Raw genomic sequence first — 65,102 nt, 5'->3', positions numbered from 1 at the left:
TTTGTAAGGGGATTTTACGAATTCTTTTCCTCAGAAGTTTGTGAGGGGCTTTCACGACAAAATCATCCCCATTCCAACGTAATTCTTCCCCTCTTCTTTTCCTTTGGTGTCGTTCAGATCAAAATCCTTTTACAAATTCTTCTAAAATTTTTCTTTATTTCTTAATTCGTATTATCTACTTTAGCCCCTTTTCACTTTAGAAATCCAAGCTTTCCAATTCAAGCTCAACTACAAACCAAGAGAGATTTTTGTATAATTCCTAGCCCTAGGAGCTTGAGTTTTAGCTTGAAGTCCTCTACATAATTACGGAACAGGTTTTCTAAATATGCACTACATCATTAACGATACTGCTACTTCATAGTGGCTTTCATGATGCAACTTATTATAGCCTCAGATCATTGAAATTTATCACCTCAAAGGAAACAGAGACCCAGAAAAGAACAAGTATAATTTTTTTTCACTGCCGATATAATCTTTTTCACTTCAAAAACCAACGGAGATAGAGATGGTGGGCAACAGAACTTGTGGGCAATGCAAATAAAGTTGTGCGGCTGTGGGCGACGGATCTTGTAGCCAACGCAGCGATCTGAATTTTGTGAGGGGCTCAAAGTTTTAACTAAGGTTGAGCGTTTTTTGTGTTGATGAAACTGGTTTATGGAGAAATTTTGATTTCATCCAATGTGATGATCCTTATGGTTTTTGTGTGGGATTGCTAACGTGGCAAAACTCTATTTGAGGCTGTTAAAGCCTTAGCAACAGATGGACCGTTGTAAAGCGGAACTCTTGAAATAATATAAAGACACTCATGCAAACATATCAAGCAAAAAAAATACATAGCATCTAAAACTTTAACTTGCGCTCTTTTAACGAAACAAAATCATCTAGTATTAAATTTATAGCAAAAAGAGAAAAAATTGAATAAAAATATTATAAAATTAAATATTCTTAAAATATAGTTTTTTAATATAATCTTTGTTTTATTATTTCAAAAAGTTGAGTTATTTTTTATGTTTTGTTTGAAAGTTTGAAAAATTCATAATAATTAGGCAAATGATTAAATAGAAAAACTAAAATTGAAAAATGTTTATTTTTTAGTTATGTTTGGAAGTTGAAATAAAATTGGATAATATTAGTTAAGACCATCTCAACATCCAAATGGAGCCTAAATCAAAATTTTTAGGGATTTGGTTTTTAGTAAAAAAAAAAAAAAAAAAAACATTTAATATATATTCTGATCAAACGCTGCCGACTAGTTTCTTGTTGATCATGTTTATGATCTCTACTGATCGACAACATGCACAACGTTACGTTTTAGCGAAACGACGGTACAATTGTAGTAGTACTAGTACGTACTACACAGCACATGAGACAGATATTCGATTTCCGATACGAAAGTACTATAGCTTGACACCCATGCATGATGCATGTATACACACGTACATAAGTTAGCCATGCAATATTAGATGAACATAACTATTCCATATTTTCATACAGCTTGCAGCAAATTAATTAACCTAAAAACTTGCTCGAGAAAGGGCATGCAGTAGGAGGCCGAGTAGTACTATAAGCAAGATGCAGGGTTTTGTTTGCTAAGGCCATGTCCATTGACGTGAGAACACAACGCAGTTGCATTTGCATTGCCAATCACATAAGACAGATTGATGTCTTCCAGCACCACGTTATTGCATGGTCTTGTTTGGCTACATCTGAGAGTAACTACGACTTTCGATCGTGAACTTCCCCATATGTTTCTGTACGTGACATTGTTGATTTGCAATCTAGAGGGCACAAACTTTCAAGGAGGGACATGGCAATATTGTTGATCAATAATGATGGGATTGCCAACATTATCCATTAAAATATCTTCATACACAAAATATCCATTAAGATGTTTTGATTCTCACTCCATCTGAAGTACCCCAGAAGGTGCAGTTTTTTACGACAATACCCGACAAAACATCTTCATCCTCGGATTTTCCAAGGCTCCCATGCATCGCTAATTCCATGCCCAGGTCGACAAACAATATCGGAAATATTGACCTCTCTAGTTTCGGGCAGCATGGATATGCAGTCATCACCGGTACTGATAATCGAATGTGAGATTCCGAAGCGCTGTGAGCTTCCAATCTTTATCCCGTCGGTGTTGAGGCTATCACTGGGGGCCGACATTTTGACATGAGTGATGTTCATGTCCTAACATCCGAATACAATAAAATGGGTGTTCTTACTGTCAATGGATCTTTAGTCATGAACTCTTGCGTTCCTAACAAAATCAAGTCTCATTGTAGCGGGAAGAGCTGGGCAATGGGAATTCATTTTGCAGCCATTATAAGGCCAAGCCACATTTCCTTGGCCGTCCACAGTGCCGCTGCCACTTAGTGTCAAATTATCTATGTATCCTTGAGAAACCCTCTGATCACAAATGCCATCTGCCCTTTGCAAGGACCCTCAAACATAATGATAGCTGTGAGGCGATTTTTTCCCGGCCCATGGAAAGGCCTAGCCATTGGGGGAGGAAACTCACTTGAAGATAAAATATGAGAGAAGGAGAGGGGACAAGAAGAGACTAAAGTATGAAAGGGAAAAGTAATGTCAGGAGAGGAAAATGAGAGATTTAACATAAAGCAAGGTGTCTGGAGAGAAAAAAGTAGGAAAATGACTTAAAGCTAGTGGCGGGCAGGAGATAAAAGACAAGGGAAACCTACGGATTCGGGACCCTTTTTTGAACTCTCTCTTTGGGACAACTTCGACTTCGACTTCTTCGAACTTGGAGACTTTTTCATTCACAGAACTCCAGAGAGAACTTATTCTCCAATAAATAGTTCTGCAGCTTCCATTGTACAGTGAGAAATGAGAGGCCATAAGAGATTGTAAACAGACTTATTATAGTAGAATCTCCCCTTCCCAAACCTCCGTGAACATAAGCTTAGTGTTGAACCACGTAAAATCTAAAATCTGTGTGTCTATCTCCATTTATTTTCTTTGCATTTAAATACTGTTCATTGCCATGATATATGAACCAACACTGTACAGTCGCACTGGAGCACTGCCGAAGGCTCCATATAGCACTGATCAAGGCCCAACTCTGAAGATCCAAGTTGCCGAGGCCTGGCTCAAAGGCGTGCGAAACATGACGTTAACAATACTTATCATTACTTGTATCGATCAAATGTTTTTTTTTTAAGATTTGTGTTTATTTTTTTTTTAATATTGTATTTTCTTTTTCTGTATTATTTTTTTAAAATACATAAAAAATGCTTTAAAAAGAAAATTTATGTTTTCGATATAATTCCTCGATGAGTTTTCTCATAGGAAAATGCTAATGAAACCTCTCAAACTTACCACTCATGTATTTTAATTTTATTTATTAATTTTACTTAATGATAAAAAAAAATGACTATTAGTGAAATTGTTTATATTTTTTAATGATTAAAAATGTTAAAAAAATACTTAAAACAAAATTTAAAATAAAAAACAAAAAAATTATAACTAATGATAAACGCTGGATGGCATGCATGATTCTTTCTCCCATGGCCCTAACATTGTACTTTTTAAAATATCCCTTTTTCGGCCATCTTTTGGTATGTATGAACATTCTTTTTTGATTTCGAGAGTAACAAGCGCCGTAATGATCACTTGTTTGGCTGTTTCCAACACATTTTTAGTGTTTCCAACACATTTTTAGTGCTAAGAAAAATGCTAGTATCCCCGTATGAATTTATTCCCTTATTTTAACTGTTCATGTATTTAAAATTTTTTTTATTTAATAATTAAGAAAGTAATTTTTAATATATTGATATATATATTTAAAATATTTAAATATATTAAAAATAAAATAAAAATAAAAATAAAAAATTAACAATTTAACCTTTTAAAATTTTAAAATATAAATAATATTAAAAAAAATAATATTTTAATAATATTTTATCATCTCAACTCAACTCAACTCATTTCAACATCCAAACGCAGCCTTACTCGCAAGAAGTAAAAAATCTAAAAAATATTTTAGTTATTGAACATTAAAACATATCAAAATTGTAAATTAAAAGAGAAAGAACCAATCCATCCATCCATTTTGATGCTCTTGATTAAAAAGTAAAAAGATTTAAGCATGGAGAGAAATAAAATGGTTGTGTTGATTTTATCATAATCTAAAAGGAAAAAAAATTGAAGATTATAAACGGAGACCAATTGAAACCTAATAAGTAATATATCATAAAAAAATAATGCAATCCAACACAATAATAATGCAAAGAACATATTATGAGGATGTCGCGTATTAAAAAAAATAATACATCATAAAAAAATAAGGTTATTATTGAAGGGAATTCACTCCTGGTCTCCACTGCCATCCAACACAATGATCTGACCCCAGGCTGGAAAACATTCCCCTCCATCAGTGACAGTAATAATAATAAATAACTACTAAGCTAACCCTTGATAAAATGCATTTTCTTTAGGAGTAAAATTGATCTTTTAAGCAAAGCGACATATCAACCTTAATTGTGGCTTCAAGAATCATTTAGTTGTGAGTGCTAAAAATCTCATTTAGCTGGAATGAGGCCATGCTTTCCTCCATGGGAAACAGACTTCGCATGATATATCATTTCAACTTCATTGATGCAAATGTTGTTGCCAAATTGATTGCCTCATCTACACGTGATGCATCTGTTCCCTGGAATTAACAAGTACATAAAAAGAATTAGAAAAAGATAAAGGGAAAAAAAATGAAAGAAGCTAAATACAAAGACTAAAGACTATCAGATAGATGGTTTTTCCTTACTTTAGCAGACATCTTGTGGCCTTTTTCCATTTGATTGGTTCTTTCTTTTTAGCTTCTCTTTTTTTTTTTCTTTTTCCTCTTGTTAGGTAACTAAGACATGGAACTTATCTGAATAAAGATTAAGGTTTCGTTTGGAGAATGTGATGAAATGAGAAATCTGTGAATAATAGTGGAATGGTTTGATTTAAGATGTTTTATTGGATTTTGAAAAATGAGAGAGAAAAAATTGAATAAAAATATTATAAAATTAAAATATTGTTAGAATATTATTTTTGTTTGAAATTTGAAAAAATTGAATTTTTTTTGTGTTTATTTGGAAGTTTGGAAAAAATGTAATGATTAGATAATGATTAAATGAAAAAATTGAAAATTTGAAATTGAAAAATATTAGAGCACTGGCATTGGACTAACCAAATGCTAGTGAAGCAAAAAATATGGCTAGTTTTTTATTATTGGCTGCATTGGACTAGCTAAAGTCCTTCAAGTAAGACTATGAGCTACAATAAATCCAAACCTTTTTCCATCTTTGGCTAGACAGTGTTCATAGCCAAAACACATTTTATTCCAAAATATTGTATCTCCAACTATTTTTTTTATTGGCACCGAGTCTCTAGGAACAATATTCCGACTAATCCAGAGAGTGCACAAGTCCTCGCAAGGAGTTTCCTACAAGTGCAGCTTGAGTAGTTCAAGGAAAAATATCCTCCAGTCCAATTGCCTCTAGAGATTGTTTGCACCCAAAGAGATTTGAACCTTAGACCTGGGAGAGCATACCCCAAGCCCAAGGTTGCCATCTCTAACTATTAATTAACATTGTCAATAATAATATTAAATAACTGATTTTGTGCATGGTTATTAATATTGCTATTGCTAATTATTAATTTATATATGGCTAGTGTAGTTGCAAAATATGGAAAAAAAAAAAAAGTTTCAAAAAATATTATTATTAAAAAAATAATATTATATTAATATTTTGACTAATATATAAATAATCCAATGTGGGGGTTATATGTTGAATGGCTTTGGCTTTAGGCAAAACATGTAGTTTTAGGCAAATTTTTGCTTTGACTTTGGCTAGACCATTGCCAATGCTCTAATTAGGCCTCAAGTGGATGATTTTTTTTTTTAAAGTAAGAATCTTTATTGAATCGAATGAAACTAGGCAATGCCCATGTACACGGAAAGTATACAAAATGAGACAGACCACGTTTGGATGTTGAGATGATATAAGATAAGATGGGTTTCCAAATGAGGCTTAAGAGAAGGCTTTGGTGGGTAAGTAGATAACTATCAAGGAAACTACATCCTAACACCCTGCCCCTCGCAGAAATCTTATTGTTCAAATAAATTAATTCCTCAGATCAGGAAAAAGAAAATAGGGAAAAAAAAACTAATTCCTTCACCACGCAGAGAACTTAAGATCAAACCTGTTGAGATGATATAAGATAAGATGGGTTTCCAAATGAGGCTTAAGAGAAGGCTTTGGTGGGTAAGTAGATAACTATCAAGGAAACTACATCCTAACACCCTGCCCCTCGCAGAAATCTTATTGTTCAAATAAATTAATTCCTCAGATCAGGAAAAAGAAAATAGGGAAAAAAAAACTAATTCCTTCACCACGCAGAGAACTTAAGATCAAACCTATCAACTGCTCAGACCAAGGCTCGAAAAATGGGATTTGGATTTAGAATCAAGGAGGAACCAATTCAATGAATCGGACAATTCATGATACATTTGAATCGGGTGTTTCAATGTTAAAATATCAAAATATATAAATATAATACAATTTAAGCATTCAAAATCATATATAAAAGAGTTTTAAACATGAATTGATTGAATAGTTTCAATAAGAATAGGATATGAATTTAAATAGTTTCAAGAAGGATATAAATTCAAGTATTTGACCTCAATTGTCCTCATTTTTCCTAAAATATTCTCTTTTAGAAAGAAAAAAACTCTTCTAAGTATAAGCTCGTAACAATGGTCATTTTTTACACAATCACACATAAAATACAAGATACTCATTCCACTCCTATTTTAATTTTCTATTCAACTAAATAAAGTAAAGAATTTCATTGTTATCTTTCAGTTTTTCTATTTATCTCCTTTCCTTTTTGTATTAGTTATGGATTCTTTGAGTTGTATGATTGAAGCGGCTGGGGAAAGGAGATTTTTGTCGGGATTTATGGTGGGTGATGAGTCTCGGGGCAGCATTACTGTTTCTCATTTACATTGATTATGAGTACATTGTCTAATCTTCCTACATATTTCCTTTCTCTTTTTCCTTTGCCTTCGGGGGTGGCTACAAGATTAGAGAAGATTTTCCAGAATTTCTTGTGGGATGGTAATTGGGGGGGGGGGGGGGGGGGGGAGAAATAAAGTTTCAATTGGTGAGTTGGAATAAGATTTGTCTTCCGGTTGCTAGTGGAGGTTTGGGAGTGTGGAATTTAAAGCTTTTCAACAAAGCTCTTCTTGGAAAATGGATTTGGAGGTATATTAATGAGAAGAATGCTTTATGGGGACAGATTGTGTATGTTAAATATGGGAGGATTTGGGGGAGTTGGTGTACGTATGAAGTAAGAGGGGTGTATGGGGGTGGGTTTGTGGAAAACCATTCGGATGGGATGGGGGATTTTGTCAAAACTATTAAATTTAAAGTGGGGGATGGGACAGATTTATTTTTGGCATGATACTTGGTGTGGGGATTCAGCTCTTAAATATTTGTATCCTAATCTTTTTAGGATTGCTAAAATAAAGGGGCTGCAGTGGCTGATTCTTATTATTTTTCTAATAATATGTTTCATTGGACTCTGGAATTCACCAGAGATGCGCAGGATTGGGAAGTGAAATTTCTGATTTCTTTGGAAGATTATATGATATGAAGTTTGATCAGAACAGGGAGGATTGTCTGATGTGGGTGCCAGCAGAAAATCCAGATTCTCTGTGAGTTCTTTTTACAAGATGTTAACCAGTCATGGCGTTAAAGATTATCCCTGGAACCAACAAAGTATCACATGGTATTCAGTGTATTGGCATCTCAACCTTTCCCAGTCTTTTTTAATCATCTATCTTGTGAATAGTTTGCATTTCTATCAGGATTAGGGAATCATGCACTAATTAGTTGCAATTTTAGTTTCTCTCCGTACAACCAAAATTTTTTTCTGTACAACCAAAAACTCCGATGAGGCCTGGTGGGATTAAGCAGTGAGTTCAAAAACTGAGATCATGACTGAGTGTTGAATCATAGGGGTCGCGGAGTAGGATGGGGTTTAGAAGAAATTTAGTTATATAAATGAAAACATTCGGTTTGAGGAAGGAAGAAAGCTTCTTGCTCATTACAGAAAGTAGCTGGAAGATGGTTGAGGAAGTGAGACTTGGGATGATTTCGGTGCAATGGTTTGCAAAAGCTCTAGAGTGTTTGAAGGGGAGGACGAAGGACTTTTATACCACTTCAAGGGAGGGTGCCAGAAGCTTCATTGCTCAGAGGTACTCAAATGCCCATGGCTGTTTCATGGCCTTAGTAGAATACGGTGGGGGTGGAAGGCGACATTTTATCTTTGTACCAGAGGATAAGGAGGGGACGGGATGGAGGAGGATGGCAGATGCGTTGAGGAGGGTATTTTGAGGGTGGGGTTCATGTCTCACAACTTGGGTGAAGTTTTCAGAAACTGCTGAGGATGGGAAGTCAATCACAAAATCGGTCGTACAAGGAGGCTCTGGTGCAAACGATGGCACTGATGCAGTCCCAAGGACATTATCGTGGTGGGGCTGGTGGTGGTGCTCAACAACAAACCACGATGGGATGCTTACAAGGACAAGGAATGGAAATAGCCTGACACAAAAATAGCCAGGGAACAAGTTTAGACAGGGAGCACTGGAAGGAAGGCGGTTGTAGGCACGCTGTCACTCTGGCAGACGATGGCGTGCAAAATACTCTGAAGGACATGCAAGCACAACTGACTAATCTGCAGGAGAATATGGCTGCTCTAATACGTTGTATTGAGGAGAATAAGGCTACGGGCTTGGGCCCCAACCCAAGTAATATGCAAGCTGGGCCTCAACCCGTGAGGGTAATAGTAGTAAGCAAGCTAGGCTTCGGGTAGCCGCTTATGAAAGAGTTAGTGGCCCAAATCCAAAGGGCCCACGTCCTGGGCTTCAGCCCATGAAGGAAACCAAGGGGAAGGCCACGACGGTTGTTTTGCCCGTGTGGAGAGCGAGAGGTGGGGACGTGGCTGGGTCTTCTACCGGCGGGAGGCTCCAGACTTCGCCGGCGAAGGTCCTGACAGACAAGTTCATAGTCATAGAACCGTCGAAGGTGGCTTAGACATCGGACCTGTTAAAGAGTGAGGTGTTGGTGGAGGAGCCCGAAATGGTTATGGTTGATGCTGCACCATCGGATGTCAGTTCTTAGGCCCAACCAGGTGGTTTCCCCGCCAGAACACAAAGGAGGCTTCATAGGGACTCTCTTAGATGTTAGTGCCTATAACAGACCCCTCGGAGTGGGGTGCTAGGCCAAACTGTGTTGAAGAAGAAATGGGAGTGCCGCTACAGCCAAAGTGGACACCCATGGACGTGATAGACATGGTTGGGGAGCAAGTACCCCTGAACTGCTTTCTGCCAAGTCAGTATAGTTTCTTTGATTGGGTTATACACAAGGCAAAGGAAATACAAAATGTTGTGGGAATTGAATGTGAGGGATTTGAAGAACAATTCTTGCCTTTGCTCACAACCATTGAAGATGGGCATGTTCAGCAAAAGAAATTAGGTTTAAAAAAGTAGAGGGAGCTCAAGAGACTAACTTGGTCTTTAAACTATGAAGGCAATGCAAGCAGAGAAAGATCTGAAGTGAAGGGAGTAGCTGCATTTTTATGAAGCCCAAAATTATTTCTTGCAATGTCTGAGGGCTCAATTAGGCTGATAAGCGTCTTCGGGTGAAACACTTACTTCGTGAGTGGAAGGCAGACATTGTGTGTTTACAAGAGACTAAACTGAAACTTATCACAAGAAAAATTGTTCGAAGTTTATGGAGCTGTACCTTTGTGGATTGGGTTTATTTAGCATCTGATGGAGCTTCGGGAGGTATTCTAATTATGTGGGATAGAAGAGTGCTAGAGAAAATGGAGGAATTCATTGTCAGTACTCAATGGCTTGTCACTTCAAGAATGTGGAAGATAATTTTCTGTGGGTGTTTGCTGGCATCTATGGCCCAAACCTAAATAGCAATAGAAGACTTCTGTGGGACGAAATAGTGGGAGTGCATAGTTGGTAGGACACACCATGGTGCATAGGTGGAGATTTTAATATTATAAGGTTCCCAAGCGAATGATCAGGAGAGAGTAGGATGCGCCCTGCAATGATGAAATTTTCAGAGTGTATTTTTGAATTGGGGTAGGTGGATCTTCCTCTCATTGGAGGAGCTTTTACATGGTCAAACCACCATACATGGACTAGACTACATAGATTTTTAGTCTCGTCGGAGTGGGAAAGCCACTATCCGGATCTATGTCAAAAAAGGCTTCCTCGCATTTGTTCGGATCACTTTCCTATTTGGATTGCGGTGGGATTCAAGGAGGGTGTTGGTATTTTAAATTCGAAAATATGTAGCTGACAACTGAAGGCTTTGTGGACAAGGTTAGGCAATGTTGGTCCTCCTATCATATACTTGGCACTCCTAGTTTCATTTTGGCAGGTAAACTGAAAGCATTGAAACAATATTTAAAGTTTTGGAATATTCAGTCCTTTGGTGATATAGGTGACCAGAAAAAGTCTATGTTGAGAGAGTTACACAAATTAGAAAGGATACTGGAGGGCCGGGTCCTTTCTATGGAAGAGTAAGCCCAGAAGATAGATTTGGTGTTAGAATTATAGAGGGTTATATTACTGGAGGAGATCTCTTGGTGCCAAAAATCCAGAGCATTGTGGTTGAAAGAAGGTGATCGAAGCACGAAGTTCTTCCATAGAGTGGCCAACTCGCATAGGAGAAATAATAACATTGAAATGTTGAATATAGATGGTGTGGCTTGTACAGAGACTCCTATGAATCGAGAGCATGTTGCTGATTTTTTTAAATATTTGATTACTGAACAGGTGGGATGGCGGCCAAAGCTTAATGGACTAGCCTTTGAGTCCATTGAGTCACAGAGTGTTCCGTGGTTGGAGAGACCCTTTGAGGAGGCAGAGGTTCATGGGATGGTGAGGGAAATGGTTAAAGATAAAGCACCTGGCCCTGATGGTTACTCAATGGGATTCTTCCAAACATGTTAGGATGTGGTGAATGAGGATTTAATGAAGGCGTTTCAGGAATTTTTTTCAGTTGGGAAATTTGAAAAAAGCCTAAATGCCACTTTTATTGGACTTATTCCTAAGAAGTTTGGGGTAACGGAAGTGAAAGATTATCGACCCATCAGTCTTGTAAATGGGGTGTATAAAATCTTATCCAAGGTGCTTGCAAATCGCTTAGGGGAGGTGTTGGGAAAGATTATTTCGAAACCCCAAAACGTTTTTGTAAGGCGTAGGCAAATTCTGGATTCAGTTCTCATTGCCAATGAATGCCTTGATAGTTGTATAAAATCCGGCAATAGGAGGATTTAATGTAAATTGGATATGGAGAGAGCATATGATCATGTGAATTGGGATTCCTTAATTTACTTGCTTGAGAGATGCGGTTTTGGGGAGAGATGGTGTTCGTGGATTAGATGGTGTATCTCAAAGATGAAGTTTTTAGTGTTAGTAAATGGCAACCCAGTTGGCTTCTTCAACAGTTTGAGAGGCCTAAGACAAGGGGATCCTTTGTCTCCACTTTTATTTGTCATAGTTATGGAGGCGCTTAGCAGAATGATATAGGCCTTGGTTAACAGTGGTTTTGTGACTAGTTTCTTGGTTGGGGACCCACTAGGGGTACTCTCAACAAGTCAGAGTTGGTGTCGGTTGGTAATGTTAGCAATATCCGACAGTTGGCTCACATTCTTAGTTGTAAGGTTTCCTCTCTTCCCATGAATTACCTTGGTCTTCTGTTGGGGGCAGCACCACGGGCCAAAGCGATCTGGGATACAGTGATTGAGAAGATTGAACGTAAATTAGCAGGTTGAAAGAGATTGTATTTGTCGAAAGGTGGTCGTATCACCTTAATCAAAAGCATTATGTCCAATTTACCAACGTATTTTCTATCTCTATTCCCCATTCCAGTAAGTGTGGCAACTTGGATCGAAAAATTGCATCATGGTTTTCTTTGGAGTGGTATGGGGGATGAATTCAAATTCTACCTGGTCAAGTGGGATAAGGTATGCTCTCTAATTTCCTTTGGTGGGCAGGGAATTAGAAACTTGAGAATATTTAATAGGGCTTTACTTAGGAAATGGTTGTGGAGATATACTATGGAACCGGAAACCCTTTGGTAGCTTTGAGGATTTTTTTCGTATTCTATACTCCATGAGACCAAACATTCAATGAGCTAACAGGTTGTGGTGGAAACCAACAGATAAAGACATGTTCTCGGTTCGTTCTTTTTATAAGTCTCTCACACAATCGCAAGACAACCAATTTCCATGGAAGAAAATTTGGCGAAATAGAGCACCTCCTAAAGCGGCATTTTTTGCTTGGTTAGCTTCATTGGGTGAGATTTTGACGATGGACAACTTAAGGAAATGGGGGGTGATCATAGTAGACTGGTGCTGCACCGTAAAAAAAGTGGTGAAACTGTGAATCATCTTCTATAACATTGTGAGGTTGCTAGAGAGCTATGGGATGATGTGTTCTACGGGTTGGAGCTAGCTTGGGTCATGCCAGCCACAGTGGTTGAGTTCTTGGCCAGCTGGACAAACCTAAGAGAAGCCCCCCAAATCACAACTATGTGGAAATTGGTGCCTATTTGCATCTTGTGGTGCCTATGGAAGGAGCATAATGACCGGACTTTTGAAGATAAAGAACACTCTATAGAAGAACTTAGATCACTTTTTGTTAGAACTTTATTTTTATGGGCCATAGCTGTAGATTTTAATGGCCTGGGCATTCATGACTTCAATGTTTCTTTTTCTTCTTCCTAGATAGTCGTTAACTCGTGTATGCCCTCTTGTGTACTTGGGCTAAGCCTTTTGTTATTAATACAATTGTTTACTTATATATATAAAAAAAAGATTATCCCTGGAAATGTATTTGGAGAGCTAAGGTGCCTAATAAAGTTGCATTTTTCTGTTGGTTGGTGTCTCTTGGGAAAATATTAACCACGAATAATTTAAGGAAGAGAGGTTTATTGGTGGTTGATTGGTATTATATGTGTAAGAAGGATGCAGAATCTGTTGACCATCTTTTCCTTCATTGTGAGGTGGCGACGATGCTATGGAATGGGATTTTTGCGAGGGTGGGTATTGCTTGGGTGATGCATATGCATGTGGTGGACTTCTTTGCTTGCTGGCAGGGTCTTGGGAGGAGTAGAAGCAGTGCAGTAGCGTGGAGGATGATCCCTTGTGCTTGATTTGGTGCCTTCGGTTGGAGAGGAACGGCAGGTGCTTTGAAGACAGTGAACGTTCTATGGGGGAACTTATGGAGTTTTTCTTTAGTACTTTTAAGTTTTTGGGTGAAGAATCTAGTTTGTAATTGGAATATTTATAATATGTTGTTTTAGTTGTGTTCTATTCTAGCTTGTATTTAGGTGTACTCATTTGTATACATCCTCTGTAATTGGGCTATGCCTATTTACTTGGAATAAAATTCTCTTAAAAAAAAATTCTATTTACCAAACACAAGGAGAAAAAATTAATATATGTTTAATGTTATCATATTTTCGTACAAGAATAAATTGGTTAGAATCGTTCAAATTGAACTAAAATTAGTTAGAATCGGTCTGAATTGTCCCCCCATATCTAAGGTTCAAATCCCCTTGGGTGCAAACAATCTCTAGGGGCCACACCTCCTGTTGAAAAGCCAGCGATTTAACCAGTTCCGTGTAGGAAAACTTCCGAGGGTGTGGTGCACGGGACTGGGGTTTACTCTACAAGGGTAGGTCCGAATGGCCCTGCCTTGGAGAGGTTCCCGACATAAAAAAAAAGGGTCTGAATCTGCCGATCCAACTGGTTCCGTGAACTATTTAAAAAATGCGTTAAAATCCTTTCAACTTCAACTTATTCAAATTGAATCAGCTAAATCAATTTCACTCAAACCAGTCTTTCAAGTGATGGCTCAGACCCAAGCTTCAAAACCTTGCCCCTCATAAGCTTATGACAATAGAATTTAACATTTGAAGGCGGACATGTGAAAATTACTAACCTGGCCCGATGCAAGACCACCTTTCCCTTTACCGCATCGTCCTTTTAGAGGCCCCAAAGCTTCAGTCAACCATTCTGACACCTCCAAACCCTTATCTGCTTTCTCTGGCACCCCAGCACACACCACTGCCTTATTGGTGGTTCCATCCCTACTGAAAACCATAGCAGATATCCCCTGTCCATCATCCATCACAACAATCTCAATATTTTATGCTTGAGCTAACAATAATGTGTAAGAATCTGTGAGACATACTTTAAAAGGGTATAATTAAATCTGTGAGACATACTTTAAAAGGGTATAATTACTAGCTTATGACATCCAAAACAAAAATCCATCATCTTGAACTAGACCATCAAGAAAAGGATCCATTACCATGAGAAACTAGAATAAACAGTTTCTTGAAAGATGTGAAATGCCTTCTCACTATAAATAAGATTACTATTCCTAAATTTCCGAATTCAAAGTGATAAATTTATGCATCCCCTGTCTGATTGAAAACTAAATAATGTCTGCCACCCAAGTCATAGAACAGCCTGACAGACGAAAAATATCAGCAAAGTGAACAGTAATGACCTGTTCCAAGACTTTCAGAACTGCTTCGCGTACTGCAGCTGCATCCAATCCAACATCAACACAGGATATACAGAATGCCTTCCCATCGGAAGCAGCAACTTCAGCTGCCTCAGTTGTGACCTTGACAGCTTTCTGTACATTCTCTTCAGCAATCTTCTTTTGCAGCTTTCTCACTTGATTCTATAAGTACACAGCATTTCAGAACCCGAGCGCCCAAGGGGGGGGGGGGGGTTCATTGATATAAGCAGATCTGGAGCAGTTAAAAACACAGAACCAGGCACAATTTAATGAACCGGTAACATGTTAGCACACTGCAATACCTGAAGTACGGAAATTTTTGCCCTGATAGCTGCTTTTCTGGCTGCTGGAATAGGTGCTGAGTCCACACGACTTTTCAAAGAAGCTACTGTCTGCAAAGAGGAAAATCAGATTGTGTCAGGCGGATAGCAGAATATATGCACACACGTAATATGCATTACTCCATGGGATAAGAAATGTGGCGAAAAAGAACGAAGTTCCACAAAAGCATTGTCCTAAATCGTATTCGAAGTCCCTAGTGTTAGTCAAAGCACCAGTGGAATGTAAGCTTTATCAAAGCAGCACATGACTGAGAAGTAAATGCCTTTATCGCATTCATTAGTCTGTTGTATTCCACCAGATCAAGAGAAGGGAAAGGCCTTTATCGCATTCATTTAAGGCCCCTTCCAAGAAAGCGTTGACTGTCCATATTCCTAATGATAACAACCCCTTTCCTTAGATGAGCATTTGCCAGACTAAGGTCCATTCGAGATCTTCGTTTTTTCCTTGAACAGCCTTTCAAGGCAATATTCTCACAATCTATAATCTAAAGAAACCACAAGAAGACTGATTGGTGTCGCTTGTATAAGATGCATCTAGAGTCTTTTGATCATCTTTTACTCCATAATGAGATTGCTAGTGCACTGCCTTCTTCAAATGGGTGGGCTTGACTTCGGGAATGCCCAGAGGGATGGTGGATTTCTTTGGTGCTTGGAAAGGGTTCAAACGGTCTAAAAACCACAACAGGGTGGAAGATGGCCTCCACTTGTCTCATACGGTGGTGTATTTGGAGAGAGCAATTGTAACACCCCGTATTTTAGTGTATTTTCATTGAATGATTATTTTTAATAATTCAAAAATTTATTCTCTTATTTTATAATTATCGGATATTTTAAATGGGTTATTTTATAATCTTTAAATTGTGAAAATTAAATTGTTATGTTTTCTTAATATTTATTTATTTTTGTACATTTAAATTGTTCTTCTTTTAAATTAATAGATTGTGGGATTTAATTATTTTATTTTCATTGAATCATTACGTTTAATTTATTTTAATGGATTTGCTGTTTTAAAATCATTTTCGTTGGATCATTTTCTATGACCCAAGATGTGAGGATTGAACCTCATTTCTTTTCCCCACTTTTCTTTTTCCCATTTTTCTTTTCTTTTTCTTTTCTTTTTCCCCATTTCTTCCTCTTCCTTTTCTCTCCCCGCGCGCGAAGCCCCTACGCTCCCTCCCAGTCCGTTTTCTCCTTCCACCCAACCCACCGCCGCCGTGCCGCCCGTCCTGTTCACTCCCCCACCGGCCGGCGACTCTTCCCCGTAAATCTCAACTCCTATCAAGCCGGCGTTTGCCCCCACGAGCCCCTCCAAGCCGCAGCGCATTTTGAGCTCCAGCGCCGCCGTCGCGCCACCTCCGGCCACCACCTTTTCACCACTTCATCCTCGACCTCCGAGCAACCCAATGGACCCAACCCCAGCTCCGATCCTCCACCGGTGAAGCACATTCAACTCCATCTCCGTTTCGGACTTTTTGGCCTTAAAACCACCATTTGCGCCGCCACCCACGGCAAACCACCACTACCATTGGCTTCACCGACCTCTCTAGGCCCTACCCTATCAATTTCGGATCTTAGTTTGTCTCCGTTGAAAAGTGAATTTTTGAAACCCACGGCCACAGTGTATTTTACACTGTTACGTTGCTGAGCCGCCACTTCTTGCAGCTTCATGATCCTTCAAAAATTATTATATAGCACTGTAAGTATTTTTCCAAAGAACTTTCGTGATTTAAATGTATTTTTGCACTAACACATATTATTGTGATCTGGTTGGACATGCCGGACTGAGTCCGAGGAGTTCGGGGGTCGGATGGATTATGGACGGAGTTGTGTGTTTGGTTGGTATTGTGAATTGTTGGTTGTTGTGGTGTTGTTTCATGTATATGGCATATTTGCACGCATGTTCATGTTTGTAAATGAAAACTGGGTTTTTACATGATTGTATACATGTTCATGTGTTTATCTGAAAATTGGATTTTCATGTGAAATGATTTGAGTGTGTTTGACACGGCTAGATTGACTGGTTTGAGAAAAAGGAAAAGAGATTGTAGGGATGGTGGTAAGCAGAGATGGTGATAGAGTCCCGCCTGTGATTCCCTCCTACGGTGCACGTGGTAGGGATGGTGGTAAGTAGGGATGGTGGTTGTGTCCCGCCTGTGATTCCTGCCTACGGTGCACACGCTAGGGATAGTGGTAAGCAGGGATGGTGGTATAGTCCCGCCTGTGATTCCAGCCTACAGTGCTCTGATAAGTATTCATGGTGTGTGATATGTATTCATTTTGTGTGATAAGTATTCATTGTGTGGAAAGGAACTGTAGGGATGGTGGTAAGCAGGGATGGTGGTAGAGTCCCGCCTGTGATTCCTGCCTACGGTGCACGCGGTAGGAATGGTGGTAAGCAGGGATGGTGGTTGTGTCCCGCCTATGATTCCCGCCTACGGTGCACGCGGTAGGGATGGTGGTAAGCAGGGACGGTGGTAGAGTCCTGCCTGCGATTCCCGCCTACAGTGTCCGATAAATGGTTTGTTTTGTGTGAATCATTTTCTAGAAAAATGATAGACTATGTTTTTGGGCCAAAATGGGATTTTGGCGTGTGTTGGAAATAATCATTTTTGGGAAAAAATGGTATTTTATGGCTAAGTGGATTTTGTCGTATGAATGCATGTTGGTTGCATTAATATATTTTTATCCTGAGAGTTGTTTGGTTTATACTTACCTGTGGTACCATTTTATGGTATCGCAGATTTTGATGCAGATGAGGATGACGAGCCTTAGCTTGGCTCTGCTGGTGGAGTGATCTGGGATTGTCCTGTTTATCAAGTTTCGTTTTTTTTTTATCAATTTATGTATTGCCTTTGTAATATATTTGGGATGACTATATAACTCTTTAAAGGTAATTTGTTTTGATTATTTGTATTTAAATTTCTGGTACTTAGATGACTTATTTATATTATCCGCTGCGATTTTATTGTGCACTCTTACATGTTGCACACACTTGAGCACATTTCGTTGGGATGCGTGACCCGTGTTGTCATCATCCTGACATCACGATTCCCTTGTTTTTGTACTTGGGAGTCGGCGCGTCACAGCAATGACTTTTTTTTTTTTTTTTTTTTATTAGAACAGGGTGTCCGAGAACAAATCCCAAATATTCCCAGGGGTGCACAGGCCCTCGGCAAGGAATTTCCACAAGTGCACCTCGGGTAATTCAAGGGTTAGTTTTCCAAGTCTGATGGTACCTAGAAATTGCTTACACCTAAGAGGATTTGAACCTTAGACCTAGAGGAGCATACCACCAAGACCAAGGCCTTTACCACTTGAACCAACCCCTAGGAGTTAGGAATGACAAATTTTAAGAATCGAGAACAAGCAGCAGCTCAAAACTCTCCTTTTCAATACCCTCTTCCTTTGGACAGAGTATAGTTACGTTACTTTCTTGTATCTCTCTCTCCTTTTTTTTTTTTCACTTCCTGTGTATTTGGATTGCACCTGCACTTTTTAATGAAATTTATACTCACCAAATAAAAAAAGATGGCAACAAAAAATCCTAACACAACACTAATTATAACAAAACCATTATATCTTCACCTAGTTTCCCAATATAAAGGTCATGTCTGGTCTAACTCGCAGTTTTTTCTTGCACATTGGAGATTTTTGACAAACGTGGAAACATGGTTGGCAACTATTATATATCGGTTTTCATATAAGATTGAAAAATATTTGCATTATCAAATTGATAATGAGATGTCTCAGAAATGTGCATCCAACACATGCTCATGATAAAGTGGCACTTATATGATAAAAGAGGAACTGAGACGTCAGGATTAAAAATAATAAGATGCTGCTGAGACAAGATGCTGCGCACCGTAAAGGCTAAAAGTGAGCCAAGAAAACTGAGCACCTATACCTGTCAGCACCAAACCAGGAAAAAAGAAGAAGAAAAAATAACCAACCTTTTCCAGCTTGCTCGCTTCTATCGTAGATGCATCGCATACTTCCTTCTCAAGTAAGTTTGCTAACTCTATTGCGTTAGAAGCAGTTACAGTTGTGACAGCAGTAATCCTCCGTACTCCCTTTGCAATTCCCTCCTCAGATAATAGGGCAAATACCTTAGCTTCCCGTGTATTCGATATATGTGTCCCTAGATGTATGTATCCATGAGACATTCAATACAACATTCAGAGAAAGGTTCAGGGAAAGGACGTAAAAAAAGTCGCACATAATTTACAAGATTTGACCTCCACAGAGTTCTGCAGAAATCAATAGCCATTCATTGTTCTCTGGTTCAGACAGAAGGTCCTCAACCTTTCGTCCGATTGCCACAACTCTAACTGGATCAGGATACACCTACAGCATAAAGACAAAATTATGCAGGAGTTTAGAACTCAAGGCATACAAAGGCCAGTTGAGAAGACAATGATGACAAACTGAAGCATCATACTTCACCAAAAACAGCTCGCAAACCATTTATACGTTTGGCTTCAGAAAGAGTTGCCTCCTTAGCAAACACATCTAATTCAGCTTTTATTTGATCATTCACAATTGACTCAATCCTTCTCAAATGATCAGGATCTACTGGCTTGCCTATCAAAATTCAGCAGCATCTTAAAGCGATTCAGTACCCTCAAAATAACCCAATCTGCGAGCCAATAAAGCTTACCATGTGAAAAGTCAAATCTTAATTTTTCAGGAAGAACAATAGATCCCTTCTGGTCAACATGATTTCCAAGCACCTCCTGCACTCGTATTACAAATTATTTAAAGTCCAATCACAAAAGGATTAACAACCACAACTTTGCAAGTTCATGACCATTAGCAATGTCATGCATACCCTGAGAGCAAAGTTCAACATGTGAGTACAGGTATGATTAGGGGCAATGAGCTTACGCCTGTCGTAGTCAACCTGCAGAAATCATTAGAGAACTGGAAAGAGTTAAAAAAGAAAAGAGGACAAGAACAAATAATAATGGTTATAAGATGATGCTAATTTTACCTTACAGATTACTTTGTCACCCAAGGAGAATTTGCCACTCTCTCCAGAAAAAGAACCAATATGAAGAACGAAACCTCCATAAATTTGAACATTACTAACTTGAAATGAGCCACAGGGACCATCCAGTGATCCAGTATCAAAAATCTAGAACCACAAAAACTATATGAATTGCCTAAGCTTCATTAAGAAAAAGAAGCAAAATGGCCAAGATTATTGCATAATTGATGGTCAAGTCTCAGAACCCCATTACATTAAAAAACAAGATGAGGATACGGCCTTTCTGCTTATATCCCATTCCTCCTTGTTATAGATGAATGCCCCTTCATATAATAACCTCCAATATCACAATTATTCTGTCTCCAAATTTATACGTTTTTAGGTAGGATTCTCACCTTCCTTCTCATTTTTTCTAGATGTATGTGATTAAATCAACTTTCTCCAATTTAATTGTCTCTGTGCCATCTTCATTTTGTCAACAGACCTAATAACTCAGAACTCAAAGCATATATCCTATGTGGCAAACCACATGGGTCAGTATCATATATTTAACATGCGCATATTTACCCAGCCCTTCCAGTTAGGATTAGCTCTGGGTACTTACATCCATTTAAAAAACACTGTACAATTAGATACACCTTATATTTTAAGCTTAAGTATTACATTCTACTCACACTCTTCCCCTGCCATCTCTGCAGCAAAAAGCAGCTTTTCTTAGATAGCATCCAAGCCACTTGTGAATCATGCACACATACTAATCTGTTTTTATTTCACCATTTCGCTTTCAACAAGTTGCACAGCTAAAAAAGGTTTAATCATACCTTGCATTTTCTAAAAATAGGTACCCAATAACCTAAGGCACACAATACCTGACCACCTTGCTCAGCATAGAAACTCGTAGATTCAAGAACTATACCAACTTCACTGCCAGAAACAACACTTTCCAAGAACTGGGACCCAGTGTAAATTGCTCTTATAACACTTTCATGGTCCTGAAATAGCAAATAGAAAAGAAAATAACATCAATGCAATATGCGGTAATCTAAAATGATATGGGTGAAGTAAATTTAAAATTTATGCATGTGAGAACTTCCTCCAGCTGATTTAGGAACCCTTAATTACTTCTTACAGCACCCAACTGATATATACCGGTAATAGTTCAATGATTTCAATCCCTTGCATACCAAAAAACTGTTTTTATCATCAGCATAGCTAAAAAGTATAAATAGTCAAGCACAAGCATGCCCTTGTACACACTTTTTTTCAGGGTAATTGCTAGTACAATGTCTTCATTGATAGAACGTGGGGAAAAAAACATCATACACAACCAGCACTTAGAGCCCTCGATCCATCAGTGAAACAGAAGGATTGACAATCAGAATTGTCAATTGTCAATTCTGCACACTATTCTTTTCAATATTAAAAAGCAGAGACATTCTGAGAAAAGAATGCTGTAGAAACTGAATGCAATGCATAGAACAGAAGGTTCAAAATGCTATTCAATCATTTATATCACACTTTATATATAGAAGCCCCTCAAATAAAGCTGTAGTTGCTCAAAATAAACATAAACTTGACCAATACAGGCATGAAGCCTCAGGAAGAGAGAATGTAAAATTAGAATTAAATGCATGCGTCCACACACACAACAAGAGAGAGAGAGAGAGAGAGAGTCGCAAGAGCCAAACCAGATTAATGCAAGTTGCCCATAGGTTAGAAGATGTAAGATTTTATCCCAGAGAATGGAGGATCATACAAACAATGTTTTTCTTTTCTCGGTGATCATGTAAACAATTAAATGGGTAGGCGATTCTGCTGCTGTTTGCAGACACACAAGTAGAACACAGAACACGTTTGATACTTGATATCAAATCATATATCATTGAACTTCCTTGACATCTGGTATGAAGAATTATACTGCATTGTTTATACGCCCCATATCGATCTCAGGCTTGATAGAGATTTCAAAACTCAAGAGAGAAATAAATTATCCCGATATTTATTACATGGACTCGGATGCAAGGGGGATCCTATGGTAAAAGATGTAAAGCCACCAAGGGAAAGAATTCTGTTTTATTGATTAAATTGACAGTGATATACACTTTTGAGTGCCTTCGAAAGGGACAACAGCTCTCCTTAATCACTTGTTTAAAAAAATAGTGTCCAAGAAGCTAGCTGGTGTAGGAAACATAATGGAGATCTCTCACTGATAAAACTTCAGTGAGAACAAAGTCATGTTTAACAGTAACTGCATGGACTAAAATGTTATTAAAAGAAGACAGACAGATGGGAACTATCCATCAAGTAAAAACTTCTGAGAAATACCATTTCTTTGGAGAAAATCTCTCACACCATGTGTGGCAAATAATTCCCACCCTTTGAAAGTTTGATGTAAACTAAAATCAAGATCTTACAGAGTAAAAAACCTAGCAACGCAAAGACACCTATGTTCATCTCAAAAGTACTTTTTCCCACTATGAGTCTAACCATAAGAATGTGGAAGCGGATGAGCCCGTGGGAAAAAAATGCCAGCACATAAAAGGTGTAAATAGCCCTTTTCTGTCTTTAGTTAGATATGTGCTGACCTGGCTTAGCTTTCTCAAAATTCTATACAAATGAGTTTTCTGCCTTTAATTAGATATGTGTTGATCTGGACTGAGCTTTCTCAAACCTCTATGCAACGAGGGAGACTAAAACTAAATGATTTGTGCACATAAAATTCGGAATTTTTGTTATCCACCAACTAATTCTTTTTGCTTCAAAACCAAAATAATTAATCTTTCATGTTTGAGTTACAGCAGAAAGTCACCGATCAAAAAAAGGTCCAGGAAAAGAACTTAATTAAGTACAACATCTGGGAGAACATTGATAACATAGCTAATTATGATAAACTAAACCCAAGAACACTAGACTCTTAGCATAGTTATCAGGAAATTATTTCTTCCTTTTTGAAGTTGGAATACTAGTGGTGTTATCAAAACTTTCTTTACAACTCCTGTTTGGTAACGAGGATAAGGTAATTCCCATACCACTTATTCTTGTTTAGGATAACCTAATCCAGTTTTGGGTTTAAGTTGAAATCGGTTTTGGCCGATACCCAATACAAACCGATACCGGCCGATACAAGCCCGGTTTTGTACAATACATGCCGAAACATAACCGATACTGACCGGTTCCTAGCCGATACGGTCCGATTCCGGCCGAAACAGTCCAATTCAGAACCGATATAGGTCGATACAGTGTGTTTCTGACCGAAACAGGACCGAAATGTTGTTTTTTCAGGTACTTGAGCTAAGTTTCTACATATTCAGAGCGTGTTTCTTGGATTCTCAAGTTGAATTGTGGTTTTTCTCATATATTGTGTGGAGTTTCAATCTCCAAGTTCAGTTGTGATATTGTTTCTGCATCAATGACAACTAAATTTGAGTTACAGTTACATGATGCAGTTGCCTCATATGTTGCTCCTAGTGGGAGTGGAGGCCGAGGTGGTAGAGGCTCACGTGGGGGATGTAATGCCAAAGGTTATCGCACTCGAGGTCAAGAATCTCGTAAGTGCACCGATTGTGGTCACATTAACCACTCGGTGAACTATTGTTCGGATCTAAATGGTAGACCATCTGGATCCGCTAATCAAGTCATTTGCCAAGATATGATTAGTATATCAAAGGATGACTATGATAAGCTTTTGGGTCGCACACGGGTTTCATCTTTCACAACTACTCTTGCCCAATCAGGTACAACGTTTGCATGTCTTGCCTCATCCACTCAAGCTCCATGGATCATTGATTTAGGAGCTAATGAACATCTGACTAGTTTGTCCTCTGTCTTATCTAAGTTGGATACTGTGACATCCTCAAAAAGTTACTCTTGTTAATGGTTCTCTTGTTAAAGTTACAGGCATTGGATCCACTAAGCTCCCTGACTCTATATCTTTGTCATCTATTCTATATACTCCTAGTTGTCCCTTTAGTTTGTTGTCCATTACTAAGATTACTCAAAGTCTTCAATGTTCAGTGACCTTTTATCCCTCTTCATGTGTCTTTTAGGATCTCAAGACGGGAAACAAGATTGGTATAGGACATGAAGCTGGTGGTCTGTATTATCTTGATGTTAAACAGTCCACTCGAGCTCTTACATCCTCCTCATCATCTGCTTATGAATGGCACTGTCATCTTGGTCACCCCTCTCTTTCCCTTTTAAAGTGTCAGGTTAGGAATCTAGGAAATGTCTCCCTTTCCTTGTGAAGCATGTTAAATTAGAAAACATCATCGTGTGTCTTTTGCACCTCGGGTTGATAAACGAGCATCGAGTCCTTCTGAATTTGTTCACTCTGATATATGGGGACCAATCAACATTAAATCAAATAGGTTTCAGTATTTTGTCAAATTTATTGATGACTACTCTTGTGTGACATGGGTGTTTCTGATGAAGGTAAGATCTGAACTTCTTTCCATATTCAAAGTGTTTTGGAAAGAAATTAAAACCCAATTTAACAAAAGGGTTCAAGTTTTGCGTTCTGATAATGCTAGAGAATATCAATATAATGACTTTGCTACTTACTTAAGTAACAAAGGAATTGTTCATCAAACTTCATGTTCTTATACACCCCAACAAAATGGGGTGGCTGAACGCAAAAATCGTCATTTGTTAAATGTAACCTGAGCACTTTTACTGCACATGCATGTTCCTAAACGATTTTGGAGTGATGGTGTTCTTACTGCTTGTCACCTTATTAATCATATGCCTTCATCAGTTCTCGATGGTTCCTCTCATTTTCCATCTTGTTTCCTTCATCACCACCATTTACTCTTCCTCCAAAAATCTTTGGGTGTATTTGCTATGTTCATAACCTTGGCCCAGGTTTGATAAGCTTGACCCACGTTCTACCAAGTGTTTTTTTGTTGTTTATTCTTGAACTCAATAAGGATATCGTTGTTATAGTCCTGTTCTTAGACGCTACTTCAAGAGTGCTGATGTTACCTTCTTTCAGTGCATATCCTATTTCTCGGACGCAGCTTCGAGTATTGAGCGTGATGCTCTACCGTTACCTACTCTTACACTTTCTTCTTCACACTCACCCAACCTTACCCAACCCTCCTCCATGCCTCCCCCAGTTCCTTTACAGGTTTACTCGCATCGCTTGCGGCCGCTGGCTTCCATTCCTTTACCAACCGTGTCTCCATCTTTAGATCCTGAGTTACCCAGTATTTCAGACTCTCCACATATTGCTCTCCGCAAAGGTACTCGATCTTGTGTTACTCAACATCCGATTAGTCAATTTGTCTCATATCATGCCTTATCTCCTTCATTCTCATGTTTTACTTCTCAGCTTTCAAAACTTTATATTCCTAAGACAGTTCAGGATGCTTTATCTGATCTGGGATGGAGGACAACTATAAAAAATGAAATGAATGTCCTTCACCATAATGGGACATGGGATCTTGTTCCACTACCACCTGGTAAGCAACTAAATGAGTATATACAATCAAATTTCATCCTGATGGTTAGGTGGAACGTTTGAAAGCCCGCTTGGTTGCTAAGGGTTACACTCAAACATATGGCATTGATTACGAGGAGACTTTCTCTCCCGTTGCCAAAATCTCTTCTGTTCGAGTGTTGATTTCTCTTGCTGCTAATCTAGATTGGCCTTTATTTCAGCTGGATACTAAGAATGCATTTTTATATGGTGACTTGCATGAAGTAGTTTATATGGAGCAACCACCTGGGTTTGTTGCTTAGGGGGAGTATCGAGGTACTGTATGCAAGTTAAAAAATGCATTATATGGTTTGAAACAATCTCCTCGAGCATGGTTTGGGAAGTTTTCTGATGTTGTATTGACATTTGGTCTTCATAGATGCCAAACAGACCATTTGAAATTTCACCTACATAGTGATGCAGGTCACATTTTGTTGGTTGTATATGTGGACGACATTGTAATTACTGGAAGTGACTCTGCTGGAATTGCTAGGCTGAAATAGTGTTTACATGATCAATTTCAGACAAATGACTTGGGCAAGCTTAGATATTTCCTTGGAATTGAAGCCAGTAGACCTAAAGAGGGTATCAACCTATCTCAAAGGAAATGTATTTGACCTTCTAGAAGAAATCGGCATGTTGGGTGCACGACCTATTGACACTCCTATGGATCCAAATCATAAATTCTTGAAAGAGGAATGAGAGTTGTTTGGAGACCCAGGTAGATATCAAAAACTTGTTGGGAAATTGAATTATCTCACTATCACTAAACCAGACATCTCTTATGCAGTGAGTGTACTGAGTCAATTTTTACAAACACCTAGGATCTCACATTGGGATGCTGTAATTCATATTCTTCATTATCCTAAGCGAGCCCTCTGGCTTAGGATTACTGTATCAATCAAATGGACATCTTAGGATTGAAGCCTTTTCAAATGCTGATTGGGCAAGATCTCTTTCAGATAGAAGATCTACTACTGAATATTGTACCTTTGTGGGAGGTAACTTGGTTACATGGAAGAGTAAGAAACAAGCAGTAGTAGTTCGGTCTAGCACAGAAGCTGAATACAGGGCAATGGCTCACACTACTAGTGAGCTGGTATGGTTGCAACACTTCCTTAAAGAGATTGGGTTTCCAGCTCCTATCCCTCTCCAGTTATTTTGTGATAATCAAGCCGCAATGCATTTGCCTCTATCATGTATTCCATGAGAGGACTAAACATATAGAGATTGATTGTCACTTCATTCGAAAATAAGATACTAAATGGTGACATTTCTACACTTTTTGTAAAGTTTGCCGATCAACTCGCAGATATATTTACTAAGTCTTTGTATTGGAGTCAGTTGAAACTTATTTGTTTCAAGCTGGGTTTATATGATATATATATATGCTCCAGCTTGAGGGGGAGTGTTAGATGATATGGTTGTAATAAGTGTAACTTGTGAGGGTATAATCGTGAAGTGTATGTAGTATATATGTGTTGTACATCAATGAATGAAAGTAAGAAGAATAGTTTCCCTCCATAAACTTGTACAACACTAATTTTCAAACTCCAGTCTATAACATTCTTACTATCATAATGTTGGTGATATTTGATCCCAAACCTTGAACCAAATAAATTTGGAGTTATCATCTGTAGCAGCAATCCCGTTCTTGTGCAATGCTGCAGTAGCATCCACATCCATAACAATAGCACCACCAGCTTGCTGCCAACAAATACTATTAGAATAAAGTATGACATTAATATTAAGCTATCACTCCTTTTAACATGTTCAATTTCAAAACCATCAGTTCTTTCTTTTTTTGACTAGCTCCAAAGAAGATTAATCCAAAAATTTCAGTACACAGTTAAGGACATGCATAAAAATAGAACAGAATGTGAATTCTTCAAACCTTATTTTGAGCATTCCTTGATCTTTCTCTTGCCTCGTCCATGGCATTATTGAAACCCTCAACATCAACAAGTAGGCCCCTTTCTTCAGCCATCAACTGATAAGGAAAACAAATCAGTACACAGAATATACGTAATTGTACAATTAAAAAACACCTGTCACCTGGGTCAAATCTAACGGGAAGCCATACGTATCCCACAAAACAAATGCATCCTGCAGCAAGAGATCAACTGGGTCACACCCATAACACAGTAAGAAGAAAAACCCTTAAAAGATGCAAATCATTATATTTAGAAAACATTTCAGGTACCCAAGATCTTTTCCATTTTTTTCAATTTGACTTAATTACGTTAAATTTTCAATGCTAATGCTCTAATGAATCCATCTCAACATCTGTGGTCAAGCAATTCAAAGCTCCAGAATTCCATAAAGATAAAACCATACGCGTATCAAGACTTTCTATTATAAGATAAATATGATATGGACAAAAAGATGGTGTTAGCCTAGTATACAAGAAGTATACAACAGATATACCTAATTGAGAAAAGGGAAAAGTGCTAAAAAACTTGAAAAGTATAAACAGAAGAAGAGACACTACTTTGCACCACTCTCTGATGAAAGAAGGTATTCAGGAAGGATGGCTTGAGCTTTAAGACTGACTTTATGTGATCTTCAAATCCATGCCCATTTCTTTCACTCTAAATACAGCAAAGTAAGCACAATGGGTTCATCCTCCACAATATAATGTTTGACAGTTACTAAACTGCATGCTAGTAAATCCACCACTCAAGAACACAACTCAATCTATCCCAAATAGCAGCCTCACAATGCAACAAAGGGGATCCATTGCTTCCCATTCTTACACATGCAACACAACTTAATTACTATAATGCCCCTCTTCCTCACATTATCCAGCGCAAGAATCTTTCCTAAAGTTGTTGTCCAACTGAAGAAATTCAACATGGAGGCCTTATTCCTCGATATAACTTCTAAGAGAAAGGGGACCAAAGATGAACACAAAAAGCATTGTAAATGACTTAGCATTGAACACACCTTTACTGAATGGTCCCCAAACCATTTTATCCTCACCATTATGTCTCACCCAACTCAAATGCAACCGATCAAAAAAATTTGAAGAGATCCGCCTCCCAATCATTGGCCTCACAGACAAAATTGACATAGCCATTGAGATAATCCTTTGCGAGTTGATAGTAATCCACCACCTAAACATCCCTAGAGTGAGTTATTCTAGATAAATCCAAGAAGGCACCATTCAAGGATTGACCACCACACTAACAATCATGCCAACACCAAATCTTGGACCGTCACCCATAACAAACCTAGTAAAGTAGGAGAAGTCTCCACAACCCCTTCTGATGTAACCCCACCCACCACCGTAGCTATCTATACTTCATGTCCACTAGCATCCTCTAAAGGCTCCCTCTTTCATATGTATGGTGCCATAGTGACTTCCCCAATAGAGCACAGTTAAAGAGAATTAAATTTCTAACCCCTAACCCACCTTCCTCAATTGGCAAGCATACCTTGGTCCACTTCACAAGTTGGGGACTAGGCCACACCCCCCATATGTCCCCAAAAGAACTCTCATCGTAGCTTCTCCAATCAGTTAACTCCCGCAAGTGGGAAATGGGACACATGGTAGGCAAGTTGGATATTGTACCCTAGATCAATGTGCTTCTCCCACCCTTAGAAATATAGAGTTTTTTCCAACCAACCAAACGACGCTCCATTTTCTCTATAATACCATCCAATTAGCTATGTTTTTGAAAGGAGCTCCTAAGGGAGGACCAAGATAAGTCATGGATGAGGTAGAAATCTTGCACCCAAAGATATCAGCCAAACAAGCAACATTCTCAACCCAATTATCAAGATTGGGAATCAATTCTAGCAAGTTTCTTGATGGAGGCACGTCTTTAATCAGTGAAGTAATAATTGCTATCAAAATTATAAAGACCCACATATTTCTTAGTTAACACTTCCAGGAAAGAGATGTGGCTACATTGACAGTTATAAAACAGAAGACTGTTTGAAAAGTCAATGTTCACTGATTCCTTTTCCCATTTATTACCTCTCTCTTGTCCCTATTCCAGCAGGGGTGGTCAAAAAAATTGAGAGCATTTTTAGAAATTTCTTATGGGATGGCATTGGGGAGGAACGAAAATTTCACTTGGTGAGTTGGAGTAAGGTTTGTACTCCGGTTTCTTGTGGAGGTTTAGGTGTGCGGAATTTAAAGCTTTTTAATAAAGCTCTTCTTGGGAAGTGGCTTTGGAGATACAACAATGAGAGAAATGCATTGTGGAGACAGATTGTAGATGCTAAATATGGAAGGATGTGGGGGAATTGGTGTTCTAATGATATAAAAGGGGCTTTTGGGGTGGGATTATGGAAGTCCATTCGATTGGGATGGGGGGATTTTGTTAAAAACATCAACTTCAAAGTGGGAATGGGGACAAATATTCTCTTTTGGCATGATGTTTGGTGTGGTGATTTACCTCTTAAATTAGCATTTCCTAGTCTTTTCAGGGTTGCTAAAAATAAACGGGCTGCTGTGGCTGATTCATACTTGTTCTCTAATAACATGCTGAATTGGAATGTGGAATTTACTAGAGATTTACAGGACTGGGAAGTGAGTGAAGCTGCTGATTTCTTTGTAAAACTTTATGACTCGAAGATTGATCTGATCAGGGAGGACAAGATGCAGTGGGTTCATGATAATAAATCTAGATTCTCGGTGAATTCCTATTACAAGGTGTTAAATAGACTTCATAATAAAACATACCCCTGGAAATGCATTTGGAAAGCTAGAGTGCCCAGTAAAGTTGCATTTTTCTGCTGGTTGGTGTCGTTGGAGAAAGTTTTAACTACTGATAATTTGAGGAAAAGGGGTTTATATGCAATGGATTGGTGCTTCTTGTGCAAAAAAGATGGGGAATCAGTTAACCACCTGTTTCTTCATTGCTAAATGGTGACTGCTTTATGGAATGAGTTATTTGCAAGGGTAGGCATTGCTTGGGTAATGCCTTTTCAAGTGGTGGATTTCTTGGCTAGTTGGCAAGGCGCTGCAGGATGTAGAGGCAATAAAGCTGAATGGAGGATGATTCCTTTGTGTTTGTTCTGGTGTCTATGGCTGGAGAGAAATGGGAGGTGTTTTGAAGATTGTAAACGTACAATGGGGGAATTTAGGGATTTTTTCTTCAGCACTTTACTTTAAATTTTTGGGTGAACAATCTAGTGAAGGACATGAATATATGTAATGCTTTTTAATTCTATTTTTCTTTAGTTTGTATTTAGGTGTATTCTCATGTTCCCCGTATACTTGGGCTATGCCTATTTACTTGGAATAAAATCTCTTATTACCTATCAAAAAAAAAAAAAAAGTCAATGTTCACTGAGTACTACAGAATAATCCAATTTGAGGACATTCAGCAATGTATTGATGTGTAAACGATTAGTGCCAACACCATAATTTAATGAAAAGAACAGATACACAACAAAACATGGGATATTTCCCTATGTTTGAAATGCTCTAGAGTACATTATACTGAACATTGGAGTGAATGCACGAGCTGCACAAAAGAAAGAAAACAACCAGGAAGGATGAGGAGAGCTTCAAGAAAGAGCACTTTCCAAACAAGGTCATTGATTCTATTGCTAAACTTCTACATATACCATAAGAGCCACAACAACACAATTTGAGAGAGGATGGTAGAGCCAATTTATTGGGCATTCAAATTAGAAGAACAACTATAATGTCAATTAATGGGGAATTGCACCAAAAAGGCAGAGCATAGTCATGAGAGAGAGAGAGAGAGATCACAGTAATACTTGCCTGCCCACTTAATATCTTCCCTTGAACATCCTGAGCAGCCTTCTTAAATTTCTCAATGCCCTAGACTCGCAAATAATGAGCAAAGTTTGTCACCAAAGACATGGCACATTAGACGGAAACGATGTAAATTTCTCTATAAAGCAGGGACATAAAAGCTAAAAGGGCATCAGACCGGTAAAGCACCCATTAATACTATGGACAATGACAAAAGCAAACAAGAAATAATTTTTGCATGATTTCCACAAAAAAGAAAAACTCAAAAAGAAAGTTTGAAAATTTACTTGATTTCATCATCTTTGAAATTTATTGAGAGACAGAGTTGACAACTGAAAGTGCACATAAGAAATCACATTCAACAGAATTAATATTTTCTAAGGCAGTAGTATAGAAAAGGAAAAACATTTCCAGTTGCTAATCTTATTTTTTGGTGTTCATTTTGTCCCATATTTGGTCTACCTTCTTGGTTTAAATAGGATATTAGGTGTCTTGTACCGTGCTTTCCAAACTTTTGCCGGTAGCCTGATAGCTCACTTGAGAGGGGCTACAAAGGGGAGTATTTGTTTTTTTTTTTTATCAGTACAAAGGAGAGTATTTTTTTTTATGTTTGCCTATGGTCCAATTGAAAGGAAAAGGCACTTTTCAGGGTCTTCAGCCTCTGGAAATGCTTGGATTACAAAAAAAACATAATATCTATAAAATCCCAAATTTATTTTCTATGAGAATCCTTCATTTTCCACCATACGTGCTGTAACCAACAAAAGCAACGCATTGAAGAAGAATCTCTTAAGATCATCCAAAGAACATTCCTCGGATAATGTCATTGTAATAGAAATTATCCTATTACAATGAAAAACTGAACAGATAATATTTCATTTTAGTATATCAAACAATCTTAAACTTATTCTATAGGCTGAGCTTATTGTACTCATATAAATGGGTACGGATCTGAACTTACAATTAAAAACATTTCTTTAGATATAGATTAAAACAATTCATGCATATCTGTTCAGCAATCCATCTTTAAGGAGCCTCCAAATGGCAACCAGAATGATTATCAATGAATAGATAAAGAGTACATTCATTACAACTATGTTCCCCAAAATGATAGTATTATAAAAAAGAAAATTTCATTCGAAAGCATTAAAAAGGACAAATTATCAGAAAAGATAACTCATCATTGGGACACTGTTGGCCAACAATTCCAATATTATATACTTACCTTGAGCAAAGTCTTTCCAAAACTTGCTTCCTCTTCTGTAATTATGTCCCTGATGCGTGCTTCATTTTGTTTTAGCTCTGGAAAAACCTCACCCATAACTTCAACCACAACCTTTACAAGCCTAAATTCAACATAACAATTGAATTACCCAATGGCAATTTAATTAGTTTCATAGGAAGAAACGGGGGATGGAGTGATGTACCAGAAGGTAACACGCATAAATGAAAAACATAAAAACAATTAAAATACATCTCCCTACCCATTGAAAAATCCTTCTTGAGCTTTTAATACCTCACTTCCGTAACGAACAGCCCGACGAAGAATACGCCTCAGAACATATTCACGACCCTCATTGCCTACATATGAAGTAAAATTGTCATCAATTACCAGAATAATCAAGATGACTGCCTGCAACAGATTGAATATTTTCTTAAATACACATCCAAAAGTAACGAAACCACACTTTCACTAAAAGAGAATATAATAGAGATTAATATTCCATAAATAAATTAAAAGCACAAGAAAGTCATCAAAGCACTCAAAAAGAAGTTAGATGCCCCTATGATGGTTCCAAATATCAATTTCTTTTATTGGCACCAGATGCATGGGAACAGTGTCCCGACTAATCCCGGGGGTGCACAGATTCCAAATATCAATTATCATTTGAAGTTGCAACTACAAAATTTTAACTTGACGTGAGAGCCGAGAGAGTAAAAAGAATAAAGGTAAAAAAAATTATAAACAATTTTAAGAATGTGCCATTTAGACTTAATACAGAAAATTTCATTAAAAAAAAAAAAGAATCGAACAAAAATTACAAAAATAGATGAAGCTTGTCCGAGTACAATGTGCTTTTACATTCTCTTCAACAACTATCGTCTTTTCCTCTTTAATAGCTTCAACAACAATTTGAAGGTATTCCATAGAAGATGGAACATTGGTTGGTTGGACGGAAGAGGTTGTATTTGTCAAGGGAGGCAGAGTAACTAGGATCAAGAGCAAACTCTCAAACTTGCCTTCCTAATTTGTCTTTATTTCGCCTAGCAGGCAATGTTATCAACATTCAGAAGTTATATAGGGATTTCTTATGGGATGGTAAGTGGAAGTTGTGAAATTCCATCCAGTGAATTGGACAAAGGTGCTTGTTCACAATTACTTAAGGTGAACTCGGTACAAAAGATGACTACATTCAATAGAGCCTTTCTGGAGAAGTGTCTTTGGCATTGTGCCAATGAAAGAGAGAGCCTATGGAGAGCGATAATAGACAAGAAGTATGGTAGTTAGCACTGTAAATATATATAACTACTCGACGAGTTGCTGGAGATCAGCTTAGTCAAACCTGAGTTCGGCTCAATTAGTTTAATAAATGAGTTGTTCGTGAACACAAAATTATGATCAACTATTAAACAATACAAGTCGTATAAAACTCCGCTAGACTTAAGATCGTATAAACTTGAATAATTTCATTGTTACTATTTTTTCAAGCATTATCTTTTAACTTTATAATGAATATTCCTTAATTATTTAAAACGATAAAAGGAAATCATGTTCTTCATATTATGTGTGTTACTTGAGCCCTTATAAATATTACATTGATATATATATACACATACATATATGTAAACTATATAAAGATATTTATAAAAACTCAAATTTTGTTCATCAAATTTTGTAGATGAAGTTATAAGATACAATAAATAATATATTTTGCTAAATTTAAGTAACTCATGACCTAGTTTGAACTTACTCAAATGAGTTGTTTGTAAACATAAAATGTAACTTGGTAGTAAGTTCAAACTTAACTTATTTTCGAACAAAATTAAACGAATAAGGCTTAACCACTTACTAATTGCTCAAACTCGACTCGTTTAATTACATTTTACAAATAGAGTTGGGCCTGGGATATTAGAAAACTGATTAATTTTATAAGGTCCCTTCGAAGAAAAGGCTTTGCCACCATGCCATAGAAACAGATAGCCAATAGCGAGCAGTGATAAATATAAACTTAGGTAGAATGTGGGGTGGGTGGTGCTCCGATGAGATGAATAAGAGTTATGGGATTAGTCAATGGGAGAACATCCAAAGGGGTTGGGGGAGTTCTTCGGATACATCGTATGCATGTTGAGCGATAGATCCAAGATAAGTCCTCTTATAATGTATGGTGTAGAGATCATCCCCTCAAAGGAGCTTTTCAACATCAGTAAGGCCAAGGAAACATTAGTGGTAGACAATTTATAGCCTTCAAATGGTCCTCCTCAATGGGGAGTGGAGTTTATCTGCATTACGAAGGACTAGGAAGTTGATCACTTTACCTCTTTTTATTCTTAACTGTATTCTTTCATATTGAGACCGGATGACAACAACAAGATGTGTTGGAGCATATCTAAGAGGGTTTTTCAAAGCTGAATCTTTTAGGCATTAATACCCCCACGATAGCATTAGTATTCCATGGATGATCATTTGGAAGAACCATGAAAGTGCCTTTCTTTGAGTGCAAGTAGGGCTGAGCAAAAATCTGACAATCCGACTCCGAATCCGACAAGTGTTTATACAACTATATATTATATAGTTAGTTAAACTCAATAATATACTAGTTAAATAATATATTTATACTATAATATATAGACTAAATTGACTAATAAATAATAATAGTTTAGTATATGACTATATGCAAATATCATACTATTACAAATTTACAATATTACTACCATGTTACATATAAGTTATAACACTAAATTACTAATGTATAAATATAATAACATGTAATACTAATGTTTATATAATATACTATAAACACTAAGATGCATAATAACATCAACATGTAATACTAATGGATAAACACTAATCTATAAATTTATAATAACATATAATACTAATGTATAATAACTAAAGTATTATTCATATAAATTTTATATAACAATATCTTGTATTAATTATATTTTATGACTTAATAAATTCTCAACATATTCATTTTGATAAATATATTAGTAATACTAATATACATTAGCATATTAATTAGATTTATTGTCTAATACTAATACTATTAGCAATCCACTTTAAGTCTATATATAAATTACTATATAAACCACTATAGTATTAATTACTAATACTATATTACCATATGATACTATTAACTATAGTGATATACTAGTATACTAATACTATCAGTGATATAGTTAGTATAGTAATTTATACCAATAGTATTATATAGTTATACTAAATTAAAATCACTATAGCAAATACTAATATATAGTTATGCTAATCACTATAACTAATACTAATACTAATATAGACTATAGTTATAACTTATATTATATAGTACTAAATCACTATAACTTATACTAATATAGTTATGCTAAATCACTATAACTAATACTAATATAGTTATGCTAATCACTATAACCATATATAGTATTAATATCACTATTAGTATAATATATAGTATTAATAATAACTAATACTAATATAACTATTAGTATAACTAATATCACTACTAGTATAACTAATACTAATACTAATATACTAATACTATTAGTGTATTACTAATATTTATATAAATTAATATATATATCAAGTATAAGAGATTAGAGATTTAATATATATATAATATTAAATCACTAACATACTAATAGTATGATACTATAGTATTAGTAATTATACTATAAGATATAGTAATAGACTTTTAGTATATTATAGTAATACTATATTATATATAAAATAGTAATACTATTTTTTGAATCTTCATTTCGTATACGGTGCCTTTTTTTTTTTAATATTCATATATAATAATATATATATATCATATATTTTTTATGAATCTTCATATATATATATAATATAAAATTAAAAATAGATTCATAGTAATTATAATAGTATACTATAGTAACTATATGGTGCCTTTTTTTTTTTAATCTTCATTTCGTATACGGTGCCTTTGTTTATTGTAGTGATTAGTCGGATGTGGATATGGAATTATGGATGATGGGAGTCTATGTAAAAATAGGACTTTCTTTTTATTTTTAATTTTTGAATGCATGTTAGTATGTTACTTGTTTTATTTAGTTGTATTTTTTGTTATAATCAAAAGTTTAATAAGTTTATATTGTAATTTTGAGAAAATTGAAATTTGAAAGCCCACAATTCTTTTTTTAAAAAAGTGGGTCAAATATGAAGTTAAAAAAGACAAAAAAAAAAAAGGTCCAAAAATCCGACTCTGCACCGACAAGTCGGAGTCGGAGGTGGAGCGGATTCTCTACATCTCGGAGTCCGAGTCGGAGGTCGGATTCGACCTTCGACAAAGTTGGAGTCGGAGGTTGGGCCCTCCGACTCCGAAGTGATCGGTGCTCAGCCCAAAGTGCAAGACTAGATTAGAGAAGATCTGTAAATTGGATAACCTGCAAAAGAGACATGTTATAGACATAGAGTAGTGTTTTACGTGCATGTGAAATGGGGAATCCATGGATCATCTTTTACTTCACTGTGACGTGGCTAGCTCATTATTTTTTGTAAGTGGCTAGCCCATTATGACAAGCTATTTTTAGGCCTTGCTTGTGCAACAAGATATTCTCAAGTATTGTCAGATTCTCTCAGTCTCTCAGATATTTTCTTCCCAAACATTACCCAAACACAACAATTTTTTCTTTTAATCATTATCCAAATACAAAACTCAATACAATTTTCCCAAATTTCCAAACAAAACACAAAAAACATTATAACTTTTTCAAATTTCAAAACAAAAATAATATTAAAAAATTGTTTGAATTTCTTAACTTTATAATATTTTTATTCAACTTTTTATCTCTCCTATCCCAAAACCCAATAAAACATATTAAGTCGAACCATTTCACTACCATTCACAAATATTCTGAGATATTCTAAGTGTCTAAATGAGCCCTTAGTCCTTTTGGACTAATATGGGCGATCCCTAAATGGGTGGTTGATCTATTTGGAAATGGTGGTTTGATAATCATCAAAATGTGACCTTTGGAAGATAATCCTGTTTCATGCGGCACATATGGAGGAAAAGAAACGAATGAAGTTTTGAAAATAGCACAAGGAGCATAGAAGAGTTCAAGGCTTTCTTTTTCAGTCCCCGGGCAGCCCATGTATGTTTCTTTAGCCTTAGCTTCCACGATTTTTCTTTTCTTTTCTTTCTATTGTTAGGTGTATCTGGTGTTTACTCCTTTGTATCTTCACAATGCCTTTATTTCTTTTTCTTGATCATCAATAAAAGTTACATTACTTATCAAAATGTTCTAGTGTTCCAATGTAAGTGGCTGAGTGAAGTCTCTTATAAAAATCTTTACATTTTTTTTTTTCTAATGGTGAGGAAAAAATGCTCAGAATTAGGAGCGTTCAGGATCAAAATTTCAGACTTTCAGTAACAAGGAGAGGATGCATAGGGAAGTCTCTCCTTTTTTGAGAATAATGTTTTCTCATTTGCACAGGCAATTGTTTTGGAATGAGAAGGAAAAGAAAAATATCAACTATGTTTGGTAGAATTGCCATTGGTTTATCTTTAAATGGTATACATGCTAGCAAACCTTCATGACTAAATCTAAGACTTCAATCCAGAAGACGATTCTTATAAAGTAAAAACATTTATTTTTTCCCATTCATTTTCTAAAGTTTACAAAAATAGCACATCAAAGGTCTCTATTTAAACCAAAAATCATGACCAAATACCTCAACTAGATGAATAAAAGACCAGGGTAGAAAAAATGGGTGGAAAACAATTCTCATTTTATAATACTCTACCTGGACAAGATCCATCAGCAATGGCAAATGAAAGAGTTCTAATGTGATCTGCAACAACTCTGTATGCCATATCAACTCTGTCTAGATCATCTGGTCCAACTTTTCCAGAGTATGATCGAGCCCCAGTTGCCTACAAATAAATGGATTGTCAACAACTCATACTAAAAACAATATGGATTTCCAATTATCCGATTATAATTCGTAATGACCTATTACACCAAGTTACATAATAAAGGAGCTAGAAAGTGATACAAGAAACTCCTTGTTGATAACTTTTTTTTTGTAAGTAAACAATTGCATTAATAGAAAATAGGCATAGCCCAAGTAGACAAGATGGTATTAAAAGAGGAAACACCTACCTAGGATGAAGAAAAGGAAACAAGAAAATCATGCAGGTCTAAACCCATGTTGATAACTAATAGATGCTATAGTTAAAAAATGCCAAAATGGAAAATTGCTAATACAAAGAAAAAATATTCAATAAAATATAAGAAATAGATATTAAAAAATAAACAATTAAAAATTAAATTATAGCAAAAGGAAGCATGGAACCACAAACGCAGCAACGGTCCAATGCAAAGTTACATTCCATCATAGCCATACCCTGGAAACATGTCAATTTGAACACTGCACCTCCGTTTATATTTCTAACCTTAAAGCTCAACAAAATAATATATATACTATATAACCTTAAAACAATATATAATATATACTATATAACCGTCAGCATCACCATCTTACATTTTGGATTGCATCAAATATGGGCAGAAACACATCGGTATCATAGTTGCTCATCTTTCTTTGAAGTATAGACGTCAATCTTTCAAAACCCATGCCAGTATCAACATGCTTAGAAGGTAGAGACTTTAGGGAACCATCGCTTTCCCTATTGAACTGTAAGAAATAACCAAAACAAGTAAGAAAAAATCAAATTAATCGCTTGGCACCACAATAAACCAAAAAGAGAAAGAATAACATCATAGCTACAGAAAGGCATATTTTGAAGAAGATTCAGACATCTCATTTCAGAGATGCTAAATGGTATCCATACGATATAGTGGAGAACTCATACCTTTTAACACCCTGACTCTATATAACTATACTTGGTATTTTTCATTTCTGACAAGTTCCTAAACGGGAACTTTCTTGTTTTGGAAAGTTTAGGGTGTGCTTGGTTAAGACAAATTTTGAAAATTTTTAAGAATTTTTTTGAAATTTTTTTGGATGTGTTTTACTAAGTTTTCGGAAAGTAGATAGGAAATTTTGAACAAATTTTTTTTTAGATGTGATTTATGTTGGGGTTTGTGAAATTGGGTAAGTAGAGTTGAAAATTTGTTTGAATAAATTTTTTTAGGTTAGTTATTTTTGTTTTTCTAAATGTTTAGGTTTTTGTATTTTTTTTATTAGTCACTGAAATCTGGGGGCAAATGATTGGATGAAAAATAGAAGTAGAAAGTTTTTTTTTTTATATATTGAAAGATTTTTGGCTTGAAGTTGAAATATATTTTTTCAAAAAATTAGAGAAATGGTGATTAGCAAATATGGCCTTATGGTTTGAAGTAAAAATGAGGTTTTTAAGCATAAATATAGTTTAAAAGATGTTAGATAATGGAATTTTCACTTGAGCTAGTCTGGGTTATTATAGAAAGGGTAAAGGATTTATGTCGAGTGGTGGGTTTTACCCTTTTTATGTGATGGTTTCAATGATCAAGTGATGGCTTTTCTTAGAAGTCAAAGTTAGTAGACATAAGAATAGATTAGCTACTGCTCCAGATTCCAGTTTGAAAAAAATTAATAGAGGAGATCGTGAGTTAAAGAGGCCAATATATTTTGTTATTTATGATGCATAGGGAGGATAATCAACCAGAGGAAAAGGTAAGGGGAGGGTTCAAACAAACCTTAATGAACCTGAAGTTGGTGTCACGGAATATGGGAGAGTTGAATGAGAAGGAAAAAATATGAAACTAGGATGTTTTTTGTTTGTGTGCATGTTAATAAAAAAGACTAGATATGTTATAACGATGTTTTCAAAGAAGCCCAATTACCTTTTTATTGTCCACATGCTACTTAATGAATATTTTACTCATTTTTCATATTTTAAAATATCTTAAGTTACGATAAGGACAAGTCTACAAGCCAAAGTCAATTAAGGAGCCCTTTGACATATTAAAGATTGAAAACATTGTTTATCACATATGTTATAAGGACTTTATTTACGCCTGTTTTACAACATTATGGTTTATCCATAATTACTTTGAGATTTAAAAGTAATTGACACTGTTTGAGGTTTAAAATATTTACAAAACTCTTTTTTCTTGATGTTATTGAGTAGCGAAGTAACATTCCTAGCTTTGTTACAAAGGCAGTGTTACATACCTGGATAAAGACAAGGTTCCAAATCTCAATGCATGTAGGATCGTCATTGTTAACTAATGATGCAGCGTCCCGATTACCAATCCTATCATAGTGAATTTCAGTGCAAGGTCCACAAGGACCAGTATCACCCATCTCCCAAAAATTGTCCTATTTAGAGCACAAAAACACCAAACCAAATTAGAAGAATATAATGAAAAAGAAAACAAATGCACAAGAAAAATTATCAACTAGATGGAACCTTTGCACTTAAGTGAGAAAGGAATGTATAGGGCATATTGTTGGATGTTTAAACTAAATTAAATTTTTTTTAATGTAAACGGAAAAATAAGATCTTGATTGCAAGAGTTAGCGCACTCGTAAGTTGTTTGAAAAACAAGCACATATGTGATTTCAAAGTTACGAATGCATGTAATAACATAAAGACAATTTCATGCTTAAACGCATAAGTAGCCCCTTACATGTATTTCTATATTTTTTTTCACCTTTTGGCATTTAAAACATATAAATTCAGCAGCAATGGAATATGTTCTAAAATATCACATAAGAAATGAAATTCCAAGAATATTTGTGACAGAATGTAAAAGTGTAGACCCTTCTCTAATTAGGTGATTCTCAAGTATACTCCTTGTGTACTTGGGCTTTGCCTACTCCTATAAATAAAATTTCTAGATTAACTATCAAAAAAGTAAAAGTGTAGACCCTTTTTTTTATTGGCACCGGGTGTTCAAGAACAGTGTCCCGACTAAATCCGGGCACAGGCCCTTGGTCAGGAGTTTCTAGCAAGTGCACATCGGGTAATTCAAGAGAAAAATCTCCTTGTCCGATAGCCCCTAGAGATTGTTTGCACTCAAGGGGATTTGAACCTTAGACTTGGGGGGAGCATACCCTCAAGCCCAAGGCCTTTACCACTTGAGCCAACCCATAGGGGTTGTGTAGACCCTTGTCCCTAGAACATGTAAGAGAAATATCTCGGAAAGTCATACTTTGCATCCAAAAGGCAGCACACGTGCTGGTGGTAAAAATCTAAGCCATACGTCTCTAGCTTCATTGTCAGGAGCAAGACCCAGTTTCTCATCACCACCAAAATATGTGGCATAGAAACGATCTTTAGGTAGTTTATAAACCTGTAACAAGGAAAGATTATTAGATGTGACACTTTTTAGATATAAAATGCAAGAATATCATATGAAAGACAATTTCACTCTAAATCAGGGCATACAGGAAAATTTCATTAGCAATCTCCATCGACAGGCCAAATGAAAAAAAATCTTATACAAGAATGTCAAAGCAATGCAATGGGGTCATCAACAAAATTTCCCATTCACTAATCTATTGATACAAACAAGTTGACCTAGTATTTAATATGAAATTACAATGAGTATACTTACAAAGCATTTTCATTCAACCCAACAATCAAGCATCTAATATGAATCTTTAAAAATAACTTGCCTCTGTAAGAAGTTCCCAAGCCCATTCAATGGCTTCTTTCTTAAAATAGTCACCAAATGACCAGTTACCGAGCATCTCAAAGAAGGTGTGGTGGTACGTGTCTTTCCCTACATCATCAAGATCATTGTGCTTTCCGCCAGCTCGAATGCACTTTTGGGTGTTGCAGGCACGAGTCAGTTTGCTTAAGGCAGTGTTAGGGTCAGCCGTACCCAAAAAGATGGGCTTGAACTGATTCATACCTGTTTTTTGTATCAGAATTTGTCTCAGTCTCAATACTCAATCACATAACTATGCAACCCAGAGTTTATAAAGAAATGAACATAAAATCCCAGAACATAAACTCCCATTCCCAACGAGTGCTGATCTAAACAAAGTGGGTGTGTCAAAGAAAATTGCATCCATCACTTATGTCTTTATTGGCTTCCTCGACAGTATATCTAAAACGAAACCAATTCTAAGTTTTCTGGAGAACCAAAACCGAGGCAGATGGTAAACGAGAAACATACCAGCATTAGCAAATAGTAGAGTTGGATCGTTGACCGGCACAACCGGGCTGGACTGCCAGTTTACGTGGTTCTTCTCCTCGAAAAACTTGATAAAAGTGTCCCTGACACGGTTCGCCGGCCATTCCACGAATTCGGATTCGGCATCGGACATGTTATGAGTAGCCGACGTCGTGGCTAGAGAAGAGAATGGAAGAGGACAGAGCCTGCAGAGAAGCTTCGTTGAGGAAGATGGTGCGGAAGATAGAAAATGGAGTGGCGGCGGCAAAGAGAGGAGAGGACGAGGGTTTAGCACGATCCCAATTGTCTTGACAAAGATTCTCCGCATTTACTCGTTACGCAATCTTTATCAAATATTTTATACGTCCAGCGTCTCCTTTATTTTGATAAGCCATTCTTTATGTTTTTCTTAAATTAAAAAGGTTAATTATGAAGGCTAGCGTCAGGGTCAGGGACTGGATCAGGGTCAGGGAGAGGGAGAGAGGAGAGCGGACCTGTGAAGGCTAGCGTTTTTTGAAGGCTGAATCCGAAGGAAAATGGAAATTATGAGGGAGTGAGGGAGAGAGACGAGAGTGACTGGGTGAGGGCCTGAGGCCGCGCGCCGGGGCGCGGGGCGAGGGGGTTTTGGGGGTTTTAAAAAACGGCGCCGTTTTCTTTGATTTTATGGATACGCTTTATTTAATTTTACTCTTAGTTGAGTTTGGATAGTGAGATGTTCTATGAATAATAGTAAAAAAATAATAATAGAATATTAAATAGTAGTAAAAAGTAGGTAAAAAAATAATAATAAAATAATAAATAGTAGTGAGGTAATACTTTGACATCCAAACTAGGCATATTAAATAGTATTAAAATATAGGTAAAAAGTAATAATAAAATAATGAATAATAGTGAGGTATACCTGAAAATACCTTGACATCCAAAATAGGCCTAATCTTTGTTTAAGCTTTTAACCCTAAATTTTTTTATTTATAGTTTTTATAATTATTATATTAATTATTATTATTGATTATTAGAATAACTTCAAACAGGTATATCTGCTGTTATCCAAATAACAGCAACCAACGGTAACATGACAAGTAGGATACACATCTTTCTAATGGTAGGGTGCATTGCAAAGGAAAAAAATAAATCTCAGGGTCTGTTGAAACCAAAACCCACCCACCCTCTCTGTCTCTCACCTTTCCTCTCCTTTCGACATTCACGAACCCTAGTCCCCCCCTCTCTCTCTCTTTCCGTGTAGAACCATGATGCTGCACTTGGGTATTCTCATAGTTCCAGATTTCAATTTTTTTTACCCTGCATATAGTGTTTCTCATGGTTGTTTTGATGCCACAATTGGAGAGAGTTGGCTGGCTTGAAGGGTGCGCTGGTCTGAAGCTTGTGCGTCGGTATGAAGTTCGTATGGTGTGCAGTGGTGTGGGTGGGTGCAAAGGTTTGGGGGTAGTGATTTGTGTTTTCAGAAGAAAAAAGACAATTTTATTAATTATTTCTTATTTTTATTTTACTACCCTTTGATGCGGCGCATGAGTCTTTCTATATATATTATTATATTAGTTTCTAACTTAATTATATCCTAATATTCTATATTTAATTTTGTAACACTCGAGCCCAACACAAGACTTGTGTTCGATTTTTTTTTTTTTATATGGATGAAAAACCCACTAGGATTTTAGTGAGTAATTTTTGAGAAAAGATTACAAACCCAAAATTTGTATGGATGGATTATGGACTTTTCATTGAGCTTGATATTTAGGTTTTTTTTTTTTTTGGTTAATATGTTATGGATCAAGTAGTGAATTATTTTGAGCTTTCGGCCCAGCAGATTGCGGAACAAGGCCCACACCCGTTTGTTTTAAACCATGAAAACCTATCAGTTTATGATCAGTTTTCCTCACCCTGCACGATTCTATTCCCATCCAAGTGCACGTCTCTTTCCCGTTTTCGTTTGTTCCTCAATCACATATATAAATCCACCTTATACACCTGCATGCACGTCGCTCTCTCATCCTTCTAGGGTTTGTTTTTGTTTTTTGTTTTTTTTACCTGTATTTAATCCTATGTGCACGAAGGAAACCCAGGACTAGTGTTGTCGTCACCTTCCCCATCCCTCTCGTGCGTTGAAGCTCCTCTACAACCTAAGCCCCAACGTAACTCCCAACTGTGGAGGGTGCACCCTTGCAGAAACCATAAGCCGTCTCCGTGAACCACCCCCACTGCCAAAGCTCTTTCACAACCAACCCACAACCTCTGGCCAGCCACTGTACCTAGCCTTGTAACCACCGTGTAAGAAAGCCATCAACCTACAGTCACACAGTGAGCCTTTGTTTTTCACAACAAAAAACAGAGCAATCCACATACGGCAACTACTCACGCCGGTTGCCTCAGCCTCAAATAGCATCACTACCCAACCACCGATCTCTCCACCGTCGACCTTTGCCTAGCCCATTGGTCCGCCGCACATCACCTCAGGCTCACGGTGAGCTTCATTCTGTCTCGCACCAAGCTCTCTCTCTCTCTCTTCATTTCACTCACTCATCTCCCTCTCTCTCAATGCTTCGTCGAGATCACCGCCCCCATTACTGTGCCTAGCTCGCTAGCATATCCACCCCAGCCGCTGTGCCCAGCCGCTTTCCGCCGCTCAAAACTTCTCTCTGTAAGTCCTCCTTTACTCTCCAATTGCAATGACGCTGCCTTGTTTCTAGTATAGTGTTAAGTTCCGGTAAACTTCCAAAGGTTCAGTAAATATTTTGAGTTATAATTACAATGTTACCCTTTTAATTACAAGTCATATTAGTCAGTTTTAATTTTTAATATGTAAAGGTGAGCATCATTTTTATTTTATAATTTTCTAAAAACTCTTAAATACAGAAATTTTTATAAGTGATTTAAATTGTTTCTTTCAAAGTTAAGTTAGCAATAATGTTGTATTGTTTTTTTATTATGATCTAGTTTATTAAATTTTTTATGTATAATTTAAAATATTTTGTTATAATTATATTATTTAGTATTAAATTTTATAATTTGATTTTGATAGTAAATAGGTTAGAATTTTATATCATAGTTGGAGTTATTAAATGGACATTCATGATTTTAGAAAGTGATGATATAATTTGAGGTTATAAAATTTTAGGTTTTGAGGAATTAAATAGGTTATTTTAGAAGTTTAGGCTTAAATATCAAAATACATGATTGATTGGGAAAATACGAGAATTACGTGATTATTTTATAGGTGACGATTAATTATTGTTTGGCATTTTTAAGAAAAGTTCTAAAAAAACTAAGAAGTCCAGGTACGCGGGGTTCCTATGCTAGATTTTGCATAAAAATAAAATAAGTTAAGGTTGATGTATGAAAAATATGCATGTTTGGTTATGAAAAGAAACTTGAACTGCCTCAGTTATTTGTTCTGCATTACTCATGAGATTCTATTTAGGAATAAATTATTTTTTGGCATGATTGGTGTAGACATGAACTATTTTGGCATTTTGTTTCTGAACTGTGCAAAAGAGAGCGGATATGAAACTTTGTGCATAAATTATATTTTTGTGATAAGAATCTATTCTGTTCTGAAAATGTTTTGTACTCTGATATGATATGATGTGATTTCTGAAACCTTTGGTATGACATTCTGTTTCTGCTCTGTTCTGACCTTACGATAGGTGTAAAACTATGGCCTCTGTTCAGGTTGGTATCAACTTTTTTGTTTCTGGTGCACCCACTTTGGAAACAAAGTAGTTTTCTATGTCGTCTTTCCTATGTGCACACTCTGGGCTCCGAAAATAAATAAGGGGAAGATTCACATTCTGTTTCTACTCTGTTAGCTACCGAGATTTGTACAACCCTACCACAGGGGGTTAAATATAGTCTCTGTTCTGGTATAATAAGATAAGATGAATATGTTCAGTTATGCTCTGCTAAAGGAAATTTTGTTTAAGAATATTTTCTGGAAGTTTCAATCTTATATTTTTGGTAATATGTTATGATTTTACATTCTGAAAACAAGCACTTTGATTCTGCATTTTGAAATAAAATATTTTGTTCAGCATTCTGAATTCTGATAAATGCTCATGTTTACATACTAGTATATGTTTTCTGCTTACTGAGTTGTTGATAACTCACCCCTTATCTCCAAATATTTTTCAGATAATTTTGATAGTTTAGCTGGAGAACAAGAGTAGGAAGTTTTAAAAATGTGTGATGATCGTAGTGGAATAAGTACCTGAGGGTACAAGTGCTTATTTGAGAATCGTAGTAAGTAAATTGATTTATTTTCGATTATTTTGATTTAATGAGTTAATGATATTTTCGAGTCTTTTGAGAGTTTTTAATTTATGTTATTGAGAATTTCTTTATTGTTCATATGAAAGAACATATATATTTGGGTTGAGTAAATGAATTAATATTTTATGGAGTTTTTTGAATTTTATAGTTGTATTATTGAAGTTGATATTAAGTATTAAGAGCTAACTCTTCGGACCTCCAGGATCGGAACGTTACAAATTTACTATATTAGTCAATTGTGATTATATATTATATATTGGAACTTTGGTTATTATACATTACTATTATATGTTTTTATACTTTAGTTATTATATATTACTATTATATGTTATTATATTTTAGTTATTATATATTAGTGTTACATGTTATTATATGAAAGACTAATTTAAAATGTCTTTCAAGAAGTTAATATATGAAAGACGATTTTATTTTACTGTTTAACTTTGAATGAGATATTTTATGATGGATTATTACTATACTCATAGTGTTGTCATCTAGCAAATATTTATTGTTACATGGTAGTAATATTGTAATAGTTTGATGTTTACATCTATTAAACTATTATTAGTCAATTTAGTATATATATATATTATAGTATAAATATATTATTTAATAATAATGAGCTCTTGCTAGTATAATATGGAGTTTAACTAACTATATAAAATATATTTATTATTACTATCTAGAAAAACACATATATTTATAAAATCTATTACTATATATAAAAGCGGAGTCATATAATTCTGATGTGGCATTCTACCCATAAAAGTAGACATTCTACTCATTAAATTTGAATTGTTATATTTATGAAGTGGTAAACTTTTTAAAAATAATGTTTCATTATGAACCATTATAACTTTTTAAGTTTTATTTCTTTTCTTATATATAAAGATATAAACCGATTTCTTATATATAAAAAAAAAGAATATATAAACATATTCAAGACTCTACCCAAAAGTATTAATTAAACATTTATATTGTTTTGTATTTTAAGATGAGTCATATGACTCCGATGTAACATTCTACGTATTAAAATAAGCATTCTACCCATTAAACTTGAAGTTTTATATTTATAGAGTAGTAATCTTTTTAAAAGTAATTCATTATGAATTGTTGTAACTTTTAAGTTTCATTTATTTTCTTACGTATAAAGATATAAATCGATTTAAGTCTCCACCCAAATACATTATTTCAATATTTATATTGTTTCGTTAAATAAACTGCCCTATAAACCATTTCGAATTTCTCCACTATAAACCATTTCAAATGCACAACAATCCGCGCATTGTACTGGTTATAGGCTTGTATCTATAATATCGGTGTTGGAGTCAGAGGCGAAGTCAAAATCAGAGTCGGAGGGCAAAATTGAAGTTGGAGGATCATAGTCGGATTAAAGCGGAGTCGGAGACGGTTCAACTCCATCTTCGACTCTGACTTCTCAAGAAAAAAAACAGCCGACTCCAAGTAGAGCCGGAGTGGAGTTGGAGTCAAAATCATATTTTTGAATTTTTGTTCAGCCATAGTCCCTCACCCCGATTATACGTAAAAAAAAACCGTCTTTATTTTGATAAACCATTCTTTATGTTTTTCTTAAATAAAAAAGGTTAATTATTTAAATAAAATTTTACCACCAATCTATCTATTAAATTAAATGGTATAAGAAAAATTTTAGTCATCATCTCTGTGTCAAATACTATACATGATTTTTTTTTTTCCTTATCAAATTTATGATATATAGATTATGAATAGAATAATTCAATTAATTTAAGAGAAATAAAATAAGAATAAAAATAAATATGGTGTGTTGTATATATAATGATGAGTAACAAAACTTAATCACATAATCAATTCTCCACTTCATTTTATCATTTAATACTATTTTAAAGGGTTCTTTTTTTTTTTTAATTAATGCTAGCAATTCATGACTTCGTACCAATATTATTTTTCATTTTTGAAACTTTTCATCTACCACTCGGTTTCTATCTTCTTATTTATAATTAATATGATTTTCAAAACATTTATTTTGCTCATGTCAACTAGTTTTTCAATTATTTGTATCATAATTATTAAGAGGATTTTAATTCCTCACAAGTATTTTTTCATTTATTTATTTTTAGCTTCCTATTCCTTAAAGATCCTTTAGGCGTAGGGACTTTTTTTTTATCACAAAAGTGTCAAATGAAAATTAATCGACATTCAAACATATTTAAAACAATCTAAAATTAATAGAGCAAGGGAGGAAGCTAAAAATATAACAAGAATTTTCTCTGCCCTTTAGAAAAATACGATAGTAAAATTTAAAATAAAAATAAAATATTTTTACCTATAAAAAAATAAAATAAAATACATTTAATAGAACTTGTGTTTCACAGAAAATATATCATGTGTCAAGAATAATATATTATTGAAATAACTAAAAAACACTCATATAAACATATCAAGCAAAAAAATACAAAACTTCTAAAATTGTAAGTTATGCTCTTTTAACAAAACAAAATATACAGTAGAAAAATAATTTGAGTTAAGATGTTTATGGGATTTTCGGAAATAAGAGAGAAAAAATTGAATAAAAATATTATGAAATTAAAATATTATTAAAATATAATTTTTAATATAATTTTTGTTTTATAAATTCAAAAAGTTGAATTATTTTTTCTTTGTATGATTAGGTATAAATGATTAGAAAACATAACTCAATTAGTTTTGGAAGAATAAAATAAAAATAAAAATTAGAAGACATAAAATAAAAAAATAAAAATAAGTGTAGTGTGTTGTGTGTAGGATGATGAATAATAAAATTCAATCGCATAATCATTTCTACATTTTATTCTATCATTTAATATTATTTTAAACCTTTTTTTTAATTATTTCTAGCAATACAAGACTTTTTACTAGTATCATTTTAATTTTTGAAACTTTTCATCTACCACTCAGTTTCTATCTTCATATTTATAACTAATATGATTTTGAAAACATTTATTTTGCTCATATCAACTATTTTTTCAACTATTTGTACTATAATTGTTACACTGAAAATATTTGTAAGTGTACAGAATCGTAATAAATAGTAAAATATTTTAAAGAAAATGGATATCACACCTACATTAATTAATTATTCTACTGAATATTGAAATTTATTCAATTAATTTTTATTTGGAAAACCGAAATTTAAATAATAGATTATCTAAATTAAACTTAAGAAAAGAGTATTAAAATTAAGATTTTAAAGATAATAAGAATAGATCTAGAGTATTTGACTTCACTTAGCAAATCTCACACAATTTCTTCTTCCTTGTTATAGAATTTCAATTATCCTAAGTTGATGATAAAAAATTCCTTAACTATTCAATATTTTCTCTCGAACAATACTAAAAATATCTCTAATTAATAACTCTATATCTCTACGTGAATTTAATTAATTAAATATTCATTTAAGTTCTTTGGATTTTTCTTAAAAATCACACTAATCTCGGTAAAATATCTCTACTTTCACTCAACAAATGATGAATAATCCTAAAGCTCTAATCACAAATCACATCTTAGTCTCATTACGATTCAATAGATCGAACAATAATTAACTAAAAAATTACAAGCATTAAGAAAAAGAAATAAACAACTCAATCATAGAAATATTGAAAATAAAATAACTTAGAATATAATTGTGTGTTCAATACTAGACTACATCAAAGTTCTAGAAAATAAAATTAGTTCATAATAAAACTGCAAAGAAAAATAATAGAACTAGTGTTCTTCGTTAGTGTCGATTGATAAAGCCTGTGGCTCTTGCCTCTGCTCCTCAGATCTGCATTCTTGAAATAAATTTAAAGAATAATTTATGGACTATTGGACTCTCAAACTCAGACTCTCCTCCCCCTCAATTTTGTGCTAATGATATGCTTATACACAGGGGCGGAACTAGGATTTGATGTCTGGGGGGCGATCGGCAAAGTGTGCGGTATGTATCAGCATATGTAATATATACTTTTTACACGTGACTATATAAAAAAAAATCATACGTCATAACATTATACATTTTTTCTCAATTTACTCATATTTTTCTAAGTTTTAAGAAAAATTTATAGATTAAGAATAAACCTGAAAAAATATCTAATAATATAAAAGTCGTTAAATTTTTTATTGTATAATTGTATTACTATTAATAAGTGAATAAAAAAAAGCATTTGAATAACTAATAAATTCTTCACAAAAGAAAATAAATTCTTCACATACTCTCTATCTCTCTAGAAATGTCTCATCAATCATCTAGCTAGATAAATTTGCTACCTCTAATATGCAAGAATCTTCTAGATTTGTTTTAACTATTATATAAACTCTCTTGAAACTTCTAGCTAGTTAACTGATTAATATGTGGTTAAAAACATCTTAAAGGTTGTAAATGAATATTATGTACAAGTGATAGATAAGAAATTTAATGAAGTCGAGAATGACTCAAATGAAAAATAAAAAATAAAAAAATATGTAACTATAAAAACTTATATATTATCATTGATATGAAACTAAACAAACCACACAATGTACACCAAAGGCAAATAAAGAGAGAAAGAGATGTCAAATCAAGACTATTATGTTAATGGACGTAAAGATATTTGAGTGATATACTTTGTGTTTGAGTGTTGGGAGAGGGGAATCTTAAATATTTTAAGAATATATACACTTAAAATTAAAATTAGATAATATATAAGACTAATTTTTAAAATTCTTGCCCCCAAACCTACAACATAGTTCTGCCCCTGCTTATACATGATAGATAGAAACCCTAACGTTTTTCTGATTTTTGCTAAACTTTTAGGACTTATTTTGGTAGACGCATACGTGCTTTGAAAGTTTGAATTTTGAAATTCTTATTAGAGACAAAGTTGTAGCCCTTTCCAATAGATTTCCAACCCATTAAGAATCGCATCAATCCGAAATGTGAGTAGGAAGTTATGGTTCAAATACTAATGTATGTTCAGGATGTCCCTCGCACATTTCGAATTTGAATTTCTTGTGGATTCATTCTGTGATTTCTTTTTTTCTTTCTTCTTCTTCTTCTTTTCTTTTTGGAAATTTTTATTTTAAAAAACCTCCTTGCATATCTGAAGTTCATCCAATCCATTCAAAATAGATTATCTTTTCAAATTTTAAGACAAAAGATATTCCTCATATCTGTTGCTGAAAATTTAGAATTCTTGGCTTCCTGAATTCCATTTGGATTTAGAGCATTAGAACGACATATTTTAGAGTTGGGCCCTACATAAAAGTTTTAGATCTCTTTCTCTGTTTTCCAACTCACTTAAGCTTGCTTTATTTTCACTTCTAGAACTCTAGATATAGGCTGAAAACCAAAATAGGGTCTGGACTACAATAAACTTTTAGATAGATTCGAACTTCTCTGTTTATTCTAAGTTTTGAATTTCAAAATGGTAGAACTGGGTTTTGGACTCTTCATAAAAGTTTTAGGCCTACCTCTTAGTTGTCTAGCAAGATAAACGACACTTGAAACATAGGTGTTTAGCTCCAGTTAAACGATACCTGAAACAGTGTTCTGTTTTGACTAGATCAGCTCAATTTCAACCTAATCCACTAATTAAACACCTGCAAAATACCAAGAATTCTCAAGAATTAAATAAATGTAAAAAACACCTAAAATTCTAGATAAACGAGGTAAGAATCATGCAAAGCACTTGAATCTTGAACAATTAAGCATAAGAAAATGTGTGAATTAAATTTCCACATCAATAATTATTAAGAGAATTTTAATCGCTCACAGAGATTTTTTTAATTTATTTTTTATTTAAAACACCCTTCAATAAATGAATGACCCTTAATGTTCCTATTCCTTAAAGATCCTTCTTCAAATTTTACTTTTCAAAACAATCAACCATAAATTTAAATATTTTAAAGGTAAAAAAAAAGTTGCATAATTTCATTTATGAATGTTTCTTGCTTTGAGTTGAACTGCATTATTAATTCATGAGTTAAATAACGGTAAATTTAAATTAATTTGAAAGGTAATGGAATTTTACAGGTTAGATGAATTTTCTTTTGTTTGTGACATTTCATCCAGCTTCTTTGTTTCTAACATAAGTCTTCTTTCGTAATTTATGGAATATAATGTTTTTTTTTTTTTTTTTTTTTTTTTTTTTTATTACAGTAAGGAGGGATTGAACCCTAGTTCTATGACTTGAGAAACCTATACCTTGGGACCTTTAATGTTTCTATTCATATGTTAATTGTCATATCTTATAGTTGGGTAAACCCTTTTAATCAAAATCAATAAAAATAACAACTTAAATACAAAATCTTCCAATATCAGTTGTCTCAAGAATTTTTCACGAAGAAAATGAACTAAAGTAACAAATAACTATTTTCAATCTGATTAACTTATTTATGTCATCTGCTATTTTCCTTACTAATCTCATCTAATTCCGCACTATTGACGTCTATTCCTGATATCAGCACGATCATTAATGACGTCTGAAAAATATAGAAAATAAACGGGTAAGTCTACCGACTTAGTAAGTCGTGAGCTGACACTAATAGGTAGACCATGAGCTAGTAGTTTATAAATAATGCAACAATAAATAGAAAAATTAACATTAGTGTAGCTTTGTAAAATTTATCCTAATACCGTAAGTAATAACTGTAACAACCTGCTCCTTTTTCTCTTGACTAGTCACGAGTCTCATTTTTGCGTTTTAAATATTGGAGCTATGTTTTTAAATATAGCGGGTGATTTTTAATGAAACCTAATGTTTTAAAGCCTTGGAAATATTTTAAATGTCCAAGAAATATGTTAAATGGGGTATTTTCAGTATTATTTAACCAAACCTGATTTTAAAGTAAGCCTTTTTTATTTAGAAGCCCCAAAAATAATATAATTGTAGAAAAATCATTTCATCTTAATGATTTTATTTACTTAAGAATATTATGAGATTTAAATTATGTTAAAAACTCTATTTAATTATATGGTTTTATTCTCTTAAAAATATTTAGCAAACTCCATCATTTTAATTAATGATGAAAGAATAGTATTTTTATAATATAAAGTTGATCTTAATTTATGATATTGTATTTATATTTTATCTAGATATTTTAGTTAGTTTAAATCAATGTTTAAATATCCACCGTTGGATCAAATTTAGGACTCCTAGATGAATGGCCTAGATTAAAACCCTAGCTCCCTCACTTTCCTTTTCTCCCTCTCTCTCTTCTCTCCCACGCCGACAACCTCCCCCTCCCTCCCGATCTCTTCTCTTCGGCTCTTCCTAGCGTTGCCATTGCCGTGCCGCCGTTACCACGCCACCACCAGGCCAGTCATCGGTGACCTTCCCACACTGATCTCCTCCCCCACGGGTCTCTCTCTCTCTCTCTCTCCACAACAAGCTGAAGCCCGTAGCTTTCTCTCTCCTTTTCCCTCCACTGCGCCGTCACCACATGTTAGGAACCCTAGAAAGAAAGGGGCGAACTACAAGACAAAGAAATGGAAGATGAGTTAGAACTGAAACTACGGGTGTTGAAGTGAAGATGCATATCCCTAAATGGTGCCATTGAGGGGCAACAAAACGCACAACTCAAGGAAAAGAGAAACGCGGCCTTTAGACTGAAGAGGAAGCTTCTGGAGTCTTTTAGTTCTTTAAGATCGTATCCATTCCTTATGTAAAAAGCAATGTTTGGTACTTATAAACCAAACTGAGTTTGTTATGAGTGATGTATATGGGGAGGGAAGGACGTGGGTAAGAGGAATTTGAACCCTGAAGTATGATGAATTGTTGGAGGAAGGAATTCCCTTGAAGGATTCCAGCGTGATTAATCCATTCTATGCGTATTTCGTTCATCTTCATCTTGTGTTCATTCCTGCTATTTTTATACTATCACTGCAACACTTAATATTACATCCAAGTTCATAACAAGTGGTATCACTTGAGCACCGATCCTGCCCAAAGTTTACCTTCCACAACTACAACCTAGAAAAGCAAAAAACCATCCAAACAAATTCAACAAACTAGAAAAAAACCGATAACCATCGACCAGCTCCTACAATCCAGAAATCCATAAACCAGAAAATCCTACCCAAACATGCAACCATACACAATCCATTCCATTTCCATCCCATACCCACATTCAACTACAGAAAACCATCCAAACAATATCATGGTTGATGCCACTAGATCTAATAAACACATGCAACAACAAATTGGTGGCTTGGAGGAGAGCCATTTAGCAACCCAAACACGCCTCAATACCATTGATGAGAGACACGGCCAGCTCATTGAAATGGTTCACACCTTGGTATCTCATCAAGGGAACATGGCAAGGGACCTGCAAAACCAACAAGATAATGAGCAGCTGCAGCAAAGAGGACTAAATGTGAGGGGTATTCGCTTAGACTTCCCTCATTTTAATGGAGAGAACCCATCCGCGTGGATTTTTAAAGCCTCACAATACTTTGAATTCCATCAAACTACCCCAACCCAAAAATTATTGTTAGCCTCATACCACATGGAAGGGGAAGCCTTGGTATGGTACCAGGAGGCCTTAGACATAGCCTAGTTTGTGAGCTGGGAAACCTTGGTGCATGCTATGTTGGTTCGTTTCGGACCAATAGTATACGACGACCCAATGGAAACCTTGACAAAATTGAAACAAAGCACCACAATAGCAGCCTATAAGGCTAGTTTTGAGGAACTTTCAAATAGAGTGAGGGGGCCTATTTGAACACCATAAACTTAGTTGATTTCTCAGCGGGTTAAATGATGAAATAAGGTTGCCTCTCTGCATGTTTAACCCCTACAATTTAACTGCAACATTTGGGTTAGCTCGTATTCAAGAGGAATACCTTGCTACTACTAAGAAAGCAATGAAGTTCTCGGGTGAGAAGAGCCCGTTATATTCTGGTAGCAACTATAATTCCTATGGAAAGTTTAGTAATAGGGGGAATTACAACTAGAAACACATCCTTTATTCAAAAAGTATTCTCCACTACAATGGATGATAAGTGTAGGAATGGGTTTTGCTTCAGTTGTGATGAAAAGTAGAACCCCAACCACGTATGCAAAAGCCCAAAGGTGTACCTGTTACAAAGGGTTGAGGAGTTGGAGGAGGTGAAGGAAAGCGAAGAGGAATCTGCTATAGCTGTTGATTTACCTCCAGAAAGTGACTTAAAACAAAAAGGCATTATGGTGGAACCCGAGATTTCTTTGAATGCGATCATGGGAACTCCTAGCTCTAAGACTATGTACCTAGTAGGGTCGATTGGGAGTACACAAGTGGTGCTTTTAGTAGATTTAGGTTCAACCCACAGCTTTGTGGACCCATCTATTGCTTGGACAGCTAAACTGGTGGTTAATGAGACTAAAAAACTTGCTGTCAAAGTGGCTAATGGGCAAGTGGTGCAAGGCTTAGGCTCCTGCAGCAACGTTAAACTCAAGGTGCAAGGTATCTCATTTCATCTCTCTTTTTATGTTTTGCCCTTGGGTGTCTATGATGTGGTCATAGGGGTTGATTGGTTGGGAACCCTTGGGCCAATTGTTTGGGACTTTAATGAGTCTACTATGAAGTTTGTGCATTTTGAGAAGAAAGTGGAGCTGTTGGGGTTGAAGTTAGAGGGCCTTACCATTGAAAAAGGGGGCAAGGCTATGTATGCTTGCTTCGATGCAAAGGGGGAAGGGGTTGTTTTTACAGTTGTTGCAGGAGGGAGATGGAGGCAAGCTCTCGGAATGGGGGGAGGATGTCCAGCAGTTAATTTCAGAATTTTTCCAAGTATTTGAGGTCCCAAAAGGGTTACCACACTCAAGGACCCAAGATCATAGGATCCCTCTTAAAGAAGGAACCCCACCAATTACAACAAGGCCTTACTGATACCATCACTTCCAAAAATCTAAGATTAGAAGATTGTGGTTGAGTTACTTGATTCTGGGGTGATAAGGCCAAACTCAAGTCCTTTCTTATCTCTCATGCTCTTGGTCCGCAAGGCGGATGGGAGTTGGCATATGTGCGTTGACTATAGGGCTCTCAACCAAAAGACCATAAAAGACAAGTTTACGATTCTCGTTATTGATGAATTATTGGATGAATTACACAGGTCCATTGTATTTTCAAAGCTAGATTTAAGGTTCTGATACTGCCAAATCAGGGTGGTACCTGAGGACATGACAAAAACAGCCTTTAGAACACACAAGGGGCACTATGAGTTCCTCGTGATGCCTTTCGGGCTAACCAACGCTCCATCAACCTTTCAAGGTTTGATGAATGATACGTTTAGGCCTTATTTGAGGAGGCTTGTGTTAGTATTTTTTGATGATATACTAATATATAGTAAGAGTTGGGCAGCTCACATGGGGCATGTAAGAATGGTGCTAGAAACGTTGCAAAGATGTCAACTGTACGTGAAATTGTCAAAATGTAAGTTTGGAGTGTCAGAGGTGGATTATTTGGGACATGTTATAAGTGACAAGGGAGTAATGGCAGACCTTCGTAAGGTGGCAACGATGTTAGATTGGCTTATATTAGTTTCTGTGAAATCCCTATGGGGCTTTTTGGGCTTGATAGGGTACTACTATAAGTTCATCAAGGGTTATGGGGTGATAGCTGTACCATTGACTAATTTGTTAAAAAAACTTGCTTTTGTGTGGAATGAATAGGCTATGAGGGCCTTTATGGAGCTAAAAACAGTGGTGATAAACCCTCTCGTCCTTAAGCTGCCAAATTTTTCAGAATTGTTTATTATTGAATGTGATGCGAGTAGAAGGGGTGTCGGTGTAGTAAGGCCCTCAAGGGTAAGGCCCTCCTTCTCTTGACCTATGAGAATGAGTTGTTGGCTTTAGTGATAGTGGTGAGGAAGTGGAGACCTTACATTTTGGAGCAATCTTTTATGGTGAAAACGGACCAACAAGCCTTACAATTCCTGCTGGAACAAAGGGCAGGAAAGGTTGCTTAACAAAAGTGGATTAGCAAATTATTGGGATATGACTTCACAATCTGTAATACCCGAGTCCTACTACGTAGGTCCTTACGTCATTTTTATTAATTCTTTAAGTTAAATATTTTGAGATAAAGATATTTTTATTACTTCCAATTATTTTATTTTAAGATGAGTATGTTTTATTTTAAGATGAGTATGGTTTATTAAAATAAATCAAGGGAATTATTTTTAAGACTTTGAAATATTTTCCCTCAAGCCCTTTTATTTTTATTTATTTAAGAAATGACCCAATTACATTCTATCATTAGATTGGTAGGTGAAAAACATTCTTGAGGTGGATTGATCTCCACCATTCATTCTCTACCTTTTTGGACAAATTCGATTAAATACCTTTGACTTTTCTTTCCCCTTGAAACCAAAGCTTTCTCAAGAAGCCAAATAAATCTCCTTTACCGTAGCTTCCTCCATAAGCCAAATTAAATTCCCTTTCTTCTCTTACACGTCGGTTCCAAGGGACAAGAAAACAATTTCCCTTCTTCCTCTTGCACCCACCGATAGCTAGAACAAGGAAAGGAAGGAAATACTTCAGCCCTCACATTGCGACAAACCCTCCTCTCCCATTCCATTTCTCTTCCAATCTCAAGCCAAGCTTCAAAACTTAGCTATGGTTTAATCAAGTGGGTTTCTCTTGATCGATTATTGATGTTCGGTTTTGGACTTCCAGCTAAGGGTTTCATGTACCCTCTATTTCCCTAAGCCGAATCTATCTCCATCTTCCTCATTTTCGTGCTTTGGAAGGATTTCACCAAAGGTAAAAAGCCTAAACTCGACCCACTCGGTTTTGTTGATTTTGGAAAACCCATTGAGTTGCTTTAGCTTGAATCTTAATTTCTAGTTGTTGTCTATGTGTTGAAAAACATCAATGCTCTATTCTTTTGGCAAAATCGAGCATATTGAAACTGTTGTGCCATGTATTCTTCTACCCTTCGAAAAATGGTATATTTCCTATTTAACTTGGTTAGCCTCAAGTGATTATTGGTTGATCTTTGATATGTACATGTAGATGTATGAAGAAACTGTGTGTGTGTGTGTGTTCTGTTTTGGCTGTCGTAGCCGTGTGTTTGCAAGGCAAATCTTGTAGTCATTTTCTTGTGTTACCTTGAGTTAAGCCATGTTTTTAGTTATGCTTTTATTTGTTAAATTAATGAAGTTAAAGTTTACAATTTTAAACATTTCTTTCCTCAAGTTTATGGCCTAAGTAAGCCACTAAGACTTTTAAATTAAATTAGTAAGCTTACTCAAGAATTCTTAAATTTGCCAAGAGTTGTATCTCTTTATTGATACTGTTTTCAGAATATATATATATATATATATACATATAAGGTTTTCTTGAGTTTCTACTACTCTTGAGATATTAAATTGTATGATTGAGATTTGGTTAAACAAAGGATGTTTGAGACCATGAATGCACTGAGATTTGCTAGCTGTCCATGTACTACGGAAACTTTGAAAATATATTTTGTTTTGGAAGCCTAAACCAGCCCACTTTATCCTTGCTCAACTTCATCCCTTTTTGTTTAACCAAAGATAAACTTTAGTATGAAAAACCATTGAAGAATAAGTGACAAAAACCAACCCTCTTGTGGGCATTGGCCTTTTGTTAGATTTACTTCCACATGATGTTACAAAGCTGTCAAAGTACCCTTTTGATAAAATTTTCAGATTTGGGTGGTACTTCCTTGTTCCCTACTATGCTTAAATAAATCCCTACCATCTTATACATTTTAACTCATGATTCCTACCTATCCCTTGTATAGAAAATGGTAGTCTTTAAAGAGGGACAACAAGTAAGCTTCATGCTTTCATGGGTTCTTTAAATATTGAAAGGAAGATACTAAGAGTTGACTTAGTGCCATGTATGTAGCTAAAATGGGTTAAAGGAAACGTTTTAATTCCAACTTGGGAAGTTTAGTGAGTGCGTATGGGTGTCGGTTAGTAAGCTTAAAGTGAAATGAATATTGATGTATTTATTCCATTTCATTGAATATGAGTTTATTTTCAAGTTCAAAAGAACTCACTAGTAAAGCTCCCAGGTAAGTAGCTATGACCATGCCTCTTACACAAAACTCTCTTTATGAAAGAATGTCTCTCTCTCTTATTGTAAATATTCTTCTAAAGAAAATAGTAAATGAATATAGTATGTATAAGCCCTTTCTTGATAGCCCCTGTTAAGCACCCTATCGATTATAATTGTGTGTATGTGTATAAGGTAATGCATGCACGTAGGTTTTAAGTCATGAGGTTTCCATACATGCTCTCAATAAACTTATTGATTATCCCTATATGTAGTATAGCATGAAAATGTATCTTTTCATGAAAATGCATGTGCATCATAGTACGAAAGATGATGAGAATGTTTTGAATGTTTCATGCCTTATGCTTCAAATGATGCTTTAAATGAGTTTGAAAATGCTCCTATGAACTTTTGCTTTTAATGAAGCAAAGAAAGTGATTTAAAATGCCCATATGAACTCATGTTTTAAATAATGCGAAGAAAAACATTTTAAGATGTCCGTACGAACTGATGTTAAATTGTTCCTATGAACTGATGCTTTATGGATGCCATGGATAATGATGTTTGAGCTCATGTTTTGAAAATGATGCTCCTTCATGAATGCACTGTTAAATGAAAAGATGATGTTAAGTTCATGCTTTTAAATTACGTTTTCCATGAATGAACTGTTAAATGATGAAATGGACTGAAAGGACTGATATGAATGAAAGAAAGGAAGAAAGGACTGAATGAATGAACGTTTTATTATATGAAAATAAGTAACGGCCACATGAATGAATGAAAAGGGGTACCCAATGAATGAATGGGCAGATTGCAATGCCGGACAGTAGTACTGGTAGTGCACCCAGTGTTGCACCCTAACGGAATGAGATTCCAACCCGTGGCCACTGGCGAATCCATTGACCACAGGGCCGCTAACCCTAGCACGCGGGGCGTAATAGTGTGTAATGGCCTATGAAAGTGAAAAGATGAAAAGCATGAAAAGTATGTTTATGCATGAAATTATGGTTTACTTCCCAAGAATGTTTATACATGAAAGTATAGCTTATTCCTTAAACTGTTATGTATGAAAGCATTGTCAAGAATAACGAAAATGTTTATGTATGTATGTTTAAAAAAAAAAATAGATGCCTAGTATGTTCACTGCATGGTGTATTACTTACTAAGTATTCGACTCATTTTGTGTTAAATATTTTAAACGTCCAGGTAATGATGAAAAGGCTGGGGAGCAAGGCATTACTACAGAGGCAGAGGCAGATGCTTAGGACCTTCCCTAACAAGGACAGTTATGTTACGAATGATAGGTTATGTTATGTATATTTTGGGATGAACTTTAAGAGTCCATTTTGGATGAATGTTCAAATAAAATGTTCATTAGGTGTTTCCTTTTATTAAATGAAAAATTTAGAATGCACGAGTGTCATGTCCATGCCGATCGCATGTTATTAGAAAAATAAAGAAAAGAAAGAAAATGCATGTAGGTCAGGATTTCGTCCTTTCTGGGATGGGGTCGTGACACAATCTCATACAAAAATGGTGAAGAAAATGTTGTTACTGATGCATTATCACGGAAGATGGACGAAGAGAACCTAAGTGATGGCTCCTTGGCCATGATTTCCTTTCCAAATCCAAAGTGGGTGGCTAAGTTGAAGGAAAGCTATGAGGGGTTAGCTGAAGTAAAGGAAATCCTTGAGAAACTAAAAGTGGACAGTCCTGCACCTAAAGGGTTTCGAGAAAATCAAGGGTTGCTTTTGAAGAAGGGGAGGATTGTGATTGTGCACGATTCCTTGTTTAAGACCAAGGTGATGCGCTATATTCATAACTATCCCTTTGGGGGCCATTCGGGTTACCTTAAGACATATCAAAGAGCCAAGCAGGATTTTTATTGGCATGTGATGAAAAAAGATATCAAACAGTTAGTCTGGGAGTGTGCCAAGCTATGAACTACTCTCATCTCTCAAAAGGCATGGACGGACATATCTATAGATTTTATAGAGGGACTTCCTATGTCTCATGGCAAGAATGTTATTCTTGTGGTTATTGATAGGTTTACTATATTTGGCTATTTCATTACTTTGTCTCATCCTACACTACTTTTATCGTGGCCAATTTATTTCTTACCAATGTTTTTAAATTACATGGCTTATCTTGGACAATTGTCACTGACCAAGATCCTGTCTTTATAAGTTTCTTTTGGAAAGAATTGTTTTCATTATAGGGAACTACTCTAAATCATAGTTTTGCATAACACCCTTAGTCGGATGGTCAAACAGAAGATTTGAACAAGTGTGTGGAGGGCTATTTACGGTGATACACAAGGATGAAGCCGCAGAAGTGGACTAAGTGGATACCCTTTGCCAAGTGGTGGTACAATACCACGTATCACACAACGACTAAGTTGACCCCATTCGAGGCCTTGTATGGCTACCCCCACCCCAGCTACTATCCTATATTACGGGAACATTAGCCAACAACACAATTGATCAGTTATTGAAAACAAGGGATCAAATTCTCAAGATATTGAAAAAAAATCTAGAGGCAACTAGAAACAGAATGAAGCATCAAGCAAATAAACACAGAATTGAGAGAAGTTTTGAAGTGGGTAAGTGGGTGTACCTCTACTTGCAACCTTACCAGCAGCACTCTGTTGTCCATCGCAAAAATATGAAACTCTCTCCATGATTTTACGGCCCCTTCTAGGTGGAACAAAAAATAGGATCAGTTGCATATCGTCTCAAACTACTAGCAACATAAAAAATTCACCCTACCTTCCACGTCTCATGCCTCAAGAGAAAGGTAGGAACAAAGACCCAACCTTTGGCCAATCTACCTCTCGTAGACACAAATGGTGAAGTCTCGTCGAAACCCGAAGTAATCGTGGATCGACGCATGAGGAAGCACGACGACAAGGTAGTGACCAAGGTTCTTGTTAAGTGGGCTGGGACAATTGATGAAGATAACACATGGGAAGTTTTGTGGAAGCTACAACAACAATTTCAGCACCTTGTGGGCAAGGTGATGTAAAAAGGGAAGGACTTGTTAGGAACCCTAGAAAGAAAGGGGCGAACTGCAAGACAAGGAAATGAGAGATGAATTAGAACTAAAGCTACGAGTGTTGAAGTGAAGATGCATAACTCTAAACGCTATCTTTGAGGGGCAGCAAAACACACAACTCAAGGAAAAGGAGAAATGTGGCATTTAGACTGAAGAGGAAGCTTCTGGAATCTTTTAGTTCTTTAGGATTCTATCCGTTCCTTATGTAAAATGCAATGTTTGGTACTTATAAACCAAATAGTGTGTTTCTATCCTTTATTACTGTCATTTACAAGTTTCTGTTGTACTGGTCATTTTATATTTTGTCTTAGTTTGTTATGAGTGAGGTATATGGGGAGGGAAGGACGTGGTAAGAGAAATCTGAACCCTAAAGTATGATGAATTGTTGGAGGAAGGAATTCCCTTGAAGGATTCCAGCGTGATTAATCCATTCTATGCGTATTTTGTTCATCTTCATCATGTGTTCATTCTTGTCATTTTATTTTCTCACTGCAACACTCAAGATTACATCCAAGTCCATAACACCATGCCACCGCGAGCAGTCTGTAACGCCAACGTTGAGCCTCACTGACCACCTCCTCCCCCAGCCTCGACTTAGATCTCTCTACCTTTTCCTCCTCGTAGTGCTCTGTGTGTGTGTGTGTGTGTGTGTGGATCCTTAGATCCGCCTTCGCTAAGAGCGTCGTGCGCCTCCACTTGACACCACAATGTTGCCAGCCCCTCCGCTGGAGCCTTCCCTTCTCCCCATGCCCAGTTGAGGCTCTCTCCCTCCTTTGCTCTGTTGTAACCCATAGCCCAGCCCTTTGGAACCCCAGCACTACTGTAATCCTCCCCTTACCACCACCACAGGGTCACCACGAGACCACCTCACACCCAATACCTCAACCCAATGCCTAATACCTCAAATCCATGCCTCCAACCGCCTTAAACAACCACTGCACACGGCTAGCCGCAACTATACATGGCCTTTCCACCACCACCCACGTCCACCCCTGCCCTGTACCACTGTCCACGGCCAGTCAACACCCTTTCCCCTACCTTGGACAGCCATGACAAACCCCCTTAGCTTCCAAGCCCTAAATCTGTCCACCCAAAATAGTCTCATTTCAAAAGGTCACAACAGTTAGCACGATGGAACTGACACCGGCCAAACTAGTGGCTTCTGACGCCATGAGACCTTGTTGAAAAGTGAGCAACGCAACGGATCGCCCCGACCCATGGTATAAACCTTATTCCTTCTTCTCGTTAGATATTTTATTGTGAAGTTTGATTGTGTTTTAAAATGTGTTGTGTTATGGAGTTCACTGTGTTGGGTTATGTGAACGGAGTAGCTGTGGTGGTTTGTGAGGTTGTGTATTGTGAGTGTGTTGTGGACTGTGCTGTGTGAAGTGTAGTGTGAAGTTAAGGGAGTACACGTAAAGTGTATTCTGTGTGGTGAAGTTGTGATGCGCAGTATGGCGTGTCACGAAGTGTTAGATGGTTGCATAGTTGAGAAGTGTGAAGCATGATGTGAAGTGTCTGGAATTGTGAAATAATATCCCGGAGTAGTTGTGATGTGACCGTGTGGTTGAAGTGATGTGTGTCACTATGTAGTAGTGTCGTGGTGTAATGGTGACATAAAAGGAGAATGACGGGATGTCGTGAAGTGATGGATAACGGTGTAGCTTGGAAGTAGTTTCAAACTACGTGATGTGATGGGAGGTGTAGTCGTGAATGTGGTTATGTCATGTTAAGTGTTGGGATGAACTATGAAGCTGGACGAGTAGAATGAAAGGTCATCCTAGTTGGGTTTAAGTGAAGGTTAATATTGAAATACAGAGCTTGTTTAGACAAGTAGGCGTTCAATGGAATATATGTTACTCTTATGTGATAAAAGGGGTATGGTACATATGTTATGTGGTTGGACACATGTGCCGGACGGATTTACCATATGTAATGTGGTTTGACATACAAAAGTATGTCATATGCCAAGAACAATATATCATTGAAATAATATAAAGACACTCATATAAACATATCAAGCAAAAAAAATACAGTGTATAAAATTTTAACTTACGCTCTTTTAACGAAAGAGCACAAGTTAAATATTCAGAAAAAATTGAATAAAACTATTATAAAATTAAATATTCTTAAAATATTATTTTTAATATTATTTTTGTTTTATCATTTCAAAAATTTGAATTATATTTTATATTTTGTTTGGAAGTTTGGAAAAGTCATAATTATTATGTAATGATTAAATAGAAAAATTGAAATTGAAAACATTTTGTTTTTTAGTTA

The 65,102-nt window shown here is 35.8% G+C and overlaps 1 protein-coding gene across 2 annotated transcripts; it reads right to left on the bottom strand.

The window, feature by feature from the left end:
- Positions 1-4,456: 4,456 nt before the first annotated feature.
- On the bottom strand, positions 4,457-43,073 carry LOC121254863 (alanine--tRNA ligase-like). 2 transcript variants are annotated; one of them, XM_041155049.1, is made up of 24 exons: positions 42,490-43,073; positions 41,984-42,222; positions 41,518-41,658; positions 40,535-40,681; positions 38,900-39,052; positions 38,159-38,288; positions 32,661-32,757; positions 32,402-32,522; positions 31,183-31,242; positions 27,495-27,545; positions 27,334-27,429; positions 27,045-27,146; positions 20,833-20,955; positions 19,967-20,110; positions 19,805-19,876; positions 19,634-19,709; positions 19,415-19,557; positions 19,212-19,320; positions 18,927-19,114; positions 14,938-15,027; positions 14,618-14,797; positions 14,045-14,218; positions 4,574-4,675; positions 4,457-4,506 (listed from the first exon to the last, which is right to left on the bottom strand). In XM_041155049.1, the coding sequence occupies exons 1-23, from the start codon at positions 42,812-42,814 to the stop codon at positions 4,604-4,606; spliced, it is 3,033 nt and encodes a 1,010-aa protein (XP_041010983.1). In that variant the 5' UTR covers positions 42,815-43,073; the 3' UTR covers positions 4,457-4,506; positions 4,574-4,603. The 2 variants fall into 2 exon arrangements, with proteins under 2 accessions (XP_041010983.1, XP_041010982.1); XM_041155048.1 differs by lacking the exon at positions 4,457-4,506 and having other exon boundaries at positions 4,518-4,675; positions 42,490-43,072.
- Positions 43,074-65,102: the final 22,029 nt, after the last annotated feature.

Source organism: Juglans microcarpa x Juglans regia, chromosome 3D (assembly GCF_004785595.1).
Source record: "Juglans microcarpa x Juglans regia isolate MS1-56 chromosome 3D, Jm3101_v1.0, whole genome shotgun sequence".
Classification (NCBI taxonomy): domain Eukaryota; kingdom Viridiplantae; phylum Streptophyta; class Magnoliopsida; order Fagales; family Juglandaceae; genus Juglans; species Juglans microcarpa x Juglans regia.
Note: the sequence above shows the minus strand (reverse complement) of the source record. Positions and strands in the feature narration are given on the sequence as shown.

Coding starts and splice junctions, on each gene's coding strand:
- LOC121254863 (XM_041155049.1), bottom strand. CDS start 42,814: ATGCGGAGAATCTTTGTCAAGACAATTGGGATCGTGCTAAACCCTCGT. Junction 38,289..38,899: donor TATTTGATGCAATCCAAAAT/GTAAGATGGTGA, acceptor ATTTATTTGTAG/GCAACTGGGGCTCGATCATA. Junction 15,028..18,926: donor AAGCGAGCAAGCTGGAAAAG/GTTGGTTATTTT, acceptor TCCTCTTTGCAG/ACAGTAGCTTCTTTGAAAAG.